The sequence below is a fragment of the Polypterus senegalus genome, chromosome 11 (genome assembly GCF_016835505.1).
Source record: "Polypterus senegalus isolate Bchr_013 chromosome 11, ASM1683550v1, whole genome shotgun sequence".
In the NCBI taxonomy this organism is placed as follows: domain Eukaryota; kingdom Metazoa; phylum Chordata; class Cladistia; order Polypteriformes; family Polypteridae; genus Polypterus; species Polypterus senegalus.
This window is the reverse complement of record NC_053164.1, coordinates 48,927,970-49,000,058: the sequence shown is the minus strand read 5'-3', so window position 1 is coordinate 49,000,058 and position 72,089 is coordinate 48,927,970. Positions and strand designations below refer to the sequence as shown.

The 72,089-nt window shown below is 37.5% G+C and overlaps 2 protein-coding genes across 2 annotated transcripts in view; both read right to left on the bottom strand.

Moving 5' to 3' along the window:
- Window positions 1-13,626: 13,626 nt before the first annotated feature.
- Window positions 13,627-48,352, bottom strand: chmp7 (charged multivesicular body protein 7). The gene is made up of 11 exons (XM_039768568.1): window positions 47,710-48,352; window positions 41,016-41,292; window positions 33,506-33,677; window positions 31,373-31,558; window positions 29,330-29,463; window positions 29,152-29,200; window positions 26,074-26,193; window positions 22,654-22,752; window positions 22,390-22,450; window positions 14,518-14,748; window positions 13,627-13,926 (listed from the first exon to the last, which is right to left on the bottom strand). The coding sequence occupies exons 1-10, from the start codon at window positions 47,798-47,800 to the stop codon at window positions 14,519-14,521; spliced, it is 1,419 nt and encodes a 472-aa protein (XP_039624502.1). The 5' UTR covers window positions 47,801-48,352; the 3' UTR covers window positions 13,627-13,926; window position 14,518.
- A 20,997-nt stretch (window positions 48,353-69,349) lies between these two features.
- lgi3 (leucine-rich repeat LGI family, member 3) overlaps window positions 69,350-72,089 on the bottom strand; it is a 26,184-nt gene continuing 23,444 nt past the window's right edge. The window contains exons 8-9 of the mRNA XM_039768567.1: window positions 70,640-70,730; window positions 69,350-70,362 (exon numbers count right to left, since the gene is read on the bottom strand). Coding sequence (XP_039624501.1) covers window positions 69,636-70,362; window positions 70,640-70,730 — 818 coding nt within the window. The 3' untranslated portion in view covers window positions 69,350-69,635. The remainder of the gene's footprint in view (window positions 70,363-70,639; window positions 70,731-72,089) is intronic.

Genomic DNA, 72,089 nt, shown 5'->3' with positions numbered 1-72,089 from the left:
TAGGAAACTAAGCAGTTGTCAGTAATAATATTTTGTTCTACGTATAATATATTTTGCACTATAATTATATTTTGCACTATAATTAATATAATTATTAAGTTGAAGATTATATGTGGATTTGTAAATCCATTCCCGGAACAAACCCCTTCCTTTGCTCACCAATTTCCGAGCATGATATGTATTCTGTTCACTAAGAGTTAGTGTAAATGAAAGGTGCTTGTGTCTGACAAGGTGAGGGAAGCAAGACCCAGAGAGTCCCCCCCAAGTCCCACAGCAAATCTCAACAACTCATTTGTGTGCTTTCTGCATATTTTTATGTGTCATCTAAAGTGGCCTTCTATGCTAGGGTTAATTTAAGCACAGTGAATGCAAACTGTTTTGGAAAAATGTAGTCCAAACTCTTGATAGGATATCCCAGTCTACAAATGTACAGGGAGGCAGTAAAGAAAGCTTTGGAAACCTCAAACATAACAACTATTAAGAGGAAGAGAATGTCAGACCCTTTCTGGTGGGTAGGACAAGAGAATACATTCTTTCTCTGTGTCTGGACTGACAGGAAGTGCTGATGGGACAAACTTGTACACTCACAGGAGCAAGGAGTCATAACTGAAGAGGTTTCAGGGTTGAACACTGGAGCAGGACATTCAGTCACACAAGTTTACTAATCCTATTTGCCTAATTTTTCCAAGATAACATCAAATCATAGTTTGAAGGCCCCTAATGTACCATTCCGCCATGCTCATAGGTAACTTATTCCAAGTGTCTAGGATTCTCTTTGTGAAGGAACAGTTACTAACATTTGTGTGAAATTTGCCATTTACAAATTTACATTTGATCCAGTGTACTTCAATCATGTAACTGCTTCAAATAAAAAAGCATTTTGTCATAACTCTAAGTCCTGGGTTCAGCCAAGTCACTCTTTCTCTAGTGCCGTAATGTTTTTTTTTTCTTTTTGTAGTATGTAGACCAGAACAGACAGCAGAAGTCCTCTGACTTGTACTCCACACATCACACTAGTAATCTAACATCCTATTAGATCAAGGGTGTCCAACTCCACTCTTGTTGGGCCACAATGGCAGCAGGTTTTCATTCTAACCCTTTTCCTAATCAGTGACAAGTTTTCACTACTAATTAACTCCATTTCTCTTCATTTTGATAGCCTTGTTTTTAAGGATTCGGACCTTTGAATTTATTTTGTTTCTTCATTAAATGGCTTCCAAACAGAAATGAGATGTTAAATGAGCCAACAGATAACCAGCTAAATAGAAACGTCAAACTCCAGCCAATTTCACTCCAACCAGTTTCTTAATGAGAAGCCAGTTCTTGCTATTAATTAAAGCCCGTTATTGAATATCATGACTTGTTGCTGCTCTTATTTTGCCACAGCAGATGGTTGATTTTCTGTTTATTCTAAGACCACCATCAAAATGCTTTGGTGACCTGAGCAGACCAACATGACTGAGACCTTCACTTTTCATTATTTTCGGATTAGCTGGTCAAGTGGCAGCTTGTTTTGTGTCTCATTATTGTTTGGCTGCTCATTAAGGAAAAAGAAACAACTAAGGGGCCTGAGTCATGTCAATTAAAACTAAGGAAAAACAAGTTAATCAGCAGCAAAAATGGCTCACTTATTAAGAAGACAGTTTGGATGAAATCCTGCAGCCACTGGACATCCCTGTATTAGATGCTTCTGTCCACATGTAGATAGTGGTGGTGATGAGGCCACTGCAATTCCTGGGTACATCTCATATGGGGAACTTTCAAACCTCCTATTGTACATTGAGATTTACTATTTTTATTTACATCCATTATCCAACCCACTATATCCTAACTGCTGGAGCCAAGCCCAGGAAGAACATGCAAACTCCATACAGGGAGGACCCGGGAAGCGAACCCTGGTCTCCTAATTGTGAGGCAGCAGCACTACCACTGTGTCACTGTGCTGCCCTATTTGTTTACATTAAGTCTCATTTGCCCCAAACTAACCCACGTCTGTCTGCATTCTGTCTAGCTCCTCTGTTATAACTAGACTGACTGTACATTACTCACCACTCCACCCAGTGGAGGATCATCTGCAAACTTCTACAAAGTATTTCTGTCATTCCTTTGTAATACATAAGACCTCCCTTTATGTTTATAAACAGTTTTTATATACTTTGTCATCCTTGGTTTTCATTTTGGTTTCACATTTGGCTCGAGTGAACCCCCTGTTTTCTGCACTAACTGACTGGTTTCATGTAGTACCTCATGTATTGTTCACATGACATAAGAAGTGGCATAGCCTGCAGTGCCCCTGAGCAGTTTGACCACAACTCGACTAGGATAATTGATCCGTTTGGAACAACTTGTGGAAACAGAGCTAAAAGCCAACATGCACATTTCAATAGGCATTTCCTTATGTACACTTTTTCCAATGTGGCTGTTGGCTTTGCCTTCATCTACTGAGTTAGCAGTACTTGTTAGCATCACTTAATACAAGAAAAACAAATTGCTGAAGTCAACGTTTGGATTCATTGAGGAAAATTGACTTAACTGATCCACTGAAAAGAACACACTCATTTATTCCATTATTTTCAGGAGTGTCAAAGTGCATTCCTCTCCATTCATCTTGTGGACCCTGCAAGGTCATTTCAGCCTAGCATCTTGGAGTCACAGTTACAACTTTTCTGTGCATTTGAACACAGGCCATTACAGCCACAGCCCTAAAATGCATGAATGGATGATATCAAGAAGCCATCATGTTACCGACAGTTGACCAGTGTGGAGGGCTGAAGGTGGCTACAGTCTGCACAGCTCAATAATGGCTGCCGTCAGAGTTCTTTAATCTGTGTACTGTGTAAGGCTACCATGCGAGATAGTCAAATCCGTCATATCTTTACAAAAAAAAAAACAATTTCCTGACTAGTTGGCACCGGCGCTAGTAGCCCATATCAGTTTGGCATAATGAAGCTGACTTGAGTATATTAAATTTACAACTGGCTTTTTTGGATGTCACAGTAAGTCAGCTGTATAAAAAGATGCCAGACAGAAATGTTCAGTGTGTGTATTTTAGCTTCCTTTTTATTAGATCAGATATGTGTGCGTGTTTCTAGGGAAAATCAAAATGCTGGATTGATTTGCCGGCAGTTATTATTTAAATTATGGATGAGCAGCATGCTTTGTGTATTGCAGACAAGAGGCCTGCTTTAGGTACAGCAGGATGACTTTAAATTAAGTTGCTGATCAGTTCGAGGTATTATGTAAAATTGGTGAATTTTGTACTTTATGACTTAGTTTGTGTGTGAAGAAGGCCCATTTGTCTTAGACTTTCAGACTTTTTTTTTTTACAAGGTGTGAGTTTCATTTTGCTATCATTGGTAGCTAAATAAAAGATACGTGACAGGGGGTGGCTGATTCACTTGACTGGAAAGTCCTTAACAATTTATTTTTAAGAATTATTTACAATTACAGTACAGTGCTATAAGAAAGTATTGGCCTTTTCCATACTTTTCACAGAGAATTTGATCTAAACCTTTTTGTTGAATGAAGTTGTAAACAGAGGAGAGGAGAAAGAAAGTTTAGTGAGCAAGGAAAGTAACTATGTACAGTTGTGCTTGAAAGTTTGTGAACCCTTTAGAATTTTCTATATTTCTGCATAAATATGACCTAAAACATCATCAGATTTTCACTCAAGTCCTAAAGGTAGATAAAGAGAAACCAGTTAAACAAATGAGACAAAAATATTATACTTGGTCATTTAATAATTAAGGAAAATGATCGAATATTACATATTTGTGAGTGGCAAAGTATGTGAACCTCTAGGATTAGCAGTTAGTTTGAAGGTGAAATTCGAGTCAGGTGTTTTCAATCAATGGGATGACAATCAGGTGTGATTATTTAATGAACAAGGATCTATCAAAGTCTGCTCTTCACAACACGTTTGTGGAAGTGTATCATGGCACGAACAAAGGAGATTTCTGAGGACCTCAGAAAAAGAGTTGTTGATGCTCATCAGGCTGGAAAAAGTTACAAAACCATCTCTAAAGAGTTTGGACTCCACCAATCCACAGTCAGACAGATTGTTTACAAATGGAGGAAATTCAAGACCATTGTTACCCTCCCCAGGAGTGGTCAACCAACAAAGATCACTCCAAGAGCAAGGCGTGTAATAGTCAGCGAGGTCACAAAGGACCCCAGGGTAACTTCTAAGCAACTGAAGGCCTCTCTCACATTGGCTAATGTTCATGTTCATGAGTCCACCATCAGGAGAACACTGAACAACAATGGTGTGCATGGCAGGGTTACAAGGAGAAAGCCACTGCTCTCCAAAAAAAACATTGCTGCTCGTCTGCAGTTTGCTAAAGATCAAGTGGACAAACCAGAAGGCTATTGGAAGAATGTTTTGTGGACGGATGAGACCAAAATAGAATTGTTTGGTTTAAATGAAAAGCGTTATGTCTGGAGAAAGGAAAACACTGCATTCCAGCATAAGAACCTTATCCCATCAGTGAAACATGGTGGTGGTAGTATCATGGTTTGGGCCTTTTGCTGCATCTGGGCCAGGATAGCTTGCCTTCATTGATGGAACAATGAATTCTGAATTATATCCGAGGATTCTAAAGGAAAATGTCAGGACATCTGTCCATGAACTGAATCTCAAGAGAAGGTGGGTCATGCAGCAAGACAACGACCCTAAGCACACAAGTTGTTCTACCAAAGAATGGTTAAAGTAGAATAAAGTTAATGTTTTGGAATGGCCAAGTCAGTCCTGACCTTGACGCTGTTCTGTACGGAGGAATGAGCTAAAATTCCTCCAATCCAGTGTGCAGGAATGATCAAAAGTTACCGGAAGCGTTTAGTTGCAGTTATTTCTGCAAAGGGGGTCTCACCAGATACTGAAAGCAAAGGTTCACATACTTTTGCCACTCACAACTATGTCATATTCGATCATTTTCCTCAAAAAATAAATGACCAAGTAAATTATTTTTGTCTCATTTGCTTAACTGGTTTCTCTTTATCTGCTTTTAGGATATGAGTGAAAATCTGATGATGTTTTAGGTCATATTTATGCAGAAATATAGAAAATTCTAACGGGTTCACAGACTTTCAAGCACAACTGTAATTATCATGTGTGAGTAAATATTTGCTGAGTAATTAACTCGAAAATTGTTTAACCTAAATAAATGAGTTTGTAACTGAAATAATAAAATGGCAAAAACTGATATAGGACATCAGTCCATGTCCATATGTACTGTATGACTTTTACTATGAGAGTGAAGATGTCTAGCCAGTCAGATTCCAGGGGTACATCATGCCACACTGAAAATCTCCAGAAAAAAACAGTTGTTGACGTCTGTCAGTCTGGAAAGGTTACAGCACTACCAGTAAGACTGATGCGTGTACACAGTGTCCAAATGAAGAAAGCTTGAAACAGCAGTCAGTCTTCCCAGCGGAGACATCTTGCCAAAATGTGAAATTACAGTGAAACCTGCAACATCATCTAGGGATCTGTGAGCTTCTGTTCCCTTGGCTAATGTCAATGTTCATGTTCATGTTCATGGCTCCAACATCATAAGTTGTGCTTACATAATCTTGCAGAAGAACTTCTGTTATATTACTATTCTGGTATCAGTCTTTTATATTCTGTTTATAGTATATCTACTGTTTTGTCTCATAGTATTGCTTAAGATGAAATGATTCAGCTGCTTGAACTTATTTTTATAATTCTTACTTTGTTTTCCCAGAGTAAGGTGGCCTTACTTCCCAGGTCATCTTGTAAGCCTATGATACTGCATCATATGTAATGGTGATTTTCAAGTACAAACAGTATTCTGGTCTTTTATACTGCCTGGCATTCTTATGGTACCTCTATAATCATGCAGGATGTGGTAAGTGAATGGCTACTATTTTTTATATACAGTGTATTTATTATCTGGATTCAACTCCAACGGAGTAATTGTTTTTGATGCTATTTTACAGATGTGTTCTCACAGATGTTGCAAGGCTTCATGAAGTTGCAGCAGTTTGCAGCATGTGTGAAAGTACATAGCAAGTGCTGTAAATCCCCCCATATTCATTAAAATGGCACAGCATCTGTACTGCCATAACTTCCTATATGCAAAGTTTTGGCATGACACACTAATCTGCACATAGGGTGCCAGTGCCTGTGGCTATAAAACACTAATCACAGAGCTATACTTTTGAAGTTTATATTGTTTTGAATAAACACTTTGTCTTTCATTTCATGTAGCAGCGTGAACTGCTGTTGCCTCTACTAGCAGCACTTCTCTTTCAGGAATATAAATCCTCTCTGTGGAAACCTCATTCGTACATTTTTCAGATTCCAGTTTTATTAAAGAAAATTATGAAAGATTCTGCACAGATTAGGAAATGAAGGAAACATTTTTTCTTTTTTTTATGTTGGTAATACATGGTTTACAGCAAAATTTTGCTCCTGCCAGTTCCCTGGGTTGAAATGTGCTATTGGGAACGGGGCATTATGGAATGTCCTTTTGCTGCCTTACATGCAGATCAATGAATAAATAAAGCAATTGACGAGTTGACTGGAGCCACTGAACAGTTACACCTTACCTTTCACAGTGACTTGCAGCATTTTAAACCAAACATCTATTATGTGCAATTTAAACTGTCAGTTTTGCTTACATCATCATCACCTTATTTATCATCTGACACAAAAATTTACCGTGACTTATAAATCTCAAGCAAATATTTGTTACTTTCCATATTCCTGCCCCAAGGACTACTTAATTTTCTATTTACATAACAAACAGATCTTCCTTTCATTTCTCTCCCGTAGTCCCACGTTTTGCTCTGCACTCCTCAGGTATCTCCTCAAGGATGAATGACCATTTTCCTCATGCTTATCCTACCACAGAGTTTCTTGTCAAAATTTCTCTGACAGTGTCACCCTGTCACCTTCACAATCTTGTGAAATGACTCTGGAAAACGTCTTTAACTCCGAACACTTTACTGCCTCAGTTTGATTATTTCTTCCCTTCGTGCCTCTTGAACTTCTTACTCTGACATTTATTTTCTCAAAGCTTGGACTACAACAATTTCCTGCGGACAGATTTACCTGCATCTGCTGTCAGATTTTAAATTTTCTAGAGTCACCATCCCTCACAGATATCTTGAAGTGTACACAACACATATTGTCTCTTGTCTAGAGGGCTCTTCGATACCTTTTCCTTCCTTGAGTGTCTGAGATGAACCAGATGTCTCCAGCTGTAGTCACCAACTTATTTGTTGCATACTGGTATCCATAAGTAGTAGCTGCAGAACATCCTGGTATGGCACCCGCTTAATTAACTGATATCACTACAGAGGGTGTGATGTCAAGTCAGAATATCACTGGCAATAGACTCTGTTAAGTTCAGGTCATATATTACACATGCTGATTTAGAATGATTAACTGTATTATTAAAGACCTCCGCCACCTGATAAAGTTGCTTTTCTCTCTTCTCACTTCTAGACTCATGTGTTACTCAATTGTCACTCATATTGACGATAGCTGGAATGTACCCATGCATGTTCTTAAATCTATCGCCTGCTGTATTTAATGTGTGCTGTTGTATTTATTATCATCTGTTGTTTGTATTCTAGTGCTGTCGCTAGTCTGTGGGACATGTGCAGGTAAGAGAATTCCTTGTACTACGTTCAGAACTCCAGCTAGAACTTGAACCTGACATCTTTGATGCATCCAGGATACTGTAGCTCATCTATTCCATTGCTAAACTTTGCTCCATCAATTCTCATTGCTGATGGGGTCCTACTCCTTGCTGCAATGAGTTACTTCATTTTTTGTATGTTCCTTCGTGTGCTCTCCATTTTCATTCAGCATGCCTACCTAATGTGCCAGCTATCGTCAAATACGTTTGATAATTTATTCTCCTTTCTTCTTCCCATGCTATGGACTAATGCGCTCTGACCTCAGAATTGTTTGCTGATTTCTAGTAGCCACTGAGAACACATCTCTTTTCAGGATAGCTTGGGACCTCTTAGATATTTTACGACATATAGTAGCTCTGCTTAGGATTTCTAGCAGAATTTTGTGAGCCTCCTTTCCATTTCCTGGGTTAGTGAGTGCTTCTAACTCGCTAACATTACATGAACAAACGCTACAATTGAAAATCTCTGAAGAGTTGTCTGATGTGACTTGGCCTTCAAAGTGTCCTTCTTTGTGCCCAATGGTGCTGGGATAGGCTCAGGCCCTAAAACTCAGGATTACAATGGGCTGGTTCAGAAAATGCAACAACACATTTATTTCTATAGCATATTTTCATACAAATAATGTAGCTCTAAAAGTGCTTTATATGATAAAGAAAGAGAAAAAAGACAAAGTAAGAATTAAAATCAGAGAACACTAATTAACATAGAATAAAAGTAAGGTCCGATGGCCATTGAGGACAGAAAAACAAAAACTCCGGAAGGCTGGAGAAAAAATAAAATCTGCAGTGGTTCCAGGCATTCTACCTAACATGAATGATCAGCCCTCATGGTATTCGGGGTTCTCATGGAAGGACTTGATGATGGTCACGTGGACTTCTGGCCTTTCATCCATTAATTTAGGGATATCACGGTGCTTTGATTAGGTGGTGGTGGCACAGGTCACCACCACAGAAAACCGGAAAAACAGAAGAGAGAGTAGGGGTTAGTATGGATTTTGGAGCCACTATGAATGGTAATGATAATTAATTGTATATACAGAGCATCAGGATTAAATTAAAATGAAGTTATGAGAAAGCCATGCTAAAGTAATGTGTTTTTAGCAGTTTTTTAAAGTGCTCCACCATATCAGCCTGGCATAACAGCAGAAGGCCACCTCACCACTTCTTTTAAGTTTAGCTCTTGGAATTCTAAGCAGACACTCATTTGAAGATCTAAGGTTACAATTTGGAATATAAGGTGTTAGACACTACGATATATAAGATGCTGCGAGATTATTTAAGACTTTGTAAACCATAAGCAGTATTTTAAAGTCAATTCTGAAAGACACAGGTGACCAGTGTAGTGACATCAAAACTGGAGAGATGTGCTCGGATTTTCTTTTCCTAGTTAGGATTCCAGCAGCTGCATTCTGCACTAGTAGTCTTTTTTGGGTAGTCCTGAGAGGAGTGCGTTACAGTAATCTAGTCAACTGAAAACAAATGCGTGAACTAATTTCTCAGCATCTTTCAATGATATACTGTAAGAGGTCTAACTTTTGCTATATTTCTTAAGTGAAAAAATGCTGCCCTAGTGATCTGATTAATATGCGATATAAAATTCAGGTCACAGTCACCCCTAAATTATTTACCTCCGTCTTGACTTTTAATCCTAATGCATCAAGTTTATTTCTAATAACCTCATTATATCCATTATTGCCAATCACTAAAATTTCGTTTTTTTCTTTATTTAGCTTGAGAAAATTTCTACTCATCCACTCAGAAACACAAGTAAGACATTGTGTTAGTGAAACAAAAGCGTCGGAGTCGTCAGGTGCTATTGATAAATACAGCTGTGTGTCATCAGCATTGCTGTGGTTGCTCACGTTATGCCCTGAGATAATCTGACCTAACGGAAGCATGTAGATCGAAAACAGCAGCGGACCCAGGATAGAGCCTTGTGGAACACCATATAGAATATAATGTGTCTTTGAAGTATAATTACAACTAACAAAGAATTTTCTACCTGCCAGGTAGGACTCAAACCAATTTAAGACACTGCCAGAGAGGCCCACCCATTGACTAAGGCGATTTCTAAGAATATTGTGATCAAAGGTATCAAATGTGGCACTCAGATCTAACAGAATGAGAACAGATAAATGGCCTCTGTCTGCAATTACCCACAAGTCATTTACTACTTTAACGAGTGCAGTTTCTATACTGTGATTTGTTCTAAAACCCGACTGAAATTTATCAAGAATAGAATGTTTATTGAGGTGGTCATTTAGATGCATAATGACTGCCTTCTCTAGAATTTTACTTAAGAAAGGCAGGTTAGAAATGGGTCTAAAATTTTCAAAAGCAACAGAGTCAAGATTATTTTTCTTGAGTAGGGGTTTAACTATAGCAGTCTTGAGACGGTCTGGGAAGACCCCCGTATCTAATGACGAGTTTACTATGTCAAGTATACTTTCAATTAGCACGCCCGATACTTCTTTGAAAAAACTTTTTGGTACTGGGTTAAGGACGCAGGTGGAGGGTCTCAGTTGAGAAATTATTTTATATAAATCAGGTAAATCTATCCTGGTGATTTTAATTTGTTTATAACAGAGTACTGTGGCTTAAGTGGATGCGCAGTTTTGGGGAGATATACTATATTATTTCTATCATCATTAATTTTTTGATTGAAAAATACAGCAATAGCCTAACGGGTTTCACTGGAATTATTTTGGAGGCATTCCTTTGAGTTACCTGGGTTTAGCAGCCGATCAATTGTAGAGAATAAGACTCTGGGATTACTAGCATTGTTATTTATATTCTTAGACAAATAGTAGCGCCTCTCAAGACGGACCCTGTTATTGTATTCTGTTAGTTTAACCTTTTAAAATGCATGAACGAAAGCTCAACAGAAGACTAAAGATGGCTAATAAAGGGACTTGTCATGCTATGGTGTGACAGTGCTGGTATAGGTTACTTTGTAGGAGTTTAAAACTAATCTAGTTGTTGGTGAAGTTGAGTAAACATTTGCTTACCTTGTTCATCCTCCTGCAAATGTGAGTTTTCTTGGCGTATCTGACCTACCTGTCCCCCCACTCCACTTTAAACACCAAAACTTCTTTTCTTGTCCCCTTCTAAAATGGGGTAACTTTTATTCACCTCCAAAATAAAAGGTAATCATCTTTAGTTTTGAAGTTCTTTTAAATTGACAAAATAGCTGGCTTAACATTAATGGAATTTTTGTAAAGCTGAAAATGAAAGGAATAAAATTCCATTGATGTAGTTGAGTTAGTTGTATACAACTTGAAATGCAATTGCATTGCAAAGCAAGAAAAACTTGACAAAGCGATGAAAGCAAACTGTGTTTCGCTTATTTTGCACAATGTTTTTTCAAGTTCTAATAGCTTGAGAACAAATACCAAATGCAGGTCTTTGTCAGTTCTGAAATAGTTTGATGTTCGTGCAAAGCACTGGATTTAATATACTTTAATTGTACTCTTGATATATGTGTTTTATTTTGAATTGTCTGTTGTTGTGTCGAAACCACACAAAAAATCTTCTGGCATGACCAACACTTGAAAACAATCAACAGAGGCCATCCTTTGTCTGTCAAGTGAAGTCAGTTAAAGAAATTAAATTAAAGGAAGTCTAAAAAGGCAAAAGGCATCAAAACATACGAGTCTGAATATTAAAAACTGGTTCTGAATTCAATTCTCCCCTTTTTATTCATCGCCAGCTGAAAACAAAGAAAACAACTGATAACTGGGTTGCAAATCCTTTTATTTTTACATGTTGAGAATTGTCTGTTTTTAAGTTTAAAAAAAAAAACTATTCATTAGACACATTATACAATAACAGTAATATGCAAAATCCCAATGTATGAAATGGGCTGTAAATTCCATGCTTCAAAATCATTAAAAACTCACTCCAAATGCTCTTTCACTCATCCCAACAAAAAGTCTCTTAGAGGAGGTGAAGACCTAATTTAAAATGACAGTCTTTTTTTCCAAGAAGCTGAGAAGAAGGGGCTGGAGGGGGGAAAAGTCAGCTGGAGCCTAAAAATAAATCCCTCCCGAGAAGGTGGACTGGGTCTTTGCTTCACTCTTTTAAAAGGCAGTCGCTCTGCATTTTGAACAGCAAAACAAATCTACTGACTCTTTCATCACCACAGAGTCTGGGCGGTCACATGAAATTCCCTGTCAAAGAAAAGGTGGACTTTTAATGAAAATGTTGGTTATACAGATCCTCTGATATCCCAGCTGACTTTAAGTGAAGGTATTTGTAAGAAAAGAAAAGGAAAATCTTACTTGGACTGGTTTGCTTCAGGTTCTGGCCACCCCTTCAGATTCTTTTTCCCAGCCACCAGTGCCTGGCAGTTTATGTCTAAATGAACATTTTTAGAATGCGAGAGGGGAAAAACCAGCAGGAGGATCACAGATTAAGAGAAAGAATCAGAGGTTTGTTCTTTTAGTTAACTCACTTGCTAAAATTCACAACAGTTATTTGCTTCCTTTAGTCTTAAACAGCCTAATTTCTCCATTTTAACTGCTTCTTGTTTCCTTAAACAGCTGTCAAATTAAAAAAAGGAGCAGGCAGCTCGCCATCTAATCTGGTCTTGAATGCCTAGGTGAGTTCCTCATGAATGATCTGGTTTAAAGTATTTGGACAAAAAGGGAAGAGAAAAGAGTGAAAGCCTAAGAATTATTAAACTGCTCCTGGCCACAAATCATTTGGATAATATCTCAGCAGAAAAACCTACAAAACAAAATTGCCTTACATGGGAGATAGAAGACAATAAGAAGCCATAAAATGAGATAACAAAGAGATGTTATCAGCAACAATCAATTTCTAATTAAGCAGCTGGGCTGGAACAGAAACCTGCAGCCACTGCGACCATCCAGGACTGGACTTGGCCTGGCCGAGTATAAGTGAGTGTGGATATGTCCAGCAGCCCTGCCTTCTGTCAACTATTGGCCGAATATGCTTGAATGCCTTCCCTTTGACTATGTAGTTGCAAATTGCAGGTTCAGAAAATACACTGAGAGATGAAGCTTCTTCTCTCCATAACTTTTTACATTTTTGTTTGTACCTTAACTTCCACAAAGGCTTTAAAGGAAGTCTGCTGTGAAAATTAATTTACTGTTCTTGAATTGACAGGTAACGTACAAGTAAGGTTCCAAGATTTCAATATTTCATGGAAGATGAATTCTTATCTCTAAAAGTAACACAGCGTGTCAGAAATTGCAGGACTGTTTGTTGAAGAGATACAAAGCCAAGGCCACATTAATCTCCTGCCATTTAACTACTTAAGTAAAATATGGCACCCACAGGGTGCAATAGCAGGCTCTTTAACATAATATCCCTCCAAGAATCCAACAAACAACAACAAACTACTATGCAAAACAGAGTTGTTAGTCTGAGGCATTTGCCAAAATCCTGTTGAGCTAATACAAAACAAATTAGAAAATGTAAATATATAGCAAAACAATACAACTCTTAAAAGTCATTTTAGCTATATTTGTTGCCTCATAAAGAGAAAAAAGTTTTGCACACTTACTAACCAATGATGAGACTTCATCGAGATGCACTTCTCAGTGGACCTACCACTGTTGTAATTCCACCTTAAAAGATCAACTAAATGGAGATGAACTTCAACCATGTAAATTTTCGAGGAAATGCTTAAGAAATTGAAACAATAAATAACACTAATAAAACTAAACATAGCAGACTCAGCCTTCCTGATACTGGAGCACCTGATGATCCAACCTGCCATGATGCAAGTGACAGGCTATAAAAAGATGATTTCCAGAATTTAAAGAGGTCAAAGCTAACTTCGCAGCAGTGGTGCCCAAGTACAAGAACTGAGCTGTTTAATGGCGTTCAGGGGCAACTGGGTGACATCCTTTACCAGTTAGGCAATAGGTTCAAAGAGAAATGATTTTAATGATTTTTACAAGTTTTTTAATTAAAAAGAAAACAGGGGAACTTTTAAATCATAATATTATTATATTTAATACAAGTAAGGGCTTAACAGCAATGGTGTATTACATAATTTAAAAAAGTAAAGGCCACTTTAACAGTTACAGAAAAATTATTGTTCTTGTACAAGAGTTTTTTTTATAAAAGGGCAAAAGCACAATGACTTTACAAATTTTTATTGTAAGATGAAAGGAATCATAGTAACAATACTTAGATTTCCCAGGGCAGTATTCTTCATCCTTATCAGCAGCCAAACAAGGTGAACTGCTGCTTTTCACTGATAAGATGTCAGATGTCAGTCTAACACCTAGTGAAGGAGAAAAGTAACATCGGTTTTACTCTTATTTGAAGAGAGGGAAATCAGTAGCTGAGAATAATTTACTGAGGGCACAAGAATAGTTTTAAAAATAAAACTGAATGTTTTTGATTGTATTGTTAAGACACACATTAATGAGAGACTGTGATCAGTCTATTAAAAATGTTTATTTAACATTGATGTTAAGCTTTTGGAAGGAAGTGATTTGAGGAAAATGTGTATACGTATAAATATACATTTTAATATTAATAATATTTGACAAGTCTTTATCTGATGCAGTGTGTACATAAATGTGAGCTATTGTCATCAGTGCTAGAATGTGCACGTGCAAGTGGCGTAGATAACAAAATCCCATCATTGCAAATAATGGAACACTGCACCTCAAGATGAGTTTAATTGAGCTGATTTAAGGATTTTTAGCTGTTTGATCCCAAAATGCAGCGTGCTTCTGTTAAAAAAAATCTGATCTTTACAGATTTTGAAATTAGAAAAATCCTTAGCTTCACAGATAAGGAGAACATGGCAACGTTTTGTGTGACAGAGAATTAAATAACAGGAAATGGAAGTGACAGACACACTTGCCTTACTCCAGTAAAGTCAGTCTGTTAAGCTCCTGTTCCAGCTCTTCTTCAGTGATTCCTAGGTCTGTGTTGGGCACAGCAGGAAGTGAGGCCACCAAGCCCTCCTCTGACTGTACTCTGGCCGGGTTTGAAAACACAGGTTTATCTGGCACATCAGGTAAAGCAGAAGGCCCATCAGGGGTGGAGTCTTGCATCAATGTGGCCAGTTCTGCCTCCAGATCCAAGTCATCACCTGTGGAAATGGATGGATCAGAGATTTAGAGAAACCATAGTCATTAACAGGGAAGAAATTCGCTTCTTAAAATTATAGTATCAATGACTACATGACAGCATACTCAATATACAATTATGGGCTATTTGATCATTTTTGTATTGTACTGATGCATTAGAACCAATGCATTTTTTATTTATTAAAATTAGTCTTGTCGTTAACTTCCATTATGACTGCCTCAGCAGCCAGTGTTTTGGAGTATCTTAGATGTGTACTGGGTAAAAACTAATTTATGCCTATGCACAATGAGCATCTTAAAAAAGGAAGTCATAAAGCCTATGATTATGTAATTATGTTGTTAGACTTAAGTGCAGCATTTAACACCATTGACCATTCTATTTTACTGCACAGGCTAGAAAACGATGCTGGGCTTACAGGCCCCATGCTCGCTTAGTTTAGTTCTTATTTATCAAATCGATTCCAGTATATACAGAAATGTGCAGACAGTACTCCATCATTATATACAGAAGTTCAATATGGTGTCCCGCAGGGCTCAGTACTGGGACCTTTACTGTTTTCACTTTACATGCTTCCACTGGGATCTCTCATTAGGAAACATAATGTTAATTTTCACTCGTATGCAGAGGACACCCAGTTATACCTTTCATTTAAATCAAATGAAGTTTCTTCGATGTTGTCTTTAATTAGTTGTGTTAGTGAATTAAAGGAGTGGATGAATGAGAACTACTTGTCTTTAAATACAGATAAAACAGAGATGTTAATTGTTGGAGGAAATGACGCTGATCACAGCAATATTTTGTCATCATTTAACTCAGTTGGAATCCCCATTAATTTTACTGAATCAGCCCGCAATCTAGGAGTTATCTTTGATTCTAGCATGTCATTTAAAGCACATATTACAAAGTTGTCCAAAACATGTTTCTTCCATCTTAAAAATGTTAGGAAATTAAGGCGCTTTCTAAATAAACAGGATTCTGAGAAATTAATTCATGCATTTATCTCTAGTAGGATTGACTACTGCAATGCGGTGTTCACTGGCTGTTCAAACTGTTCTTTATACAGCCTCCAGTTAATCCAAAATGCGGCTGCAAGAATTATTACAAGAACAAGAAAATATGAACACATAACTCCAGTTCTTAAATCCTTACACCAGCTCCCGGTTAAGTTTAGGGCAGATTTCAAAATCCTCGTTTTAACATATAAAGCATTAAATGGCCGAGGTCCGGCTTACTTGTCTGAACTTATTATGACCTGAGCACACATTAAGATCTCAAGATGCCGGTCTGCTTATGATTCCAAGAATTAATAAAATACCAGTGGGAGGTCGAGCTTTTAGTTACAGAGCCCCTAAACTGTGGAATGGTCTTCCTGCTTCTATAAGAGATGCCCCTTCGGTCTCAGCCTTTAAATCTCGGCTGAAGACTCACTACTTCAGTTTAGCATATCCTGACTAGAGCTGCTGATTAACTGTACATACTGCATCTCTGTTGTTAGTCATTAGCACTAAAACATAAGTAACATGATTGTTATAATTTGTTACTAACCCTCATCTATTCTGTTTCTGTACTCAAATGTGGCAATTGGTGCCACGCCCCACCTGCCAAGTTGTTTGCCTGCCTGTGGCAAAGTCATCCCTAATGGAGGATCACAGGAATCATGGGAAAAAGGGGTCCTTTCATCAGATTGGCTGGCCGAGCAACATTTCAGCCGTGGAATGGCTGATGGATGAGGTCTCCAGGACTCTAAAAATATCCAAATCTTATTATGTGATATCATCTACTGTTAAATTCTGCTCTGTACTTCTAAAATTTTTATTATTATGCTGTATTAAGGATTTGTTCTGTTCTGTGTATTGTATTGTATTGACCCCCTTCTTTTGACACCCACTGCACGCCCAACCTACCTGGAAAGGGGTCTCTCTTTGAACTGTCTTTCCCAAGGTTGCTTCCATTTTCCCCTACAAGTTTTTTTTGGGAGTTTTTCCTTGTCTTCTCAGACAGTCAAGGCTGGGGGGCTGTCAAGAGGCAGGGGCTTTTAAAACCCATTGCGGCACTTCCTGTGTGATTTTGGGCTATACAAAAATAAACTGTATTGTATTGTATTGTATTGTATGAATCTATCTATCTATCTAAAAACAATGTAGAACATGTGCCATTCTTTTCCACTAAAGGAATCTGTAAAAAGGTTAAGGGGTGCAGACCAAGATAAAATATTGAAAATAAACACTGGATAGCATATAAACAAAATGAACAAGCCACTGGATAATGTACATGAGCCTGACCTGTTGAAGAAGAACTGCAACACGAGATGGATATTGGTCAGTTTATAAAGTGAAACATGTAGTGAAAATTAATTTTACATTATAAAACTGCTTGTTCCAGAACTAAGGTATTATAGTAGCAGCCTCCTATGATGATTAAAATAAATATATTTAATGTTGTGTGTGCGTTTTACTGATATAATAAAAAAAATATATATAATGATATTCATTTACATATAGTGTGTTACAGGTAAAAAAAATTCCTTAATGGCACATAAGTTTGTTGTCTCTGCTGCAGATAAATTATTGTTCAGTTTTCAATTAAATTCTGCAATGAAGCTTTTACTTTTCATTTATTTTAGCAGAAATCAAAGATGCAGGTAGATATGATCAGCATATGAAAATATATTGAATAATACCATAACAGCTAAGAGGAAAGAGCTTAGTCGTGGCTAGTGAGCACAAGAAGTAAATCTGCTTTACAGTGTCAAGAAGAATAAACAATTAAGTGGCTAAAAAATTGTAAAAAAAAGTATGAAAGTATGAAAGTACAGGAAGCTCAGAGTAACACCTACACTTACAGTACAAGAAATTGTTTTAAGCAGATTATGAAACAATCGATTACGAGAAAAGAAAACCAATACTTACTACTTAAAAAGGAATATCACAGAACCAGCAATTGTCTACTCAGGCACTGCTGCGAGTGGCAGCTTTTCCAGCAGCTCCGTGTACGACTTTATTTGTCTGCTCTTTTCTCTATTTTACTGATCACTCTTTTCACTTTCTTTTATGTGGAATCGTTCCCTGGACACTTTTTACTACTTTTTTACTACTTGGACATTTTTACACACCGAGACTTGTCTATTCAAGTAGTCAACTTCAAGCGCTGAGAACAAATGCCCGCGCCGGTGTGGTTCCCTATTTACCTGATGAGGTAAGAAGGCGGTATCGTGGCAGCAGAACTGGAGCTAAGGTAAAAGCGAAGCAGCTTGCAAGAAAGTGGCGTTATAAGCCTTTGGTGCCTTCTGTGATCCTGGGAAATGTGAACTCACTACCAAAAGATCGACAAACTGGCCACGCTGGTGAAAAATGTCAGGACCTACAGAGAATGCAGTTTGTTGTGATGTGAATTTCCCTTTGGGATTAATAAAGTATCTCTCTATCTATCTATTGTCTGTCACTGGGCACAGTCAACTATATGGGCCAATTTTATTTACCTGAAATACACATCATTTGGCATGTAGGGTGCCATTTCAAACAAAGCAGAAGCAACTACAGTATTGAGTTTAGTTTTTGCTTAAAGGTTTTGGCAAATGTTTTTATATGTTACATTTACAAGTGTTGCATGATTTCCTGAATAAACCGAACTGTTATACCAAGGATGACTAAATATAACAAAACAACAAAAAGAAAAAACAAAACAACAACATGGATTTTAAAAATAATGGAGGACTGTAATATATTGTCTAGTGACAACTAATGCACTTCTGTACTTTTCACATTTTTTCCCTCAGGAAACTGCAGTTGATTTTTATGCCTACTATGGAGACAGACATGTATCGTACGCTGAGTAACTGTTTCTGGTTGCTGTTTGCGCTATTTGTGGGATTAGAATAAAATAAAATCCAGTTCCACATGCTGCCAGTGAAGTTTTCTGTTACATTCCACTTTGCCAGTCACTAAACCAGAGGCAAAGTGAAGAGTGTGGTCATGCTCACCATTCACAAACCATGCTGAGCTCCACAATTGTACAGATAAGTAGTTGTAACTCACAAAATACAAATGAGTAACCAGGAAGTGTGCATAAATTCAGCTTCCAGAGACATTTACACTTAACCTTTAAACAAATAAGGTATCTGTGTGAGCATTTCTGACTAAAGATTTCAATTAATGTATTCAATGATTTCAGAACATTTCCTGGCAAGCAGTGCTGAAGTATTGAAAGACACTGATATTTAAATACTGATTACATTGAAACATGCCAACTAGAAGAGCATAGTTAAAACAAACTAAAAAAAATATATAAATATTTCACAAGAATTATTCCTAAATAATGGAGCAGAAAGATTACCTCTTGAAACAATATTACATTTAAGGTATCCCACCCAAAAATGGAATTTTTATTTTTACTAACTCCATGTACTGATGCTCAAGAAAAACTCACATAAATCGATGGTTCAAATTATATACTTATATGATCACAACCAGCAAAAGTCCTGTATTTTTTGCTAAAAATATTATTTAAAAAAAAAAAAAAAAAAAATTCCTGGAAAATCATAGTAGTACACGTTAAGGCATTCACACAGGTTCAAGCTTACGAATTGCAGACCTGCCTCTCCCACTCATTAAGTGGTCGAGTGCAGTCCAGTAATGGCATGTTCATTGGCTAAAGTTAAGCTCCACTGAATATAAATATTGCAAAGTACACAAGAGGCACGTGCAACCTAAGACTAAAAGATAAAGAAAAGCGAGTGAAAACATCAGGAAGAAAACGCGCTTTCAACTTGTGCATATCTGAAATGCTTCTGCAGGCAGAAGGTCACTTCACCTGTGCAGTTTCATAGACCGTCACTAAATAATCCCAAAGTACTCCGGTTGTGGCTCAACAGTATGAATATAAATGTAATGACAGCAGGTGGATCTTCAATTTAAATACTTGTTTGTATTTCAGAACATTCCATTTTTGTTCACAAGAGGGTTTTCCTGAACTGGTTTATTTAATAATATTTTAGCAAAAAAATCAATGTGTATGGGACATTAGAACATACAGTGGGATGCAAAAGTTTGGGCAACCTTGTTAATAGTCATTATTTTCCTGTATAAATCGTTGGTTGTTACGATAAAAAATGTCAGTTCAATATATCATATAGGAGACACACACAGTGATATTTGAGAAGTGAAATGAAGTTTATTGGATTTACAGAAAGTGTGCAATAATTGTTCAAACAAAATCAGGCAGGTGCATAAATTTGGGCACCGTTGTCATTTTATTGATTCCAAAACTTTTAGAACTAATTATTGGAACTCAAATTGGCTTGGTAAGCTCAGTGACCCCTGACCTACATACACAGGTGAATCCTATAATGAGAAAGAGTATTTAAGGGGGTCAATTGTAAGTTTCCCTCCTCCTTTAATTTTCTCTGAAGAGTAGCAACATGGGGGTCACAAAACAACTCTCAAATGACCTGAAGACAAAGATTGTTCACCATCATGGTTTAGGGGAAGGATACAGAAAGCTGTCCCAGAGATTTAAGCTGTCTGTTTCTACAGTTAGGAACATATTGAGGAAATGGAAGACCACAGGCTCAGTTCAAGTTAAGGCTCGAAGTGGCAGACCAAGAAAGATTTCGGATAGACAGAAGCGACGAATGGTGAGAACAGTCAGAGTCAACCCACAGACCAGCACCAAAGACCTACAACATCATCTTGCAGCAGATGGAGTCACTGTGCATCGTTCAACCATTCGGCGCACTTTACACAAGGAGATGCTGTATGCGAGAGTGATGCAGAGGAAGCCTTTTCTCCGCCCACAGCACAAACAGAGCCACTTGAGGTATGCTCAAGCACATTTGGACAAGCCAGCTTCATTTTGGAATAAGGTGCTGTGGACTGATGAAACTAAAATTGAGTTATTTGGGCATAACAAGGGGCATTATGCATGGAGGAAAAAGAACACAGCATTTCAAGAAAAACACCTGCTACCTACAGTAAAATATGGTGGTGGTTCCATCATGCTGTGGGGCTGTGTGGCCAGTGCAGGGACTGGGAATCTTGTCAAAGTTGAGGGATGCATGGATTCCACTCAGTATCAGCAGATTCTGGAGACCAATGTCCAGGAATCAGTGACAAAGCTGAAGCTGTACCGGGGCTGGATCTTTCAACAAGACAACGACCGAAACACTGCTCAAAATCCACTAAGGCATTCATGCAGAGGAACAAGTACAACGTTCTGGAATGGCCATCTCAGTCCCCAGACCTGAATATAATTGAAAATCTGTGGTGTGAGTTAAAGAGAGCTGTCCATGCTCGGAAGCCATCAAACCTGAATGAACTAGAGATGTTTTGTAAAGAGGAATGGTCCAAAATACCTTCAACCACAATCCAGACTCTCATTGGAACCTACAGGAAGCGTTTAGAGGCTGTAATTTCTGCAAAAGGCGGATCTACTAAATATTGATTTCATTTCTTTTTTGTGGTGCCCAAATTTATGCACCTGCCTGATTTTGTTTGAACAATTATTGCACACTTTCTGTAAATCCAATAAACTTCATTTCACTTCTCAACTATCACTGTGTGTGTCTCCTACATGATATATTTAACTGACATTTTTTATCGTAACAACCAACGATTTATTTATACAGGAAAATAATGACTATTAACAAGGTTTCCCAAACTTTTGCATCCCACTGTATACCAAGATGACTTGACATGTGGAGTATGCAACACGAGTAACAGTTTTTTTCCATCAATCTTTTTGGTTACCAGACACCATTAATATCAGAAACTTCAATATCTCTGTTTTACAAAAAAATAAACATAAAAAAACATGAATACATAAAATTTTACTTGCCCATCACTACAATCTACATGAAATAACATATAAAAAAATATCACTTTGGGTGGAGTATTCCTTTCAGTTATAAATGAAACAAGGAATGTACATTCCTGATATTTGCTTTCCTCTGGAAAAAAAAAATTAACGTTGGCCGTTTTTTTTATCATTATTATTTTAAGACATAATAGCAAAGAACAATGTGTTTGCCAGTTGTCAAATGAGGTTACATTTATTCATGAACTACATTAGGTATGGTGCGAACAAGGTGAAAGTTATTTGCGATATTCTTCAACCTGAAAATCATAATTACACTCACATAAATAATACAGAATAAAGGAACTGCCAGTGAAACGTAGACAAATCAATGTGTTGCTGAATAGGCAAATGAATCACTACTGAAAGTCCCCCAAATACCAGTCTATCTATTCTCAAAAGTTAAAAAAAAAAAAAAACAACTAAAAGATCAGAATCAACACAAGTATTGTAAGTTACACTTGGCTGAAGGTGTCATGAGGCCATCCTTCCATGCTTTTTTTATGTTTTTCTTTCTTTATCTTGTAAAGCACTTTGAGCTACATCATTTGTATGAAAACGTGCTATGTAAGTATATATGTTGTTGTTGGTGATGAAGAAATAAATAAAACATATAAATACATATACAGATTTTTACTTCATTAGTTTAAAAAAAAAACAAAAAGCAACTTGCTTGCTAATGGGTGCAAAGTCTACCATTAAAATTTTGTAAAAACCCTATATAATATAAAACCCCTGCTAATATAAAATTTAAAAATTCTTCAAAATGATGAACAAATTAAGCAAGACATACCTGAAGAATCAAGGCCGAATCCTGAAAGAGTCTGATTCACCTCATCTTGCATCTCGGAAAGCTTTGATAAAAATCAAATAAATAACATATTTAATATTCTGATTTATTAATAGAAGTTTATCTGAAATGACAGCTACTTTTATCTCAGATAAAACAGCAAGTTAGATGCAAAGGCTTTTAGAACCAAAAAAAGCAAATCTGCAAAGTTAGTAATATAAAAAATTAATAAAGAAGTAAAAAAAATAAAATAAAATGTCCACTTACCTCCTGGATCTGATCAACAAGATTTTCTGCCTTTTCCACCGTAACATCTTTCAGTGATTGTTTCAGGGTGGCAACACCAGTCTGATAGGCCTGAATTACCTAAAAATAGAAATCCTAAAATTTAAATACCATATAAAAAGAGTATAAGTCGAGGGTTGAAACCCAAAAAATCGATCATAAAATCAGACCCCGACTTGTACGGCCATTCAAAAATACAAAACTTCCTCCAATCTTGCACCAGTTTCTCAGACACATCGGATTTTGTTTGCCACTTCAACGACTTTTAATTTAAAACCAGCTTCATATTTTCTTCTGATCGAATGCTCCATCATAGATAAGGGATGTATGAGGGTGTGAGATACAAAAAACACGCAACAGTGCAAATGTCGCTTTGGAATAGTTTGGGTATTACTGTGTGGTCATGTAAGCACAACACATAAAAAAGCCAGTGTGCTCCGTGGTTACTCTCTCAGATGGCCGTTAGCATAGCATAATATCTTGGACCAATAGTGTGATTTTTCCACAATCTACTTATACGACTGGCATTATAAAATACCAAAAATTATACAGTAAAATCAAGCTCTGACTTATATGCGGGAGAACTTAAACGCGAGTATATATGGTATGTACACATAAAATCTATACAGCACTGGAAATGACAAGACTTCATGTCTCAGCGAATTAACCAAATAATAATACTGGTGCCAGTGGCTTGGATTCACTGCAGACGTATTGGCTCAGCCCAAAGTCATCCCATAATTGACTCTTTATTTTATTCACAATTTAAATTTGATGCAGCTTTAGGTATTAATAGGTTCAGCTAAACTGAACAAAATGCTTTTTGCAAGTGCACATATTGGCTGATGTTTAAGATGAAGAAACTAATTCTAATGCAAGACATTCTACTCAAATATGCAATCAAAATTTAGTAGTACACGTGGGAAATACAGGGTGGGCCATTTATATGAATACACCTTAATAAAATGGGAGTGGTTGGTGATATTAACTTCCTGTTTGTGGCACATTAGTTTATGGGAGGGGGGAAACTTTTCAAGATGTGTGGTGACCATGGTGGCCATTTTGAAGTCGGCCATTTTGGATCCAACTTTTGTTTTTTCAATAGGAAGAGGGTCATTTGAAACATCAAACTTATTGGGAATTTCACAAGAAAAACAATGGTGTGCTTGGTTTTAACGTAACTTTATTCTTTCATGAGTTATTTACAAGTTTCTCTTTGGGTACAGCCATTGACATGTCGCAGAGGTTAACACGTGAGGAGCAGATAGAAATTGTGTTGATGTCTGGTGAACGCAGTAACCGGGTCATTGTAGCAGATTTCAATGCAAGACACCCTACGAGACCACCCATCTCCCATGCTACAGTTAGCAAACTGCTTGCTAAGTTTCGTGAAACTGGTTCAGTGTTGGATTTGCCAAAATGTGGACGCATGAAAACTGTCACTAATGAAGAAACATCAGTGGCTGTCCTAGCTTCATTCAGCAAGAGCCCACAGCGTAGCACTCGCCGCATGTCACTGGAGAGTGGCATTAGTCGAACATCCCTTCGGCGGATATTAGCTACTCACAAATGGCACCCTTACAAACTCCAGCTACTGCAGCATCTCAAAATTATTCATTTTTCAGATCAAAGGTCTTCCTGAATAATGTTAAACAACTGCTAGAGTCTGCCATTTTTTATTATTTTTACAGAGAAGAGCAGTGCATCTGAAATTGAAAACTAGGTCTTCAAAATTTTTGAAATATTAACATTTTAATAGGAACATCAAAAAAAAGGATGGAGACTATCCTCCAAATCTCAAGGCTAATACTGACAAACAGGAAACCTTTAGTATATCACTGTTTTCATGTGATGTTTGACCTTTTTGATTTTTAATCTACTGTATTTTGTGTATAGGGAATTTAACTTTTCTTATTCTTTCTTCTAAACAAGTCAAGATGTGTTGTAGAAACTTGTGTAGAGTGATCAGCAATCTTAATCTGCTACAATTTGTACTCACTTGTATGGGTTTTCTGTTGCCACAGGGTTAAGTCACAAAATAACACATTAGGTAATTAACAAGCTAAAAGAACAAAAAACACTTGAAGACAATTCAAACTATACTCACTGGCCACTTTATTACGTACACCTATGCAACTGCTAAACACAAATATCTAATGAACCAATCACATGGCAGCAACTTAATGCATTTAGGCATGCAGACACAGTCAAGACAAGACAACCTGCTGTAGTTCAAACTGAGCATCAGAATGGGGAAGAAAGGCGATTTATGTGACTTTGAACATTGCATGGTTGTTGGTGCCAGATGGGCTAGTCTGAGAATTTCAGAAACTGCTGATCTACTGGGATTTTCATGCACAACCATCTCTAGGGTTTACAGAGAATGGTCTGAAAAGGGAAAATATCCAGTGAGCACCAGGTCTCTGGACAAAAATGCCTTGTTGATGCCAGAGGTCAGAGAATAATTGCCAGACTGGTTCAAGCTGATAGAAAAGCAACAGTAACTCAAATAAAGCACTCATTACAACTGAGATATGAAGAACATCTCTGAACGCACAACACGTTGAACCTTAAAGCAGAAGGGCTAAAGCAGCAGGAGACTAAATTCGATGCCACTCTTGCCAGCTAAGAACGTGTAGTCAAGGCTATAATTCGCACAGGCTCACCAAAACTGGACAACAGAAGATTAGAAAGAAGCTGCCTGGTCTAATGTGTCTTGATTTCTGCTATGTCATTCAGATGGTAGGGTCACAATTTGGCATCAACAACATGAGACCATGGATCCAACCTGCCTTGTATCAACAGTTCAGGCTGCTGGTGGTGGCGTAATGGTGTGAAGGATATTTTCTTGGCACATTTGTACCAATTGAGCATTGTTTAAATGCCGCAGCCTACTGGAGAATTGTTGCTGACCATGCCCATCCCCTTTATGACTGCAGTGTACCCATCCTCTAATGGTTACTTCCTGCAGAGTTGCTCGCCATGTCACAAAACTCAAATCATCTCAAACGGGTTTCTTGAACATGAAATGGAGTTCACTGTACAAAGAAGGCAAAAAAAAAAGGTACTAGCAAGGTGTACCTAATAAAGTGACTGGTGAGTGTATATTGTGCATGTAATATTTAAAACAGAATTTAAAAAAAGGCAATCAATGTAGAAAGAAAAGATTCTTATTCCAAATCAGGAAATTCATTAAGGGAGCTGTGCAAACTGCATAACAGTCTATTCTACAGTAATGTGGCAGCTGATAAATAGAGCAGGCTTTCATTTCAACTTGTTTGAAATTATTTTTGACTTCAGAATCTGGTAATTCAAAGGCTGAGAAAATAGGGTTCAACCACAAAAGCCACCCCAGCTAACCTGCAATTTAATTCTGAGGGCATTTAGGAAGCAAGGACTTACCATTCGGTCTGTGTGTGAATTGGCAATCTTTTCTAAGATACCATGTATTGTGTCCAGCTGTGCATACAGACTGTCAGAACGCTTTTCAGTACGTTTCTTAGCACGCAGGCAGCGCAAGGCCTAGGAAGAAACAAGAAAACAAAACAATACAAGGCAAATGGTCAAACCAAATTGAGGGAAAAACAATACAAATGAAATACTACTCTCAGAAAAGCTAAATATGCTGTACAATTCTAAAATGCACCTCATAAAACTCTTAATCATGCCTGTCTGAACTACTCCATTCATAAGACACAATTCTCACAGTAATGTGGATCAGGCTGTAAAAATACTGAGAAAACGGTAACCATGATCACTGTACCTTGAAATCTAGAATTTTCATCCTTTACAGAGGTTTTTGCTTTTTTTTATTTTGTGTTCCAGTTTATTTGTAACCCTTGTATGTGAGTTTTGATAATGATTAATAGGCTAGAAGCAGTGTATGAAGAGTAAGAAGATTGCTATATAAAATGTAAAATGACAGTTATTATTGTTAAAATGGAAAACCTGGACTTCAATGGACTTCTTTTGATTCATTTTGTCAACTGTGGAATTACTGAATTATTGCTGTAAATTTGTGCAAGCGCTCAGCCTGAAGGGTGCCTTGAAAAAAAATGTATTAAACTGAAATGAAGTATTAAAGGACTACCCCCCAACATATACAGTCACATTTGCACAATACAGGTATACTTACATTTACATACAGTAGAAGCACAATGAACATTTTAAGAGTGACAGAATATTATTATGCCCTACTGGCTTTGTGACATTTGTACATTCATCTTGTCTAAAGTGGATTTCTCCCCCGGCACTCCAAATAATGTACATGCTTTGTTAATTGACAAATTTGACTTAATTACATCACACTGCCCAACACTGCAGTATTAGCTTAAGTTGAACCATAAAAAAAAGTCATGTGGTGCCTAGCTTACTTATTGCAAAACACCCTTCTACTGGAAAATGGTGGAAGCAAACAAACTGAATTATTAGGAACCTGTCATCAGATATTGCAAAAAAAAAAAAAAAAAAAACCAAACATAAAACCTTTTTGATAAAAGTCACTGGTGATTTGCTGCATTAACCCGAGTTACCACTTATGATATTTCATAAGAAGTGTAGCTGTTCATAGTTATACCAGCAGCGCTGAACAAAAGGTAAGAAACAACCCTGGCCACGGTGATAGTTTAGTCTATCATAGGATAAGATACCACCCATAATCACCTGAAAACTCTTTGAAAATACAGCATTACTGAGACAGAGTCAAAGTCATATTCTCCCTGCAGAGGATTGTGGGGTGACAGAGAGAGAGAGAGAGAGAGAGAGACAGGCACCACTGAGTGTATATTTTGAAGATGAGGACTGCCAGGCACATGGGACTGGTGTAATACCCTGAAAATACCTTTCTGAAAGTTTGGTTTTGTTTAAGTTAGTGCGCGCAAGAATTTGCAACTTGTGCCTTTATAACTCTTCCTGTCTCTGATGCTTAATAGAGGTTTGCGCTGCATTATTCTATTTGTATAGTTCCTTATTGTAGTTGTTCAGAGAACATAAAACTTCACAGAGGCAATAATGAAGTGCAGGACTGCATTCAGGATAGCAGATCAATCAGGCAACAGTAATACTAATCATTGCACCATCACATCTCCCAATCAAACACTCAAAACTGATCTAAAATTAAGATGCCCAACTTTTAATAATAAGCAGTCTACATTTTGACTTTCTTCAACTTTGACCATATGTTATAAATGTTTAAATGCTGAATATTAGTCCACAGTTAACTCAGTACCAAAAAAAAAAACAACAACAGATAAACACACACAATGTCACCATATCGGCAGTGGTCAAGTTTGGACTTCACCGCAGCATTTTGGAACTTTGATGGCAGCAGCTCTAATAACTGTATGAGCCACATTTCAATGGCCATCCAGTTAATGGTTTGTCATTGTCATAGCTACAGTATATTAAGAACCCTAATGTGGTGCTACATGGCTAGTTTCCTCTCACTGATTCGGACACCCATCCTTATTCCAAACCTTGAAAGCACATTATTGCAGAAAATTCTACTTATCTTTGTTTACTTTTATTCATAGAGTAGGCTTTTAAAAGAATGGAAAATAAATTTTATATACAGTGTATTTACATATTTGTAGAAGCACATTTTGCATCACATACTTTATAGAAAAACTGGTGTCACTGTACAGTTTAATGTACATCTCTATGTATTACTACACAGCAGAACTATATGTGTAGGTCATGCTAATAACAACAAGCATGGAAATTTTTTTTCAAGCCCAAGTCTACAACATAGGGCAAAAACCATGCAGGTTCACACATAGCAATTAAATCACACAAACCATAAATAGCAACCAAGCTAGAAATTAGTCATAGTTCTATTTTAAAATATTATCCGTAGTAATAAAACTGATGTGAATATCTACATACATCCTCTCACTGCAAATCTGAAGTGGACTACGGGGGTCCTTCTATATGTCCAGACAATAAAGAAATGTGTAGGCAATGCTTATTTTTGTAAAAACAAAAAAGTGATAACAAATAGCAACATTATCCAATTATATTTGCAAAAGATGGCAGTTTTTGAGCAGCAGGAATATGCAACCATATTTGGAAGTTACCAAATGGAGTTTGGTTTGCATGCAAAGTAGTTCACCATCTGGTGGTCATTTGTAAAACTGCATGGAGTATTAAAAAAAATGATGGGGGATATGTGCATACCTGGCTGTTGAATGACTATGGTTTCAAGTGACATTTATATGAGCCTAACACTACATATTAAAATGACAATCAAAGTTAAGAATGACGTGTCAAATGCTAAGCGCAAAACTACTGCAAGAACAATATAAATATAAAATACATTTTCCTTTTCCATTTTATTCTTTTACACCGAACAAAATGTATGATTAAATACATTAGTCAAAGTTTAAATATAATCTGTATGAATGGATTTTGCTCTACATTCCCATTAAATATACAACTATCAGTATCTCATGATTTTACTCAGTATTCCCCTCTCCTACATACCTGTGTTTTCTTGCCCTCATGCAGCAAACCCCTGGCTTCTTCTTTACACCTGTACCAAGAAAACAGCAGCAAGAACAAGTTAAAGACAGGGATTACAAAATACACAACTTGCATGATATTTGCATTAGTCATACTAGAGACATCTTGGGGTGGTTAACAAGCTTTCTTATAATTGTACCTTTCTGCCTCATTGGCCAATGCTTCAATTTTTTCTTCCAAAAGTTTTTCGCTTTTCTGAAGCTGATATATACCAAGATCAACATCGCCTACTGGAGATACACGGCTCTGCCCATGTTGAGTAAACTTTACAATCTGAAGAAAGAATAAATGGGATAAGCTTAATTTCTACTTTACATGTTTTACTTCCCATTTTTTCATGCAGTTGTGGGCATACAGTATGTTGTCAATATGTCCTTCCATATACCTACTATCACTAGAAAACAATTTTGATGAAACCTTTTATACTTGGAGAAAAAGAAAACTGTAGTTTTGCACATGCACGTTTGTTTCATTTTTAAAAACAACTATTTGTTTAGGCTTTTAGAAAATTCACCGGTGTCACATACACCTCAAAATCCTCTACAATGTTTCAGGTGTCACAGACTTACCAAAACTCAAGTAAAGCAATTCTCATCTAACAGACTACCAATGGAACCTTTCTCTGAACTTAAAGGAAATGCTGGGCTCTGTATAATGCCAACTGGCAGCTCATTCAAGCCACCCACAGTTCTGTTTGCAAACTGTCTAGCACATAAGGGTGTCTGTGAGTCATTCAGAAAGCATCACTGTTGGAGAACACTGCATCAAATCTTTGCCTGACACAGTGGAACAGTTATGGTCCATGACATTCATTATTTGTGCTGCTACTTATGCTTACAGAGAAAGGTTAGACATTCATGTATGGGTCTACTGCACTTAATTTGTAAAGGATCACGTTTTGAGTTTCCTTTCAAGAAGCCAAGAGGTTTCTAAATTTTGTAATCAATAGGCCCAGATTATGCAGCAATTTAATTTATCAAGGCCTACTGTGTACCAAAAAGGAAACCATTGATTAATTTTACTTTGTTTATCTTTGCACAATAGCAGCATTAGGCCTTTCAGAAATATTAATAACAATTTGTTTAGATTACAGGAATACAAAAATCACATGGAAAACTTAATTTGTAACATAACACATTCATTTTCTCTATCTACAGTGATTCAGTTGTGTCATCTACAAATTTTACCAACTTCTTTGGTGCAATGTTATCTAAGTCACTGACTTAATTGAAACAGAGCTGTGGCCCAGCACTGATGACCACTGAGTGGTCCAATCTTTCTGAATTGACGCCAATTTTACATCCACCTATTTACCATCAACACCTCCTAAATATTTGCTTTCCTATCCAGTCTTTTACAATTACTTTCATTAGTTAAACTTTTACATATGAAGATAAAATACCTTTAGTTACTAGAATGGGCCTCATCTGTTACATTAACCTGTTACTGTCATTCATTTGTAAGCCAAGCAGTTAATGCTAGCCACTATTTACCAAAATATTACAATGATGCCTTTTCATATGCTTCTGTTTCTTCATATTAAATGTGCCTTGATTGTATGAAGTATCACTCTAAATCTAGCCCATTACCTTTCAAACACCTCTGTCACAAATATAAAACTTATTATGGTATGGACACTGGATCCTAACAAACAGGAAAAACAAAAAATATTTATGTTTCTTTTTTGTAGCAGATAAAAAGACTTCAATTTAAAATATGCAAGCATGGTAAGAAAAATAAATCACATCTTTTGAATTAGAATGTCAAAGAGTGATAACTTTAAACCTCTGCTTACAGTGAAAAAATAATCTCATGACAGAATATTTGGAAGTTATATGGTGAAATTTTTTACACCCTTTAAAACTAAAACAACTACTTGTCAATATAATAAGTAACTACGTTAACACTTCATGATGATGTAGAACAGAGAAAATACCTGGTGCTACCTGATGAAATAAATAAAATAGTAGATAGAAGTTAGACAAATCTATCAATCAGCTCTTAGAAAATGAATACACACATTTACAGGCTACTTAAAAGCAAGTACATCTAAAAGACTATTTTAGCAAAGCTTTTATTTACCAGTGTTTTAAAAAAAAAAAAAAAGCCATCTTCATCTCTGATGTTTCTTTTTACTGAGGTGGTTGGCCTAAAATAGCTTATATTTAACAGAGGACCCCACCTTTTCTCCATCATGTAGTGTCACATTGACTTGCTTTTCTCTCTGCAGTTGCAACAGTGCCAGGCAAAGCGTGTTTTCATCTGGGCAGATGTCAGCAGCAATGGCCCGCAATTCCTGGAAAGGAACCAGTGCCCGCTGTGCGGCTGAAGAGCTGCGGTAAACTTGAAGGAGTTCAGAAGCTTTTTCCTGGCAAGCAACAAACAATTCCACTATATCAATCTGCCTCTTAGCTGTGAAGACACTATGTAGAGATTTCACCTTTCTAGTTACAGTACATCATTATAAACACTCCCTTATTTATTAAAAAAAAATGCATCAATAGCCCACAAAATACTTATAAATAATTTAACCTGAAAAGAGTAATTTACTTTTTCCTACAGATGAAAGAAAATGATGTGAAATTTGGAAAATGGAGTGAGCCTCTTCTTTTAGAAAAGCACAGTATCGTGTCAAAGATTGATCCTGTACATCCTTTAACTACTTAATACATAAAACATAACAGTATTCTTCCCAGGGCATCCAACCACACAATGAAAAAGTTCCACAAACAGTACAATACAGTGGAGCTAAAGGAAATTAGTATTTAGTATTGGAGCAAAAATTGTAAACCTGGGGTTAAGCAGCTGCATTTTTACAGGCATCAGCAAGTGAAGCTTTTCAAAGATAGTACTGTAGATCACTAAATAGCATTGTTCTGACACTTCACATGATTTTGAAGAGGCTTTAAAAACAAATGGATGAATATAAAAATGAATAGATGAATATCTCAGCAATTATATGGTCCTCTTAAAATCAAGATATAACAACTTATCCCATAATACATGCCAAATTTCACCCTGCCTGTAGATGGGTGAAAAACCATATATATGGAGCACAAAGCAAACAGGATAGTTGAAGCTATTTAAGCTAGATTCTAAGAAGAACACAAATACAAAGAACTGCAATTTTTTGTATGATTATTTTGGTCAGTTTTGGTCATGTTTTAGTTGGTGGCCTCCTTGGTTATATTTGTACCCCTTGAAAAAGCTGATTTTTTTTTTTTTTTCAACAATGAAAAATTTTACCATGTGTAACAGAAACATGTAAATACCAAAATGTCAACATGCATACTGAAGGAAAAGAACGAAAGATTTTTTGATACAGACTTAGTACAAGTCCTTCATGTGATATTTTTTAAAACAGACGGCAACACACAGCCCAATGTCGTAATCGGGACAGTAGAAGTTTTTCTTTGTGCACTTTAATTATATTTTTTCTGTTGTTTAAGCATGAGAGAATATTAGTGCCTGATTTGCATGAGCGTCACGCCACTTCTGTTACTGTAGGCTACCACAGCGTAAAGCTTAGCAATTTCCACATTTCACCTGACACAAACTACAGTTGCTGCATTGTGAACAGTGCCTTAGGGGGCTAATGTCTTTTTTATCTTTATGCTTGATCACAATTATTTTGCCTTCTTGCCACGCAGCTACTTGTACACCACTGCAGCTTTGCATGACTGAATTCAACAGGCACAACATGCCAGGTTGGTCGTACAGTGTTGTATGCATTAGTTTCACTATCTGTATCAATGCCTGATGGCCAGTTCAGATTGTCATCACTATCACTTGATTTAACAGAAGGTTTGGATTCGGTTTATTCTAAAACTGGCTTTACAGCTTATCGTTTACAACCCATTGTGTTTTAGTTGAAGGCTCTACCTCAGAGTGGCAAAATGTATAGAAATATTCATTATGTTTTGGAAGACATGAAATTATTTTATCCATTAGATGGAAGTAGAATAAAGAGTTATTCAGGGTTAACACAGTAAAAGCAAATCATTACCGTCACACCAAATCTGACCCGGGATAAACTTAATTGCATAGAATTCCGAGCCAGAAAAATGTTCTGTGTTAATACCAAGGGGGTTAATGTCTATAATGAAGAAGACATTTTCACTGTATGGACAATGAAGAAAACAATTCTGTCAAGTTACTACATTTCAATATGTAGATCATTTGTCCATACAAGTACACAGAATTTAAAACTATACACCGCCATTTCTGCCCTGAACAGTTTATAACATTCACTATTAAAAAGCTACATATACCTCAAAAATAAAACAACATAAAGTTGCCAAAGTTCTATGCATACCTTGACAAGGTCAATCATCACATAAGTCTCCTCCAAGGGCACACGGTTACTCCCCAAGATGGTTGACAATGTCCACTTTAGTGGTTTGACAAGTAGCAAGCCCACACCCCAAGAAATCCATCCTGCATCTACATTTGCTGCAAATTCTGACTCTTTCTGAAGCTTTCCACGTCTGCATTAAATAGGAAACAGCGAATTAGGAACATTCTAGTCCACTGGAGATAATGCCCCAAAGAAGCAAAAAAAGCTTAACATACACATAAGCCTGCAGAAATGGGGACACCAATGCTAATAAATAGTTCTTTAGACATAGGAGAACTACAGAAAAGGTTCATGGAAAAAGTCCAATACAAAAATGAAAAATATCAAGAAAAACAAAGAAATCTGGAAAAGAGTGCCCTGCAATAGGAAATCTGTACACTTGGACATGATTTTAGTGTCTTCACACATCCCCAGGAAGAGAATGTAATGATACTGAAGGATTACACATAGGTGTTAAGATTCTCATTTTGAAATGAACAGTTGCATCAATATATTAATGAATTAAACTTTTCATTCTGATTGCACCCTTGTTGAAGCTTTACTGGCCGGGTTAGGTTTATTACAATAAATTCTTGCTTTCATGCAAATGACAGCTCTTAGTGTGCAGATAGCCCTTCCAATTTATATTAAATCCTCTTGTAAAGTGATTGGTTAATTATTTGTTCCACTATGAGGGTGGACAGTTTGATAAGACACAGCACAACTAGTACAGGTGCCGGTCATAAAATTAGAATATCATAACATAGTTGATTTATTTCAGTAATTCCATTCAAAAAGTGAAACTTGTATATTAGATTCATTCATTATACACAAACTGATGTATTTAAAATGTTTATTTCTTTTAATTTTGATGAAAATAACTGACAACTAATGAAAGACCCAAGTTCAGTATCTCGGAAAATTAGAATATCAATTAAGACCAATGCAAAAAAAGGATTGGCCAAATGAAAGGTATGAACATGAAAAGTATGAGCATGTACAGCACTCAATATTTAGTTGGGGCTCCTTTGGCCTGGATCACTGCAGCAATGCGGCGTGGCATGGAGTCGATCAGTCTGTGGCACTGCTCAGGTGTTATGAGAGCCCATGTTGCTCCAATAGTGGCCTTCAGCTCTTCTGAATTGTTGGGTCTGGCGTATTGCATCTTCCTCTTCACAATATCCCATAGATTTTCTATGGGGTTAATGTCAGGCAAGTTTGCTGGCCAATCAAGAACAGGGATACCATGGTCCTTAAACCAGGTATTGATAGTTTTGGCACTTTGTGCAGGTGCCAGGTCCTTTTGGAAAATGAAATCTGCATCTCCATAAAGTTCGTCAGCAGCAGGAAGCATGAAGTGCTCTAAAACTTCCTGGTAGACAGCTGCATTGACCTTGGACCTCAGAAAACACAATGGACCAACACCAGCAGATGACATGGCACCTCAAACCATCACTGACTGTGGAAACTTTACACTGGACCTCAAGCAACGTGGATTCTGTGCCTCCCCTCTCTTCCTCCAGACTCTGGGACCTTGATTTCCAAAGGAAATGCAGAATTTATTTTCATCAGAGAACATAACTTTGGACCACTCAGCAGCAGTTTTGTCTTTAGCCCAGGCGAGACACTTCTGACGCTGTCTCTTGTTCAAGAGTGGCTTGACACAAGGAATATGACAGCTGAAACCCATGTTTTATATACGTCTGTACGTGGTGGTTCTTGAAGCACTGAGTCCAGCTGCAGTCCACTCCTTGTGAATCTCCCCCACAATTTTGAATGGGTTTTGTTTCACAATCCTCTCCAGGGTGCAGTTATCCCTATTGCTTGTACACTTTTTTCTACCACATCTTGTTCTTCCTTTCGCCTCTCTATTAATGTGCTTGGACACAGAGCTCTGTGAATAGCCAGCCTCTTTAGCAATGACCTTTTGTGTCTTGCCCTCCTTGTGCAAGGTGTCAATGGTCGTCTTTTGGAATAGTCAAGTCAGCAGTCTTCTCTGTGATTGTGTAGCCTACAGAACTAGACTGAGAGACCATTTAAAGGCTTTTGCAGGTGTTTTGAGTAAATTAGCCGATTAGAGTGTGGCACCAGGTGTCTTCAATATTGAACCTTTTCACAATATTCAAATTTTCCGAGATACTGAATTTGGGACTTTCATTAGTTGTCAGTTATAATCATCAAAATTAGAAGAAATAAACATTTGAAATACATCAGTCTGTGTGTAATGAATAAATCTAATATACAAGTTTCACTTTCTGAATGGAATTACTGAAATAAATCAACTTTGTCATGATATTCTAATTTTATGACAGGCACCTGTATAGTTCTTAATGGTCAGTTATGACAATAAAAATACGCAAGGATTTGTACTGTATAAAACTACAAATAAATAAATAAACCACAGAGGAAACTTAAATCCCTTTACTTCTCAACACTTTTCTTTGTTAACGGATTGAAAATACAACTCTTAGGGGGTTGGGAGGGAATAATACATCTACTCCTCAAACAAATGGCAAATGTCAACATCAAAATTCAGCTTGCTTCATAAATATTAGTTGTAACTTATCTTTAGCGTTATGTGGTACTACGGATAATTTCCCACAAAGCACAGTGATTTTCTTTAGTATTCTAATCAACATGGAGCAAAAGCTGTTAGACAGCTTGATGCACAACCCCTGCTGAGGGCTTATTTACATTATACTGTTTTAAAGAAAAATGGACATCAGAAATGCACATGTAAAAATGTCAATTTTACTGCAGAGAAACTGGGGATCTACTCAAAACTCCTCCATCCCTACCTTAATTATGGAAAGCTACTTCATTCCAAAGCGTATTCAGATATATATCAGACATGTATTTGCAAGTGTGGAAAAAAAAAAAAAAACTTCACCAAGAAAAATGGAAAAGAAAAACTCAGCATGGAAAGAAAGCAACAAGAAAGAAAGCAACAACAATCATGAGAGTCTCTGGGGCTGCAGAGGTGCATGCATTACAGGCATGTATAATTTAAGCAAAATATACTTTAAACCCAGTCTTTTTAATCTTCATCACGCATTAAGAAAAAATTAATATAGTGGATTATACAGTAGTTTTTGTTGACATAATGTTAGTTTACTCAGTTATATCATACATGCCAGGTATCTTTAGCAGATAGTATCTTGCAGTGGTCTTCGACTTTAAACAATAAGGGCACTGGAAGAGTTCTTCATTTTGCCTTACTATGTAACCGTGAGTAAGTCTTTTATCTGCTTATACTCTTAAATGTAAAATATTGAGTTGGTTAATAGTTGTAATGTATCATAATCTTCTATGTCACCATAAATAAAAGCATCAGCCAGTTATGTAATTATAAGAAATAATAAGCGGTACTCAAATACATATGCGTTCTGTGGAGGCTGAAAAAGGCATACGTTATTTAAATAACTGAGGTAAATCTAAAACTCACTTTAACATACGAAGCTGTTGCGTACTACATATACTACATATATACATACATATACATATATATACATATACATATATATACATATATAAACATACATATATACATATACATATATACATACATATACATATATACATATATACATATACATATATACATATATAATATACACACACACATACATACATACATACATACATACGCACACATATACATATATATAATTTTACTGTTTTGCTTGCAGTGTATGTGCCAAACATGAAGTGCTTATGACTTGTGCAGAGCTAATAAAATTTAAATAATTCTTTGCATTTATATAGCGCTTTTCTCACTACTCCAAGCGCTCAGCAATTGCAGGTTAAGGGCCTTGCTCAAGGGCCCAAAGAAGCAGCTTTCAAACAAATTTGATACTGGAAAACAAAAACCCTTTAGAAAAAACAGGATTGTGCCTTTATACAAATGATTCATCACTACCACAGAGAGATGCTACTGTATGTGTTGCCTGAGTGATACATGTTTTATTGTAATGCACATTCAAAACCCAGACAGATTTGCTTATCTCAAACACATTACATTCAGTCATCAATCAATTATATGTTTCTTCTATCAGAAATATCAGATTGTGACCAGACCTAAGCATGTAATACTCCGATCTACACCCTGTCAAATAAGCAAACCAGCTGCCATGGTGCAACATGTGAGGTCAAAGGCTTTGCCTCTGGAGCTGACGTCCAAGGTTCAATCCCCGCAAGGGGAAGCAAAAATGCATACACCTGATGAGTCTCAGTAAGGGTGAAAAACATGTTGTGTACTCTTCATATTATTTGGAAGGTACTATGTATCATGTCTATGATCTGCTTCTCATAAGTGAGAGGATGGCTGACAAACCACAAGCATTACCTGGTAGGTGACCACCCAAATATCAGATTTGCTCGGTCTTCATAAGAGAAGATCACAGCAATGACATTTTTTACTAGAGAAATGTAGTCAAGGGGATGTTTATGAGACCAAAATTCTCAGTGTAGCATTATTGAGTTGTATGAAATAAAATATAAGAAATGGGATGTAATAAAGTTTGAGCACCCTTTTAATTGTATTAATTTGCAAACCTGTAGTCATTTTAAGCTGACAGGTTGTAGCACAAAATTGCTTTGATTTGCTCATTAGACCTTAAACTACAAAAAGAGATGCAACCAATCATGAAAAAGGTTTTTAACATAAGTAATTGCTAGTTGTGCTTGTCCTTGGGTTTCTCTTAGAGAGTGGCAACATGGGAACCTTTAAAGAACTCTTTATTAACCTAAAAACCTATGATATTTCATTGTTATGAATTAGAAGAAGGGTACAAGAAATTATCACAAAGGTGTGGACTGTCTGTCTCCACTGTCAGAAATGTAGTTAGGAAATGGAAGGCCACAGGAACAGCCCTTCTGAAGGAAAGATGTGGTAGGCCAAGAAAAATATCTGAAAGGCACAGCTGAAGGCTGGTTAGAATGGTCAGAGACAAACCACAGAACACAGCCAGACAGCTACAAGAACATCTGGCTGCCGATGGTGTCATTGTACATTGTTCCAAAGTCCAGCGTGCTTTGCACCGGGAACAGCTCGGTGGAAGGGTGATGCACAAAAAGTCTTTTCTAGGTACTCCCCACAAGAAGAGTCGCATGAGGCATGCAAAAATGTATCTGGACAATCCAGAAACATTTTGCAAAAAAATACTGTGGACAGATGAGACTAAGGTAGAGTAATTTGGTCACAACTAGAGGTGCTATGGATGGTGAAAAAAAACACAGCATTCCAGGAGAAGAACTTGCTGCCTACTGTAAAATCTGGTGAAGGGCCCATCATGTTATGGGGCTGTGTGGCCAGCACAGGCACTGGAAACCTAGTTAAAGTTGAGGGCTGCATGAATTCTTCCCAGTATCAGCAGATTTTTGACAAGAATGTTCAAGAGTCAGTCACAAAGTTGAAGTTACATTGGGGTTGGATGTTTTGGCACAACAATGATCCAAGGCACCATTCAAAATCTACCAAGGAATTCATGCTGGGGCACAACTACAAATTTCTAGCATGGCCATCTCAGTCCCCAGATTTGAACATCATTGAAAATGTATAGATTGATTTGAAGCAGGCTGTCCACATTTGGAAGCCATCACACCTAACTGAATTAGAGGCATTTTGTATGGAAGAATTGTCCACAATATCACCAGCCAGCATTTAAGGACTTGTCAGTGGCTATAGGAGGCATCTACAGGCTGTTATTTCAGCAAAAGGAGGCTATACTAAATATTGATGGGATTATTCCTTTGGGGTGCCCAAATTTATGCACCTGCCTATTTTTGTTTAAATGCATATTAAATTGGTTCTGTTGGTCCAATAAAAAATATTTCACTACTGAAATGTTGCTGTTTCCATAAGGTATAAAATACGTTAAAATGAACTTGCTGCCTCAAAAGCTTAGCAAGTTGTAAATTGATTCAGTGATTTTTATCACGGGTGCCCAAAGTTTTACACAGCACTATATATATTCATTCATACATACATACATACATACATACATACATACATACATACTGTACAGTATACACACACACACTGCAGTATGTATATTTTATCGCAGTTTGTGGATGATAGATTAGGTGTGTGAGATCTCACTTGACACACTGCAGCACATGATACCTGCTGACAGCAGTGAACAGAAGCTGGCTGGCTGTAAAGGATAACATAAGTGATTAAATAAAACTCAGTTTAGCTTTTGTCCCCAAAATGGAAATATGGTAACCTTATTTATGTTTTTTACTACCCATTTTCTTGCACATCATGCATTTAAAGTAACAATCTCAACAGTTTTCAGCTAATGCAGCTACCAATTAAAGAAGCTTGGTAGAATAAATCACCCTATCTCATTTTTTGTGTCCAGATTTTTTGTTTTTACAAAATCAAAAAGAAAACAATATATATTAAAAAAAAAAAAAAAAAGTCAGCATGAGAAATAAACTCACACAGCACCCCTGACCCAACCCTACTACGTCATCCCAAGCCCCGTACCAAACCAGCAGCTAATAATAACCACACCACTCATTTATATTTTATTAATTTTATAAAAAGACAAAAAAAGCAAACAAAAAATACTTAAATCAAGTGTTAGTCTTAGTGTTTTGTTTTTGTCTTGATATCATCCTCACTAGTAAGTCAAACTGTAGACAAGAGACTTGACATATTACTTCTCCACCGACTGAACATTTTTTATTACAAAGACATCACATCAAACACTGTTCAGAAAATTCTTAAAAAAAAAAAAAAAACAACATTTCAGTCTTTCTGCTGCATTTGGTCATTTACCAAATGAAGGTAGCTACTCTGTCTTCTATGTAAAGAGGAGTCTGACCAACTCTTTATGGATAAAATGTATTAAATAAGAGAAAACCTAAAAATTTTAAGTAATTAGCTGTAACATGGCATCGTAATACTATAAGATTAATTTATTTGTTAAATTATTGGAAAGTTATGTCATCTTAGAAGCAAATTGTATGCTTTGACTGAAAATACTAGTACTGTGAGTAATATTTGAACTTACCTCTTTAAGAATATTACCCAGACTGATCTGCATTTAAAATGATGCCCCCTCCAGCCCACAGAAACTGGGCATTGGATTAAAAGAGTTTGAAAATGTATGTATGCTTAAAGCTGGAGATTTGAAACAGTGAAAGAGGACAGGAAAAAGTTGTGTCTCATATTGTATTTGCATGAGTGACAAAGAAACTGTACTTTTATTGGTTCAAGCCAAAGAGATGAATACCTGCTACCTGAACCATGTGAGGCTCACATGTTTTCACAATTAATCTTTAATACATTTCTTATAAAAATAAACTTCATTTAAAAAATATGTACAAATATATTAAAATGGTATGCAATGATATCCTCAAAGTTTTTATTTATACTACGATATTAATTTTTGGCTATACCACCCACTCCTACTTAAAGGGGCCTAACAAGAACAACAGGAGATAAAATGCATTAAGTGTGTAAGTTGGAAATGCATACCTTATCATGTCCTGCAAAATCGTGCCCAAGCCTAGTGGAGAAGTTCCTTTACGACGGAATATGTCATTGAGCTCTCCAAGTGAGATACTGACAACACTTCGCTGCCGGCAGGTGTTCACAATTAATGGGCACCAGAACTCCATCTTGCCATCCCAGTCCAAGCTGTTGACCTCCCGTGTCTGCTTGAATGCCGAGAAAAGGAATCCCATTCGTTCATCATCCTCCCATTCAGGAGGGAACTCTGTTTTGTCACTCTTTATGGGACTTTTCCCCACTTCTGTCAGAAACATTACAAAAAAAAAAGTTTTGATGATAAAAGTCCAGGAAAGGTTGACAATGACAATATAAAATTATTAAAAAAAAATAAATAATGGAAAATAAAAAAGACAAGTCAATAGATTAGATTAATTGCCATAATGTGAACCACATAGTACTATACAAGAGCATAATATGCTGTAATTATGTTCAATAACACAAAACTTGTAAATGATATTAAAACTTTACATTATATAATAATTTCAATAATGAATTTTACTTTATATGTAAGCATTTAGAAAAAGCATGTTTAGTGTTTTGCTCAGGTTCCCAGAATCAATAATCTGGTGAGACTGCACAGTACAATTCTAATGGTTCCAGACATTCCAACATTTAATAATTAGGCCAGAACTTGCAAAGTGACATAAGGAACATTGGCTCAATATACTAGATCACAGATGTCAAACTCCAGGGGCCTCATGTATAACGCCGTGCGTAGAACTCGCACTATAACATGGCGTAAGCACAAAAGCCGAAATGTGCTAACGCACAGAAAAATCCAGATGCAGGAATCTGTGCGTACTCCAACTTCCACGTTCTTCCGCTACATAAATCCCGATCAGCATGAAAACTAACGCCCGTGCACGCGCTTTATGTAACGCCCCAACTCCTCCCAGAATTACGCCTCTTTGAATATGCAAAATAATATAAATCGCCCTTAAGCGCAGCCTTCTGTAAAAAGACAATGGGAAAAGCACGGGGGAAATATAAGAATTTCAGCGAATACCAAGTGGAGGCAAAGGAAAAATATACTATTTGTTCAAATAAACCGTGGTGTAATCAACAAAATGAAGTTGATCGAGTGACATAGCGTGTTGGAGAAAGTTGAAAGCTCACGTTTACAAAATCACACAGTACCGGAAATAAAAAAGAAGTCACATATTAAAGTCGCCGTGAAAAGCCGAGTTGTAGCCCACTGTCTGAGTGTCATATGAAAGCTTACTAGGGTACAGAGAAAAAAGGCACACAGTGGGGAAAAAGCACGAAATGTCAACTTCAATCTCGACATTTCCACTTTAATCACGTAGTTTATTTTGTCATTAAAGTAGAACATCATAAACTTCATCTTAAAATCGTTTAATTAACCAGTTTCTCAAATCACATCGTAATTAAAGTAGCACATTAAATGCTTTGTTTTGTATTTGATCTTCTATGTGCTCTGTGCATGTGAATCACTACTTGCTTCTTAAACCGGCTCTCTTCCTCCAACTGGACACAGAGTCCATTACATTCGTCATATTACAGCTCTCTGAATAACTAAAATACTGAGTTGTATACGTGATGTCATTTTCATGATGAAAGGAGTTAAAGCACGTTATTAAACATGTGTTTCACTTCGATGAAATAATTTATTGCAGCAGTACTCAGGGGCGGCTCTAAGCTTGTAGTGGCACTGGGCAGAGGAAGAATCGGTGGCTCCTTCGCCCGCCAATGTCATGCACGTCCGTTGCAGACACTGCTTAGCCGCCTCGTGCTCATAACACAAGCATTTAACTTTTGCCGAAATTTGTCGCTGCATTTTTTGCTGTGTTGTTATTTTCTCTTTCTGTTTTATATTCAATATATATTGGCGTAGTTGTCACTGCAGTCAGTGCTTTTCTTTCCCCAAGTAACCGATCGCCATACAATCAGCTCTGTAATAGACGTTAAGCCATCTGTAAGCTTAGCGCCGATTCTTCAAAACGTTTAAAGAACATTGAAATATCTTCGTAATACATGTTTAATTATTCTATCCTTCACAACACTCCCAGTGAAGAATATAGATTATTTAAATGAAGTTAAAGTTTTATCTGTATAATTTAACTAACATATTTTGCTGCATTTCACCTTAAAAATGATATTGTCATCATATGTAAATACACGCTTTATAAAGTGGCTCAGGTTGTGCGATATTATAACTGTAGTGCAAGTTTACAGTGGGGTGATTGTACTTATAAGTACAAACAGTTCTACAAGGAGCACTTAATTGACTGCATTTAAAGTTCTTGGAATTAAACTGTTTCTGAACCACGAGGTCTGTACAGGAAAGGCTTTAAAACGTTTTGTCGTGGCTGAGACAGCATGTCCTTGAAGCTGTATACCGATAATTCTCTTTCCGATCAGCTGCTGCTGTGATTCACACTCAGATACAGTAATATAAATACTCCGAGTGGTGCAGTGAGAGAAATATGGAAAAGATGATCCGCTGTGGCAACTCCTAACGGGAGGAGCTGAAAGAAGAAGAAGAAAAATAAGAAGAAGAGGATGGCGCAGTGAGAGTAACAACGCTAAAGCAGTTATGGTATTTGGAATACTATGGCTATTCCCTGGACCATTATATTGTTACGAGTTAATTACAATCAGATGCATTACACTAATAAAACAATATGCGGTTAGTTTCAGTGTATTTATAAAGCCGCGTCATGAAAATAATGAGTAATCACACAGGAACAGTAGCATTGCTTTGACGCTGGGTGCCGCCAGTCTGCAAAACCGAGCGGAGAACTTGTGTACGACAAGGCATGAGGTACCGTGGAAAAGTGCGTGGCTTTACGCCAAGTGTAGGTTTTACACATCGCGATTTGAACGTGGAAAAGTTCTTACGCAACATTTCTGTGCGTACGCACCATTTATACATGAGGCCCCAGGCCTGGAGGGCCGCAGTGGGTGCAGGTTTTCTTTCTAACCCTTTTCCTAATCAGTGTCCAGTTTTCACTGCTAATTAACTTCTTTTTTCTCTATTTCAATAGCTCTGTTTTTAAGGATTAAGTCTTCTGAATTGATTCGTTTTTTCATTAAATGACAGCCAAACAGAAATGAGACATGAAACAAGCCAACAGATGACAAGCTAAATTGGGGCTTCAAACTCCAACCAGTTCCATAATGAGAAGCTGATTCCTACTGTTAATTAAACCTGTGATTCAATTCCATGCCTTGTTGCTGCTCTCTTTTTACCACAGCACACATTTCCTAAACTGCTGATATTCTGTTTTTTTCTAAGAACTCCTAAAATGTTTTGGTAACCTGAGGAATCAACCTTACCGAGACGTTCATCTTTATTTTCAGATTTTGTTTGAGGAGTACAGGTGAACTGGTCATGCCCTGCTTGTTTTATGTCTCATTACTGTCCGGCTGCTAATTAAGGAAAAAAACAACTAAGGGGCCTGAGTCAAGCTAATTAAAGCTAATGCTAAAGAAGTAAATTAGCATCAGAAACTGGTTACTAATTAAGAAGATGGTTAGAATGAAAACTTGCGGCCCTCCTGGACTGGAGTTTGACACCCCTGTAGATGAAGATAATTTCAATTAATGAAATCTTCTTCAATGTTTAACTTTTCTTTCTAAAATATCATATTTTGATTTTAAGAATTAACATCTAACAAGTGGCTGATTATTATTACTATATACTTGGTAAGTACTTGGTTTAATAACCGTTATAGACAAAAAGACAATCAGCCATTTTATAAACTCTGACCACACTGCTATAAACCAAAAACCTGCTCATTTAGAATGTCTTTAGGGTGATGTTTACTGCAGAAAGGTGTCATATCAAATAAAGTGTATTGTACGCAGTCCATATACATACCACAGCAAACTGAAACAGAATGGTAGATTTGATTTCTCATTGAGTGTTACTTGTCAACACAAAGTGTCACTTCTGAGAGATGTGAGAGAAAGTAATCCGGCAAAACACATAATGCTTTTTGTACTTTTTGCAAGTTACTTTACTGGCTGGTTCACTTTCACGTACATTTTATCAGAAAACAAGAGTGACAAGGCAACTCCTTTATTTACTGTGTCCACTCAGTCCATGTCCTGACCAGATACAAGAATTGATAAAAGGAACTTAAGTATGTGTGTATTTTACTACATTCCTAACAAAATGGATAAACTATAGATCTAAAATATATTAACCAAATGTTACTTCAGGATTATTTATTTATACCAGCCTTCAATGTGTATCTCTATGACTTCCAATCCAGGTTTGTTTTACACTTTTTTGTTCTCCCTTTCCATCAAGGGTTCTCAGGTTCTAGTGATGGGTCGTTCTTGAATGAATCTTTAATGTGACTCAGGAAGAACGAGTCGTCTCGTGGGAGTGATTCGTTCAGTCGCGCATGTGCATTTGCGCAACTTCCTATAGTTTCTGTATTGGAATTATTGATTCACCTGTTTCGAGTCTTCGGGTTTTTCAAGTCGTTCGTTCATCACGTGACAGCCTCATAAGCTTAACCAACTCAGTCTGAGCCGGAAACAGAATTGAATGAAATGACTTGAAAAAAGATTCGTTCATTTTGCTGAACGAGACTCAAAGGTCCGAGTCGGTAAAACTTTCCATCACTATCAGGTTCAGGCCTGGGGTACCACTGTGGCCATGAGTTCTCATTCCAAGCAGTTTAAAAAAAATAAATAAATGGTTCAGTGCTCTTTTTATATAATCTAACTTTTTAATTAATCTTTTTCTTCTCAAATTTTGCATTCAGAAGCATGTTATTTCACATTTACCTGTAAACAAAATTTTGAAATTTGCATTTTTTGCCATATCTTTAAATGTTAATTTACCATATTCTATTTAATTCACCTTTTTCTGTGAAGTTTACTCCCCTAATTGTATCCAAGTACTGATGATCAGTGATGAGCAGTACAGACACATTTGTGTAAATGACACTGAATACCAAAGAGAAACAGTTAACTATGTATAATATTCACTTGTGAGCTAATTAATGAGAAGAGGCTTAATGACCAAAACATAAAACTGGGCAAATCTAAAAGCCAGAAAAAGAACAATAATTAAAACCAAATAAAAAAATACAAGTAAATGCTTGCTAAATTCCTCTAAATATTTAGCAAACCCATTTTAAAATTTCTGGATTGACACAAAAAAGGCAGAAAATTGGAAATAGATCATAAAAGGAGAAATTCAGTTAAAACCAATAAGCAATTGCAGTTAAGGTGAACTAGAGGACCAGTTAAGCCTGAGTCACATTGTGTTTCGTTACATAATCTTAGTGAGTTGGAGACAGTCAGTACTATGATCCCATGAATCCAATTGCCTAATTTGACATACTCAATGATGGACACCATCTAGTCTGCAATGCACTCTGATAAAATCAAAAAGGTTTGATGTTCTCTTTAGTCGAGGTGGCGGACTCTGCGTACATAAGAACTGACAGCCAATGAATGCTCATTCAAAAGTACAATGCATGAAATGTAGCAACGAGTAATAAGGACCACACATGTTTTGAATTCACAAACAAAATAAAAATTTGTCCGTCTGATATCTTGTGTTTTACAAACTAAAAGAATGGAAGGGCTGAAACTGACATTGAATGAACCTCACCTATTAACCCATCATACAGCACTGGCTCTGTCAAGCAGCATGGGCGTTGTGGACCTCACCAAACATAAAAGAAGCTTGCCTGTCTAATGTTTCGTGTTTTATATACCATACTAGAATGGTGGGGTTTGGGGAAGGAGCCAAGATTGCGGCAGAACTCCCTGTACCTGTTAACTCTTGGCAAAGCACTGGCTCCATCATGCAGCACACAATTGGCTGTCAGAAAAGGCATTAAAACATGCAATATGAAATACTGGTTAAACTACTTTATGGGTGCTCACATTAAGGACCACACACACCCACACACCCGGGTAACTTTATACTTAAACTATTTTGATTGCAAAAGTTTTACTGGTCACTTAGGGCAAAAATATCTTTCCTCCGTGGTCACTCTGCTCAATAACAATTAATTCATCTTCATCTCCTCAGATCTACAAACACCTCCATCCAGCCAAAATTATGTCTACTTCTAAAGACTACATTGTATGGGGCAGGTGTTAAACTCTACACAATTTACCTTTTTTTTTTGTTTTCTGTGCACATTGGTCTAGTTTGCATCGGACTTGTACAAAATTGCGATGATGTCAATTGTTTTTGTTCGTATTTGCATATGTGACTGTAACATCTATACAAATTCCTAACAATGTTGCCTGGCAAACAACAGATTGTCTTTCAGTTATTTGTTGTTGTTGCGGCAAAGAAATAACGTAATTTATTTAAGCCATTTATAATTAATATAATCCAAAATCACTTGATGTGAAGATTACAAAAACTAATAGTTATGTATGTAATCCACGGAGAGACACTTTAAAAAGCCTTAAGATAAAAAGATTAAAAAAAAATGAGGAGTTCATACTGTCTTTTCAAATGACAATCCGGGAGCTATGGGGCTTGCCTTTCTTTCGGTTTTCCTTTTGATGTTCATTAACAGTAAGAAAAACATATACAAATAAAAGAAATGTTTTCCGTAAAGATCAATTAATACAAATACCAAACTGGTCATGTTTAATTCAACATTATAATCGGCATGCATTTACAAGTGTCATGCAGCTACTGGATTACCTTTCTTGATCGAAGTGTTCATCGCGGTCTGCCCGGCAGGGCCAAGGCGAGGAGGCGATTGTGCCGGGGGCTTGAACTCTGACCTCTGCATTTTGAAATCCTCCTTGAAAAGAAAGATATGGTCCGGCAGATGAAAGTTGCCTTTTACGTTACAGTAAGACACCGAATGCGAGTTGTCTGTTCCCGAAAGCTATGCATCGTTGACAGGTCTTTTCTTTAAGGCCATTTCTTGTTTACATTCGGGAGACTCGCTTTTCCTTCACCTCACCTCTTGCGACGGGGCTCGGTTTTTGGCTTTTAGTTGTTTACCGAAACTAAACTGTTAAGAGAGCGACTATTTTAGTGAAATAGTAAAAAGATTCGCCGTTTTAATAAAAAAACATACATAAAATAAACTACATTATGTGCACCCGAAAAACAAAACGTGTCAACGTCAGAAGATGTAAAATTGCAGTTCCGCATAAATGGCGGATAAAATAGCCAATGAAACTGGAGATTAAAATGGTAAAACTCCTCCCCTGTGTGACTAAAAAGCGTAAAATTGCAAAGGCAGTAAGTAGACGTGCGTTCTTTACTTAAGACATACGCGCAATTCACCTATCCCAATAAGACCACTGGGTCATTCAACTTATTTTTCAAGAATTAAATAGAAAAAGTAAAGCCCTGCAAGTATGTAAACTAGAAGCGTAAGAAGAACCAATCATCTGCTAGAATGACGGATGATCACGAGCTCTTTGAAATGCCATACGGAAGCGAACAACCAATAGAAAGCTAAAGAGTATTTAGGTCCCGCCCTTTAAAAAAATGTGCTCTGCCACAAATATAAAAACACTGCGCAGCCGTGTGTTATTTTGGTAGGCTGCTATTCAGTTACGAGAGCTTATTTCCAGGATTAAGTGTTCTGAAGGTTATTGATTTTTTTGTATTGTTCACTTAAAATTTTGTTTATTAGAATAGAAATATGAATAGATAATAAAAAAAATGTATAAACGTAACGATACGTCAAAGTATTCTTTATGCTTGTTTTTAATAATTAAGGAAGAGCTCATTTCTTCACGCAGCATTACTGCACGTCCACGCAATAAAAATGATTTTAAGCTTGCTCATACTTTAAATGCCTTACAGATAGTGTTGCCAGATTAGAAAATTAGAAATAAAATTAAAATCTCTCAATATTACAATATATAAATTTATACATGCCCCCTACACATCCAGACCAATATACTGTATTATATAAAAGTAAAGACATGTTAAAAACATAAAGCAAGGATTTTAATGGGTTATGAGGAAAACAAAAGTAAAATCATTTGAAAATTATTTAATACAAGCTAAAAAAAAATCTGTAAAAGTTAAATCATTTGAAAATATTTATTCAATACAGACAATAGAGAAATATTATTATTATTTAATACCAGCAGTTAGAAAAAAAGTGGGCTGTTTGAAGTAGTAACAACTCACTTTGTTGACCCTGTATGTTGCAATGCTGATACAGAACTGCGCAGCAGCACTGCTGGAGAGCAAAACAGTAACAGTGTCGCTGTCCTCAGCCAACCACAGCAACTGAACAAGTTGCAAACAGGCAGCAAACACTAGTTTCCTTATGACATTTGTGTTATTTTCATCAAGAGAATCTGAGAAAAGAAAGTATAATCTATACTAATAAAAGGCAAAGCCCTCACTCACTCACTCACTCATCACTAATTCTCCAACTTCCCGTGTAGGTAGAAGGCTGAAATTTGGCAGGCTCATTCCTTACAACCTTATCTATCTATCTATCTATCTATCTATCTATCTATCTATCTATCTATCTATCTATCTATCTATTCTGCAGCACAGTCACCTGGATTCTTTGGGTGTTATTTGTTGTATTTAGTTTTTGCCTTGCACCCAACTGTGAAAAGATGAGCTTGTGCCTTCCAAACTAATCATATCAGATAATGGATTGCTGGAAAGACAGATTAATATCAATGCTTCATTTATCCATCCATTTTCAAAATCTCACCTTACCCTGAGCAGGGTTGTGAGGAAGCTGGAGCCTATCAGAGCAAGCAATATTGTGAATTAATATTTAAATTATTAATCTGTATATTTACTGATATTGTTTGAATTGTTTATTGCCTGCATGGAGTTTGCATGTTCTCCCCGTGTCTGCATTGGTTTCCTCCAGGTACTCTGATTTCCTCCCACAGTCCAAAAACACGCAGGTTAGGTGGATTGGCAATCCTAAATTGTCCCTAGTGTGTGCTTGGTGTGTATGTGTGTGTGTGCCCTGTGGTGGGCTGGCACCCTGCCCAGGGTTTGTTTCCTGCCTTGTGCCCTGTGTTGCCTGGGATTGGCTCCAGCTGACCTCCATGATCCTGTAATTAGGATATAGCAGGTTGGATAATGGATGGATGGATGTTTATTGCCATTGTAATATTGTTTTACTACGTCTGCTGCACTAAGTTGTTATATAGTGTACTGACATTGTGCTATAGGGTATAATAAACTGAAATGAATTAAACCATAACACATTTTTCATTCACTAGGTGAGCTGCTCATCTACTAAAGGCCTGCTCTGCAATTCAAAATAATGACCTCCTACTTTTTACTGTGGTGCTGTAGTATTAGGTTGTGTGACTCCCTATTAAGCAGAATCCAATGATTTTAGTTCTAGAGTTTCTTCAACTTATTTTCGTATGACTGTTTTGTGGTACTTCATACATTTGCTTATCCCTTTCAATAAAGATGTTGTTGTTACAGCTTTATTTAGCATGAACTCTACCAGGCAGGTGGCAATTTAAAACAATGTTTTTATTGTTTAGAAATGATATTGTGAAGACTGCTTTCTCTATTACACTGTCTTGGTACTTAACTCTTGTCACCTAACTTATCTCCATTATATTTTACTGTAAATCCTGTGCATTACCTTATATACTAGTTAAGTTCATAGCACTCATAAAATGAGCTGATTCTGAAGTCATATACTTCAAAGATATGAGCTAATTGGCTAGAATTACCCCAGGGGTGCATGGACCATTTTCTAAATGCTGTCCCATGTGCTGCGATTTTGCATTTATCAAAGTCACGGATGGGCTTTTAGTTTTGGGATTAACCAATGACTTCCTCGTTAAAGTACGTTCTGAGTAAAATGTTTGACTAAGCTATCTACTTACTTGATTAAAAATGACAAAAACAATTATGCTATGTACTACCTCCTAAGTGGTACAGTAAATTAAATTGTGCAATATTGCAATATTAAAATGAAAAATGCTTCTGTACAAATTAAGCAACTGAATGCAATATGTAGTATATGTCACACTAAACAAATAAAAAGTAGAAAAGGAAATGGAATTGCAAATCAATCATTCACAATGCAATGTATATTTCAGGCTGAAAAATAGTTGAGATGTTATTTTAGAAAAAGTATCTCTTCTTCCAAACTTTATTGTTGTAGAGTGATTACCGTGGCTGAGTGTTGTGAGATCATTGGCCAAGTTGACTTAATTTAAATTAATTATTACACACCTTGAACATCCATTTATAATGGATTTGTTTGTACAGCACATGCTCCTCATGAATTTGTACTCTAAGGCATGATGCTTGACACAATGTGAATAGCACACACCAAGCAGTAGTAAGCCAACATACAGAAAAGATATAATATCTGATACAAAAGTGTCAGACCTATTTACTGATCCAGTTAAAGGATCAGATGATCCTAAAAGGTTCTGTTCTAACAGGTGTGGCCTGCTACTGCTTGCACACAATATATATTCCCAGGCATTTCAATATTATTTTGCTGAAAGGTATTACCAGAAGGTTTTAGGTCAAATGGAAGATGTTCCAATCAATAACCCACAAAAGTGTAGAGAAAAAAAAAGTGAATGCCGAAGCACAATGTTGCTGGTTCAGTTTCCTCAGTGTGTGAAACCTGGCGATGTATCTTCATTGCCTTCCAGAGTACTCTGCAGAAAAGCATCTCTACAATATGATGCTTCCTCCACCAAGCTTCCCAATGGGGGTTGTGTGTTTTCGATAATGTGCAGTTGTGACACCCCGTGTAGTGGGAATTAGAATCACCAGCCTACACTCTAGGTGTCTAGTATGTGGGACCGAGTGTGACCAGGATGATGGTGTAAGACAGGGAGACACGGACACAAAAAGGGTTGGGTTTTTTGAAAAATAAAGTGAGGTTTTATTTACAGGTGCACTTAAAGAAAAATCAGAAATAATGTCCTGCGGAATTTATATATACAGTATTAATACACAGTCCAATACCGCAGAGGACACACAAAAACAGTAATCAAATGGAACCCAGAAATGACTATATACAATATTTACTGTGCTTCCTGAAAGTCCCAAATGAAAAAAGTAAAATGCACACAAACTAGTGAAATCCAAATATATACACAAAAGCCAAATGTGAAGCTGTCTTCCTCCACAGTGATCCAAGTGAGGAAGCTGCTCCTCCAAACAGGATTCAATCAAAAATATTTAAAATACAGGAAAAAAAGTGTATATACAAAAATAAACAGTGCACCACTAACCGCAACCCAATAAATACCTCCACCAAAGTTAATCGAGAGACATTTATATGAAAAAATATTTACAAAAACAAAGCACAAGCCGTAATGGAAGAACGTTGTTCTGCCGGGTACCTTTCTCTAAGACGAACTCGTCAGAAAGAACTCTCTCTAGAGGCCACGATTCCCTTTTGTATTCGGTGCCACTACGCTGACCAATTAAACAGCCGTACGTCATCCCTCCCGACGTGAACGCGTTTGCGAAAAGCGGCGTCTACTATCCTACATAATTACTATAAAAAGTCGAGCAGCCGGCGCGCGCGCGTACAGATGTACCGGCTTTTCAGATGCAGACTGTGCATCTGCTGTGAGTGAATGTAAGCACTTTCCATTCTTTTCCTCCTTCCCCTGAGCTACAGCTCAGACAACTACGAACACGGGATCCCTGTGCTAACCCGGGTTAACTAATATTGAGGCGCTTCGCACTTTCTTTTGCTCATTTTTAGTGTTCATGAGGTCGCGGGAAACGCGTGCAGGAGTGGAGGACCGACAATGACATCCCGGCCGGTAAATGCAAGGCCGTCTCTCCAGTCTACAGACCTACCGCGACACTCCCCAAAAGGCACTAATATGGTCAGTGAAATAGCCTGTCTGCACTATATAAAAGAAAAAAAGGCACGTTTCCTTTCTTTATACCTTTTTATCCCAAACAAATGCCTCTCTCTTAACACTGCAGAGGACATTTAACTAATTTTATTTAATTACTGGTAATGCCAGTAAGGCACATTACCACAGCAGTGTTCAAAAGTGGTACTAAATTTTGGATAAATAAGACCATAGAACCTTCTTCCAGCTGACTTCAGATTCTCCCATGCACCCTTTTGCTGGAAGGTATTACTGGAAAATATTAGGTCAAATGAAAGATGTTTCAATCAATTGCTCCTAAAGGTGTAACAGAAAAAACACTGAACTTTGAAGCACATGATTGCTGGCTCAGTTTATTTACTGTGAGACCATTCTGATGTTACTTAACCATCCTTTCCTTCAATTTTAAAACACAAGTGTAAACAATTACAAGTCTCCTGAGGTACAGAATAAAAATAAGAGTGCGGTGCTGTGTGACAGGCTGGCACCATGCCCAGAGCTAATTCCTGCCTTTTTCCCTAGCATTGCCATTATGAGCTGTGACTCTCATGACCCTAAACTGAAGTAAGCAGGTTCAATAATATAAAGGTCTTCTGAAGGCATGCAACATGTATCATATCCATATTGGCTGAGAATGTTGTCTGCAAATGGCTACCACCTTGAATCACTGAAATAATCTGATTAATTTGTATGCAGTGTCCACCAGGGAGCCCAATCAAGCATTCACTTTTCTTTTAATCTGCTGGTTATTTGTACCTCATGAGCTGGACTTGATTGCACAGAAACATTATACCACTTTAAAGTTTTTGTTGAAATAGGCAGCTGTATTTATTTTCATTTTCTTCCCTTTTTTTCCTAAGCTCGGAGTATACATCTGACTTCTTTACACCTGCACGTTTCTGTCCCCTGATTAGCGTTATTTCTACACTGCTCTGTGGGTGAATGCTTATTAAAGGAACTAGTCTGCTCGTGCAGACCTGGTGAGCAGGTAGAATGTTGCACTGGACCATTTGCCCCCCATTTTCACCGACTTCTTAAGGCAAACAGCAAACAGATAGCCGCCTGTACCAGGTGCACCCACCTGCTGCTGAATGAGCAGAAGAAGTTGCTGGAATGGCATATAATTGCTTGGCAGTTTCTCTCTCTTTCCTTAAAAGGTAGACTGAAAGGTTATTTTTTTGGTACACTGTATTAATCCCTGAGGGAAAATTATCTTTTTGCATGAACTTTGGAGGTCAGAGCATGGGATCAGCCATTAGCTATATAAAGCTGAGAATCTATAAGGACAAAATGGGAGGGACCATCAAGAACAGAGGAGTTGTCAATACACAGAGCCACCAAATTAACAAGATAAGACCAATTTAAAGTCAAAACCAAAAGTCAAAAAATTATTTGTTGTGTGGTGTCACAGCAACCAGAGCTCAAAATGATAAAACTAATTGCATAATTACTGTGAGACACCAAAATGAATACAATTTTTAAAAAATACATAAAATTAAATATTGAGAAGGTTAAAACTTTATGATCTTCAATTAAGTCACGGCACTGGGGGGTTTCAGGGCTCAGAAACAACAGATGTGGTCCCTGCCCTTACTGTCTGTGCATGGTGTGCAGCGTATGTATAAGATGATTCAAGAGACTGTCACAAACTGAATAAATATGTCCTTAGTGTCCTTAACTAAAGCTGCATGGTTTGGGCCAAGTACCCTTTAAACTGTAATTATTAAATGTTCTGATGTCACCTAGGAGCTTGTAAAATAACATCTTGTTTTGGGGCATTTACAGAAAATGACTGTAAAGGATAGTTTTGCCCCCACATGAATAGTCCATGATGGATACCACCTTTACTAGGCAGGCGACTATCACAAACAACATCCTACCTTCCACATACTGTATGTAATCATCAGATGCTTCAGCAATTGCACTGTCACAAAAAATAAAAGTTTCACCTAAAAAGTGTGATCAAACTACAACAAAAATGACATCTTAGTGCAAAACCAGATATTGTTTCAGATTTAGCTACACTTAGGTGGTGGTAAGTGTCAGATAAAGCCCACAGGGTTAGTAAGAAAACACAGCATAGAGTGTCAAATGGCATCTTGTGGCCAATCCAGGTACAATTTAGACAAGTCCTCTACCAGATAAGCAACAGGCCACCAAGGGTTTGGAGTTATATCACACCTACAGTATGCTATGTCTAGTGACATGGAAGAGTGCTGAGGTCACATCTCAAGCAAAACTGTGATTAAATGTTGTCTTGTTAAAAATGTTACCATCAGACCTGCCATGAGTAGTCATGTAATGGGTGACAGAATTCCTCAGGCATATTGTTGTATGGTCCAACTGACTGCTACAGTCAGTCAAGGTGGCTGACATTTATAATCATTTAGAGAAAAGCTCTACTAGTGTGGATCTACAAAGGAAAAATAGGTAAAGGTTATTTACAAATTAAAGAATAGCAGGTTATTTTCTTAATTGTCTTTCATTTTTCTCAGCGTGGAGTTAACCTTTACCTATGTGTTTCATTAAAATGTGCCTTACACCATGTTCTGGAAGCATGTCATTCAAAAATATTGCCTGGTCTGTATCTTCTCCTGTGTCATCTCCCTGAGTGAATCTAGTGGCCAGTTATAATCAGGGAGTAGATAAGCAGCACATATTACTACAGAGGACTTTCAGTGGAGGATGACGAGACATCAATGGCAGTCATTGCTAATGGATTCTATTAAGTATAGTTCCACCTCTTTGAGTTTTTAGCCTGTTTAACTCTGCGATTAAGGACTCCACTCTATCGAATATAGAAAACACAGGTGTAGTTAATGTCATAGCCTGTCCCTTGTCTTTGTTCCTTTGGGGCTCCCACGTCCTTGTTAGCAAACCATCATCTCACTTTGAGCGATATGCTACACGAACCACACAGTTTCAGAAAGACAAACTGTTCCTCTATTCCTCTGTTCAGTTGTTCAATAAAAAGTTGAATGCATTGTTAAGGCCTTCTTGGCACACAGTTTGACAACACCTCTGCCCCAAGGTCACCATGATCCACCTGTCCTTGGCCATCACATTACTTTAGTGAGCGCAGTGCCTGGCTCTCTAGTGAGGCTGTGAAAAGACAACTCATCATTTTTAAACCCATGACTCTGTGTGGAGGGCATGTATTCCTACCCTCCTTAAAATAATCTACATCTCTGAAACTCCATTACAGCCTAAAGATATGACCACTGAACTAATAGCTATCATTGTGCATGTCTTTTGATTGAGAACCTTACTAGAAGTTCAAGATGGAAGAGTCAGCCATATGTTTGTTTGTTGCCAGTTGCAATTTCTGGCCCAATGAGGAAAAGGCTTCAGTAAAAAATAAGAAGTATGACAAATGAGAGACACCATTCAGTCCATTAAGCAATTTTAATTAGTTAATAGCTAATTTGTCCCAGTATCTCATTTTCAGATGCAGTTTAAATGTTGTCAATGTTTCAACATCAGTTCAAGATTTCATTAACTATTTGTGCAAAGCAACACATCCTGTATTCTATCTTGAATGCACTTATACTTTGGAATTTATACTCCTAAAAAGTAAACATTGACATAAGAACAACATGCACTAATAAGAAAAATAAAATTGGGATTAAGCTAAACAAGAAGAATGGCCTGATGTTCTAGAAGAACACTGAGAGAAGGAGCTTTTCATAATTGTGGTCCTGACCATTTCTCCTTCTTAAGAACACTGTTGACATAGCCTCTCAATTCATATTCAAGTCTTTTCTTCAAAAATGTCAGTAGTTTGAGATTTGAAGAGCCCCCCAAAACTACTGTCTACCACATTGTTTGTCAACTTATTCCGTGTTTTACAATATTGGAACAATTTTGACATGTGTAAACCATTCAGCCCAACAAAGCTTGCAATCCTATTCACCTAATTTCTCCAAAATGACATCATGTTGAGTTTTGATGGACATCTTAAGTCCTACTGTCTAGCACACTACTTGATATCTTATTCCACTTATCTATGTTCTATGTGTAAAGAAAAACTTTGTAATATTTGAGTGAAATCCACCTTTGACCAGTTGTCATCAGTGTCTCTGTGTTCTTGTTAAAGAATTCACTGCCGCGATCTATGGTTCTTTGTCTTCTAGTTTTTTTTACAAAGATGCATTAGAGTGCATCTCCAAAGATTATCAAACTGAAGTGTGGGTTCACTGAATAGGGCTGGAAATGTAGAAAGCTTTAATTTCAGAGGAGATAGAGCGGCCTAAAACCTAGTGGTGGTGCTGATAGCCACACTTCTTTTGACAATGAAATACTCTCTGACCTTCATGAGCTCTCTCTTATTCTAGGGTTGTTCTCAGATGACTGTTGATATAGCACTGGTTGACACAAGGAAGATATCGAAACACTGGAAAGAGGGAATGGTTTGTCAGCTGTGAGAACAGAGGCCGCAGTCTCAAGGTGAAGAAGACAATCCTGTGGGAACAGAGGCCACAGTCTCAAGGTAAAGCAGTTTAGGAACCCTCAAATCTCAACTCAGTGTTATTTTGGAGAATCTACAGTAGGTGAATAGGACAGGCAGGCCTGATGTGCAAAATGGTTTATTATTAAATCTGTTGTAATCACATAAATAAAGAAAGGCAAAGAAAAAGAACAATAGTTAAGGAGTGTACACAACATTTTGAAATGTGGGAAGATTGGGATTCAGCTAAACAAGCAGCATTGTGGATTTAGAAATGAAAAGTTATGAATAAAACATAGAGAATATGGGTAATAGGGAAAAGTAACATTGCCAAATTGGCCTATGTGTGTGTGTGTGTGTGTGTGTGTTCACCCTGCAATGGACTGGTGCCCCTTCCTGCCCTGTGCCCAGTGCTTGACTGTAAAGGCTCCAGCTACCCTGCACCCCTGCCCTGGATAAGCAAGTTAGGGAGATGGGTGGTTGACAATAAGGAAGAAATGACCATAACAAACCATCTTTTTACTACAAATCACTGAGATGAAGCTCCACAGAGACACGTATACAGTTATAAACCTGCTTAATCCAACATGGGGTCACAGGGTGCCAGAATATATCCCGGCAGAAATGGATGCAAGGCAGGAGAAAACCCTAGATGGGGAACAAAGCCAAAATGGTGGAGAAGGAAGGAAAACTGGAGCACTTATATAGGCTTGGGAACAATGTTCAAGCTGTACACCAACAACAAGCAGGCACGGAATTTGAATGCTGAGTTCATGAGGCAGCAGAACTAGCACACCCAACCTCAATTACAACTATACAACTGAATTCTGACTACTGACCTCCATGAACAAGGTGAGGGTAGTTATTTACCAGGACAGTTGAGCCATACGGAGCATTTGTCAGTAGACTGATAACCTCCTAATTTGTTTCATTGCCTTGTTCCCAGCACGTAGAGATCAAGCTTCAACATCAAAACTGGGAAAGAGGTGTCAATCTTTCTTAAGATATTATTTATAATTAGGCTATAATTCAATAGAGTCTTCTGATCAATGAGTTATTTTTATTATATGCAATGCTTTTCGTAGTCAGTGCTATCACACAGTAGTTAAAAAGCAATGAAAACTATGTCAGAAGAAATAATTGAAACAAGCAAATATCAATGGAATAAAGTGCACCAAAAAATGATTTAATAATCTAAGACAAGACATCCACAGAATAGCATTACCATAAATGTTATTAATGCAAGAACGACCACCTGCATGGCTCTGAAATTAAAGCCACAAGCCACCAACATTATGGATGTCCAATATCTTGTAGTGGAAGAAATTACTTACAATATTCCAAACTGCCACCAAGGGGAGCTGTTAGGCCATTTATCTTTTGTCAGTAAATTGCTGCTCTGTCAACTGAGGGAAAGAAAGCTGTGAAGTGGTCTAAAACCACATATGGTGCTGGTGAACATGGAGACGTTTCTCCAATCAGTGCATGACACAAGTTCTAAAAACCCAAGAGAAAAGAAATAAAGAAGTCAGCATCTGGTAGCCACAGATTTCTAATAGTGTTAAATCAGGGGTCCTCAATTATGGTCTCAGAGGGCATCAGTGGCTACAGGTTTTCATTTCAGTCAGATTCCTAATTAGAACTCAATCTTTGCTGATAATAAAACTTGGTATTCACAATATGCTTTGTTAGCACTTTCATTCATCAAAGACAAATTTTAGTTACATTGTAGATCAGAGGTCCTCAATTACAGTCCTGGAGGTTCGCAGCAGCTCCAGGTCTTCACTTCATCCAATTTCTTAATTAGAACACATTTATTTACTACTAAAGAAATACTTTTTTGGGCCTAATTTTAGTTACATTGCCTGTTACAATTCAGAACCCTTAATTGCCTATTTTAGTTTTTAGCAACTGAGTTTAAGTTTGAATTCTTGCCCATTTTCTTAACCATCCATCCATCCATTATCCAACCCACTATATCCGAACCATAGGGTCATGGGGGTCTGCTGGAGCCAATCCCAGCCAACACAGGGCGCAAGGCAGGAAACAAACCCCGGGCAGGGTGCCAGCCCACCGCAGGGCGCACACACACACACACACACACACACACACCAAGCACACACTAGGAACAATTTAGGATTGCCAATCCACCTAACCTACATATTTTTGAACCCCATGCAGACATGGGGAGAACATGCAAACTCCACGCAGGCAATAAACAATTCAAACAATATCAGTAAATATACAGATTAATAATTTAAATATTAATTCACAATATTGCTTGCTCTGATAGGCTCCAGCTTCCTCACAACCCTGCTCAGGGTAAGGTGAGATTTTGAAAATGGATGGATAAATGAAGCATTGATATTAATCTGTCTTTCCAGCAATCCATTATCTGATATGCTTAGTTTAGAAGGCACAAGCTCATCTTTTCACAGTTGGGTGCAAGGCAAAAACTAAATACAACAAATAACATCCAAAGAATACAGGTGAATGTGCTGCAGAATAGATAGATAGATAGATAGATAGATAGATAGATAGATAGATAGATAGATAGATAGATAGATAGATAGATAGATAGATAGATAGATAGATAGATAGATAGATAGATAGATAGATAGATAGATAGATAGATTGTCCCCTGTCCAGTACTGACCTTCCAGGGACAGTACCCGGAGGAGACACGGGGAGAACATGCAAACTCCACACAGGGAGGACCCGGGAAGCAAACCCGGGTCTCCTAACTGCGAGGCAGCAGCACCACTGTGCTGCCCAATTTTCTTAACCAGGCTTTAGTTAATAATGAAATACAGATAACCAATAAACCAGCAGCTGCCCAGGTAACATGCTTTCTTTTAAACCTATGTACGTATATGCACCATGAAGTGCTAAAAAAATGTTAAGAAATAAATAAGAAGGAAATTGGAAGGAGCACTAAATTTAAACCTATTCTGGTCCACAAACCACATGGATAATGTTCTCAGTGAAGGAAATTCTACAGTGCAATTAAAATTTCTCTTGGATGAATGAAAGCACTAACAAGGCAAATAATGAAATACCAAGTTTCATTATCAACAAGGACTGTCTACTCATTAGGAAAGTGGTTGGAAGGAATACCTTCAGCCACTGTGGCCCTCCAAGACTATGATTGAGGACCCCTGATCTAAATGAACCTTACCACTATTGATGGACTTCACTATCCTACTCACTGGTGTTTTTTATCTTTCAAAGAAACTCACTCTCTGGTTTTTAAACCAATGTGCTTCCTTTGATACCAAAAATTCAGATTCTAGCCCTCCTTCTATTTATGGCATGTTTTTGATCATCCGCCTATTTTGGTAACTTGCTTCCTCCAGTTTAGTGGATGCTGATAGGTGGGGATGTTTGTATTCACTCGGTCTCTTCCAATGCTTTCTTAAATTGACTGTCCAAATGTCTCAACTTTTTGCACTCTTATCCTGTAGTTTGCAGCCTCTTGTAAAGTTATTTGCTTTTTATTATAAGGCATTATGTCAAATATCAAGCATAAAGACTGACTGCACACCAGATAATAACTCCTGGTTGGGGGATGAAGTGGTGGAAACAAGTTGGCTCTGTAATGTTCATCTCTGACTTTCCCTACCAGGCACCACAGAAAAGTCTGCATCTTCTAAAGAATTTTTCATTTTCTTTCAGCAATCATTTGCATCTGTAATTTTCGTCTCAGTTGTCTCTAGTTACAGACAATAGAGCTAATTTGGGATTCACCACACGTTTACACTACAATTTTTGTTTTCTTACTTCACCATGTAATTTTGGATTTCTGTGACATTTAAACAATTGATGTGAATCTTGAAAGAATGTCCCCTAAATTGAACTGTTGTCTTACCGTAAAATGTGTGTAATCAAAGAAGAACCACATTTTTTTTTTTAGCTTTTCAGTTGAAATGTTTTTTGCTGTTCTGTAAGCCACTATGACAATGGAAGTCCACATCCCTTGTTAACCAAAATCTCCATGTGATTCTATCAAAGCACAGCAAATTAGTGTAGGTTAATAAAATTATTCATCTATTCATTCATTTTCATCCTAATCCAATTCAGAGCCTCCCAGCAGCACAAGGTGCAAGGCAGGAACCACCTCTGGGAAGGATAGCAGCCATCATAGGACACACTCACTCACAGTTTAGGAGTACCTGAAGGCAGACATAGGGGAGAGAAAGTAAATGTCACAACAAATGCTGGGATTTGAACCCAGGCTCTTGGAGTGCTAAAGCAGAAGTGCTAGCCATCTGTCACACTAGTAAAATAATAATATGCTTGGAGAATGCTTAAAGAAAGATGAGGAGAAAGAATTGATTTGTTGTGGACATGGGTTAAAACAGTAAGTATGTCACTATTTTCCTGTCCACCCATACACTTCAGCCAGCTGCCTGAGAAGAAGAATGTACCAAGAATGTTCATTTCACTTTTGCAGTAGGAGCAGTAGTAGTGTTACGTGTGCAGAGTGAAATTTGTCTCCGCATGTCCAATCAATATGAAACACGTCACCAGTCTCCAGTGCCACGATAACACAAATCAATTAAAACACACAAACTCCCTCCAGCTAATCTTAGAGGATAGCCACAAATACTGAGATGCTTCATGTAAAGGTTTGGAAATGGCTAACTCAAGATACTTTAACAGACAGAAAATCATTGGTTTGAATCAACAAGGCTACATTCAGTGAAACAATAGCGCACCAGACCAGATTTTCAGGATGTGCTGTTCAAGCTGTCATATTGAAATTCGAAGAACCTGGGCATGTTAAGGCCCTGTCACACTACACTACTACTTTTGTAGTCACCACATTCCTTTACATAATCGTAGAGGGTGGGAGGCAATTGCAGCGTGGTTCCATCATCACCAGATGTTTAGTCTGTGTTCTGCTCAAGCAAAATGATTTTATTTCAGGAGCAGAAGAAGAAATGAGAATAAAATGGATCAAAACCAAAAAGAGAAGCTGATATTTCACCAAACCAGAAACTTGAGAAAAGAGCCAGAATAATAAACTGCAAAGAAAGTCAGAAAACCGAGAATGCAGAGAAATGCATGCTACGTCTTTTAGTTTTATCCAAAGCTTAGACACAGGAATTGAACATAAATGGCCCTTTTGAAGGACTGCGCTAACGATGTCACACAAGCACATTGCTGGATACTTTTGAGAGGTTGCTGATGGGGAGAAATAACATCTTGACCCAGGTTCAACTTACATAAAAAGTTTCTGCAGACTTCAACAATGTATAAGAAAATGATTTAAACAAAGATATTTTCAGAGCACCCTAATACAAGCAGGTTATTCTTGTATTACTGATCAGGTTATGCTGGCAATCCTTTGTTAGACATGAGCTTTAAAGTGTACGAAAGTACAAAAGCATATCAAGCATGTAGCTGAAGAAGCATGAAAACATGTTACTCTAACATAATTAAGTCCATATTATTATTATTAAGTTGCATAGAAAGATACCAGATATTTCATCCCAAGTCAATAGCGACCTTGAGACTGGTGTGGCAGACACAGATGGTTTCAATACCACACACGGTTTATTAAACATTTCACTAATACAATGTCCAACAGCACACAACCCAGTGCCCCAGCACCAATCACCCTTTGTCCAGGCCTCTCACAATGCCTCTCTTCGTGATTGCTTCCACTCCTCTCCTACAGGCTTCCTCCTCTTCCACTCGACTCCAGCTATCGAATGGAGGGAGGCGGCCCCTTTTATTCTCACCCGGACGTGCTCCAGGTGTCCCTGGTATTCCTTCCCCCAGCACTTCTGGGTTTGGCGGAAGTGCTGACCTCCAGGGCTTCTCAGGCATCCGGGCGCCCCTTGGCGGTGACCATGGGCCCCTATAGGGTTGAGCTTCCATGCTCTGTTCCCATGGTCCCCATATAAACCAGGGTGGCTACCGTCTCACAGTCCGGAGAAGGCGTAGCCCCTCTTCCGGTCCTTCCAGGTGTCCCAGCTGGGTACTGCCCCCAGCCGCTCGCCACACTGGATATTAGAATTAACTCATCCTGTTTAGAGCAGACAGTCAAAAGACAATATAACTGAAAAGCTTAATAGACAAAAAATTGTTTTCTGATACATTGTTTCAGTAATGGCAGATGTGAAAGTCAGAAAATGGCACCACAATAAGATGCTAAAGAACTAAAACTTAGTCAGGAACCAAGATAAGATTAAATAAATGCCTTAATCAAATTCCTCAACTACATATACCCCAGAATAGCCACCAAGAATTCCAAAAAACTACTGAGGAAAGTGTAAAAAAATAAAGTAAAGAACAATAGTCTAACATACGTAGCAACTCAGTCCAACCAGTCTTCACCTTGACCCAACAAAATGAAACAGGTTGGATTAAGGGATAAGTTTGCTATTATTCAAGTCAATCTTATTTCTTCACAACCATGGGATATGCGCAGTTTGCCACGTGAAAGTTAGGTGTTTTCTCTAAATGTAATTTTTTTTGCCCTAATCAGCGCTTTACAACATTGGCTAATGGAGTTTCACCAGAAAACCAAAGCTTAAAAACGTAACAAATGCGTCCAAGTCAGTTGTTTAATATTGATATGTGTCTTGTGATTACATACACTTTGTAAAATAATTTAAATGTCATTTTTGAATTAAAAACACCTATTTTATGAGATTCATCTATTTTAAAAGAAGACCAGCTGTGCATGCCATCTCAGCATCTGTCTTTTCCTGCAATAATCTTCAAACCGCCCAGTATGTGATTCTGTTTTGAAAGACCAAATCACAGCAGACTTTTCATCCCATATGGCTAGTGCTGTTTTGATTTACTTCCGTATCTTTGTGAGAACTCACACAAGTGAATAGGAAACATATTGTTATCACAAGAAAAATAGCACTTGGAATATGTGATAAAATGATTAATTCCAGATCCTTTTTGGTGTCACAGAAATGTGTTGATGTTTTCTTACATTGAAACTTTTGCTGCTTCATCAGTTAGTTTTTAAGCTTTTATTTTCCAGTTGGGCCCTATTAGCATCCATTGTAAAACACCAGTGCTGGCCAGATATTTATAAACAAAAGCTTAACTTTAGAACACAATTTTTCATGGCAAATGCATATTTACCTTATTTGTGAAGAAATATCTTTGATTTGAAAAATACCACACTTACTCCTTAACAGGTCTGACTTTGTCTTAAGTCGTAGGGGTTGGCTTGTGTATGTGAGAGTTGAGAACCAGTGACAATACATATATCATGCCTACAAGACCTAAGGAACGCAACTGGTTTGGACCTGACAAACACAAGAGAATCTCCTCTGTCTGATGTCAAATGTTTTATGTACCATGACAGAATGGAGAAAAAGACAAAAAGGAGGAAAGATGAGCTTGCTATACCAGTAAATCCTTCACTCTGGTTCAGTCAGGCAGCACTTTATTGGATGTCAGACAAAGGGATGAGCTTGTGATGATTTGGAAATGTGCTGTTGTACTGGAAAGTCATTATGCAGTCAGCTGATGTAAGATAAACTGCAATTGCTAGTCATGTAATCTGACATACTCTGGTAAGGAGATCAGCAAGTCGACAAGTTTCACATCCATTCCGACTAGAATTTGTGTAATGTGACATCAACTTTAAAGAGTCAGTCCAAAGAGCTGCCATCAGATGAACAGGATGTGGCACAGTGCTGCCTCAAAGCCCTACCAGTCTTAGCTTGAAAATTTCTGTAAAGAAAAGTTTTAAAGTAAGGGAGACAGAAGTTTCAAGGTAAGGTTGTTATACTCTCTAATTACGGTGCTGATGAGTGGCAACATTTTAGCACATGGAATTAAGAATTTCACTGGACTCTGTACATGTGCCAGTATTAACCCTATGAACCTGCTACCAGTTTGGTTACATTCTTGCCATGTTCAAGTGCATTTTCTGAAAAGTACTCCCTTTTGTTCTCACATTCCTAAGATGTGCATGTTACCGTCACAGTTCACTCCACCTCCTCATGATGTTTAGTCTACTGGGCTACAAGGAACCCTAAATGCCCACAGAATGACTGTGTATTTTCTTAGGAAAGATAAACAACCAGGATGTTTTTAAGCAGCTAAACGAAGAAAGGCTGTCAGTTTTTATCCAGCTGCAGCCAAAGAAGTGAATTGACGGGTGCCTAATTTGCTTACAATTGAATTGAACACATAGAGAAAAAGATTTGGAAGAGATTCTCCCATTAAAAGAAAGACTTTGAGCTACTCTACAAGAGCCTTAAAAAATCCAAAAAAGCCTTATAGCCTATAATACTTTTTGGGACTAAATAACCAGTTTCTTTCACATTTTAAATGTTATGGCATAATTTTTCTTCCCAGTGGTTGGAGTAGCTACATTAGATTAATTGGAAGCTGTACTGGCCATGTAATATTATCAGAAGCACTAGAAAATTTTTAACGATCATTATTATCACATGCACAGAGTACAGTCAAGTTCTTACTAGCATGTGCTAGTTAACATGGAGCACGCTGCCACTATCTGTCACTATGATTGGATTAGATTAGATTAGATAAACTTTATTAATCCCAAGGGGAAATTCACATGCATACAGCAGCAGAAACATAAAAACAAGGATACAGACTCACAGGACAAATAATACAGCCATAAACTTGTGGCTAAAAGTGCTCCAAGAGAACATCTCCTGTAGGGGATGAAGGGGATTTTTCATGATGGCATCCAATTTTGCCACCATCCACTTTTCTACAACAGCTTCCAGTGTGTCCTGGTTACATCCTGTGATGGTGCAGGCTTTCCTGATAAACTTATTCAGGCATTGTGTTTCTTTTGAGCTTAAGTTGCTTCCCCAGGAGACCACAGCATAGAACAGCACACTGGACTGATAGAACATTTCCAGCAACTTGCTCCACATATCAAAAGACTTGAGTCTCCTAAGCAAGTGCATTCTGCTCTGGCCCTCTTTCTCCAGAGACACTGTGTTATCAGACCAATCAAGTTTGTTTATTATTATGTTTATTTATTTCTTATTTATTATTATGGAGTATAATAGCCTTATACTTAGTCCTAAGGCCATATCACAATACATGACTTTCCCACTGATTATCAGTCGCAAACTTCACTTATATAATCTTGGCAAATTGAATAGTGTGACATACCCAGTGATTCACTCCAACTTGTCTGCGACTTGACCCAACCAGCTCAAACACATTTGATTTTGTCGTAAATTGAACTCAGTGCATGCAAGATGTAAGAAACTATGAAAACTAGCCAACCCGCGGCGTACCATTCGCTGCATAATCAGGCCAGATTTTTAATGATTTTTAAGCACAGGGAGAAAATTAACATTTGAAAAATCGGTAATGTAATAAATCAGCAAGAAAAGCAACATTGTAACAATGCACGGAATGAACCAACACACAATCGTCCGTGACTGAAAACTGGGGGACCGCCATTGCTCCCTGCCTGCTCATGTGCCCACCTCCAACTCGTCACTTGAGTCGTTGTCGTCTTTGCACAGTCCACATGCACCTGTGCCTCACTTAGACTTTTCATTGCTCTGTGCGGTTTTGGCTGCTTTTCTATATATAATCCACCAAGACACCCGACCACGGTAGTAGCGCGAATTGCTGTATGTAGCGTGTAAAACAGTTTGCTATGGTGCACACGATCGTGCGTCATAACCGAAAACTCGGTTTTTTATAGACTGTTTACTTCATTGTGTTTTAACGTCAGTTGTGAAAGATTGTTTTAAGGATCCCATGGGATACCCCTCGCAAACCGTTTTACACGCTGCATATGGCGATTCACCTCCACAAAAAACATGCCTCTATGAACAGTCAATGTGGCTCGGAGGTGCATGTGGCCTCTACAACAGACGAATATAAATGACGCCGTTTTTTCTGTGTTGTCGCGTCCGAGTTGGTGGGCGTGGCTCTGCGAGTTGTCGTCGTATCCAATGGTCTTGGAGTTGGTGGCCGTGGCTCCTTCCTGTGTGCACCATAGGTGTCTTACTTGTCGGCAGCTTAGTGAATCCACGCCCCTTCCAGCATGCTTTCCATGGGTGTCTTGCCGTGGCGAATTATATATATAGATATTGGGGGATTATCAACTTTATAACACTGTTGCATCTTGGTCTCTTAGGCTCACTTTTTCACTTTGTTCCCATGTGAATGTATTTGTGACCCTTCACCAAGGGTCCCTGTTTTGATTAATCAAGTATGATTGTTGGAGCAACAACTGCAACCCACCACAAACCCAGTACTCAGTACCATTATAAACAACAGCAACTCTCAACCCACCAGCAGTGGCTCATGACCCAAAAGTGCGTAATGACCCAGTGGTTGAGAAACACACTGATTTAAAGGATGCTGCTGGTCTGAACTTATCCTTAAAAGAGAAATATAAGATTGCTATATAACAAAGGCACTCTACACTAACTTTTGTCTACCTGCCTTAAAGTATGCCAGCAATTCTGTTGAATGCAGCCTCTGAATATATCCAAACATTAGAATTTAGATTATCACAATTTAAGTTTTAAGAACATGTGCTTGTCCAAGATTTCCATGTTAACAGCTATATGATAAAGATGCTCTTGTATATTCATATCCAAAAATGGATTTTGATAGCACAATCGTGATTACAGTGCAGAATTAACTCTTGCATATATATGCTCCTTAGACATCTTTGTTAAATACATTTCTTACATACTTGCAGGACTCTGGATAGCCTTTGCATACTAGCATCAAAAGTGAACCGGGGATCAAGCAAAAGAATTTGGGATCATTGTTTTTTTTCTGTAATAAAGTACAACACATATGATGCAGCTTCAAGGAATGTGGAACCTGGGTGTTTTGGACCTTACAAAAAGAAGACAGTCTGACTGATGTCTATTAGTAAATGAGTTAACATTTGTTTGATGTACTGTGGCAGAATGAAACATAGAATTAAAAAGGCCTGAGATTGAGGCTGAACCTACCATACCTTTAAATTCTTAGCACGAGCACCGTTATTGGCTGTCAGAAAAAGGGTTGAATTTATGGTACTTTGAAAGTATGCAGCTGTGCTGGAAAGTCATCACGCAGTCAGGTAATTTGATATCCTCAGCAGTTTCTAGTCCTATAAGTTGAAATACTCAGATGAAGAGATCAGTAACTGTACTTGTCAACTTTCACCTGCTCTCCAACTAGAAATCATGTAATGTGACATCAGCTTTGCCTGGAAAATCTCAGATCGTATTTATTGCTAACAAACAAACAGAATAAGTAAATTCATGGTATATCTATTAGGGTGTATAATTATGTGAAATTTATACTTGCAAGTCCACACATGATGCAACATGCTGCCACTTACTAGTGCCATAATAAACAAGAATAAAATGCAAAACTTTGTTTTAAAATTAATAGAAAAACAGTGAAGTGTTTTTAACTATCAAACACATTCTATAAAATAGTGGATCATATTTAGGGTGTGTGCACGTGAGGGGTCATTTTGCTATGGTCTGACCTTCCATCGAATTTAGTTCCTATCTACTGCTCAGTACTGCTGGGAAAGACTGTGGCTTCCTGTAACCCTGTAATGGAATAATAAAGTATGGAAAATAGTTAGATACCTGAAAATCGTGCTCCAATGAACAATAATGACACCTACATTTTATTCCATGTATATGTCTCTTTACACAAGTTAAGATGGAAGATTGAAATGACTTTGAACATGTATTTTAAAGATGCAGGGGTTTTATTTATAGTGTCATTATAGGTATACAAGGTCATTACTGTCACATGTGAAGAGTGCAGTGAAATTCTTACTTGCGTGAGCTAATCAACGTACAAGGACAACTGAATTCCATTGTTGTAGGGTTAATGTATTACTTCAGCATCCTGCTAAACAATAGTGATAAACCAGACTGAAATCTTCTTTGCCAATGATGAAGAATCTGTTGGGAGTTGAATCCTGTACTGTTCTATGATACATACTAGTAGAACTAGTTTTGGAGTTTTGCATCACTACAAAGAACCAGTCTTCTGCAATATTCCAAAGCAAGAAAACAATTAAGAAATTTTGAAATATGAGTTAACACTCTCTTTAATTTTTTGCTATACAATGTGACTCTTGCATTTTTTCCAATACCTTTTTCTTCTATGTCACGCCACTGGATCGCTTTTTGGATCATTTCATTGCAGAGCGTTGCCTTATTAATGGATGCACTGATGGGACTATTATAATGATGAAAACTGCACATTATATAAATAAAATATGTGTATGGGTATATATAAAAAGCACACAATTGTTTTGATTTTTTTTAGTGTTAATGTTACACCTTCAATGATACCTGCAAATACCTCTGTTCTTCTTATGCACTGAGGTCCACCATCAAGTGCTGGAATGCCAGCGTGTTTCCCTTGAAGCTGGAGACTAAAAGAATATCTTTGTTATCGATAGACACAAGACTAAAAGCCCTCGGAGCTCGGATGTTAAGCTCCTGGAAAGGCTGAAATTTCTGAGTGAGGGCATCCCACAGGTAAACCCTGGAAAAAGAGAAGTCGCTTCCAAGAACCAAGTACTGCCTTGGACCAATTGCAAATGGGAATGCCACCATGGATCCCCGTGATGGCAGAGTTTGGATCTCAATAAAGCGCTGGCCCTCCCAGCGAAGAATCTTAGAATCCCCAATAAATCGAGTCAGACACAGATACAGGTCCTTTCTCACCTTGAAATGTTTCACCATCTGAACATCCATAGTACTGGCAATCTCGGACTGGAAGGTGAACTGCTTTTGGCTGCGGTTCCACTGATACACCACCGGGGCCTGGGAACTGCTGGATAGGATAAGTCGAGGCTTACCGTCAACTTCTAAAAATTCAATGTGGGTGTCACGGTGCCACGGGTGAAGGGTCTGATGGGAGTAGAATCCATTGCTGTTCCAGCGGTACATACTGGTTGAGCCAGCTTTGGAACTGTCTGCCATTACAAAATACCAGTCACCATCAATGCGGAAAGCCTCCACTGCATTCGGCTTGCGAATTCGGGTGGTGTCAATATCCTGGATTTTTATGAACTTGCCTGTGTCTCCATCCCACCTGAAAGAGTTGTCAGTCATAAACAGCAGCACCACCATTACCTCCTCAGATAATTTCTGCAGCTAATGTGTTGATGTTTCCTTTTAACCTTTGACCTCTATGGAAGGAACTTTTGGAAAGTTTACTATTTGATAAAACTATTGTCTATTAGTAAATGAGCTAACATGCACAGAAACATTTAACAGTGGAATTTGGAAAACTTGTGATGGAGATGAGGATATTGATAATGAGAAGGGAACTGATGACCAACAGGTTGATGACACGTATTTACACTCACTTGTAGATATGAGAGCCGCTGAAGAGCTGGGCGACCACCATGTACATTGAGCTGTCAATCACAATAGGTTTGCAGTAGACTGCGGATTGTGCTGGAAACACACAAGTAGGTAGAAGGGACTCATCAACCATTTTTCATCATTGTATTAGCTGTAAAATGTCATGTAAAAACTGTGTCCATAGTCACAGAATCAATAAAATTCTCCAACCATTCTCAATACATTTGACTAGCAGAGGTGAAATGAAGTGATACGACTGGTAATGTAGTGAATTAAAGCGAATGTAGGTGAACTAGAGGTCAAATTATTGATAAATTGATTGATGCTGTGTGCTTCAAATTGTAAGTTGCTGTCTTGAAAAAGATATGTTTATGATATTATGACATCTCTTTCAGTAATATCATTTTTGTTTTAAATACTATTTTTATCAGTTGTTGCAACAACATTTTTTTTTTCTTTTTTTTTTTTTTTGGTCATTACCATTTGGTTAGAGAGGTTTCTCTGTGGTAACCATGTAATTTATAGTCGCTATGCCCTCCTTTACTGGTTACACAACACAAAGGTTGCATGGCACTATGTGTGTCCACCTACTGTATAAAAGATGGTGGCACAGATTGTATGACTCCCGAGGTTTTGAATTCATGAATAAAAACTCTCAAGACAAATCTTTATTCTACTGCAGTTAGGGAAAAGTTATATTACTAATGGTTAGGATTTTTGATTTTAGACTTACGAGTAATCCTTCCCCTTTCTGCTCTGACTCTTGCTACAAATCTCTGACAATTTTTGTGTGATTCTTTTCATTTAATTTTCAATATGCTGGTCTTTATTGTCAGCTAAGGTTTTTGCCCTGGCTTAAGTTTATTGTATGTTTTTCTCATTATTTAAGTTTTCTGTTTTGTAAAATAATGTTTTTCTTAAGTTCTATAATTTATATCCATTGTATCTCTATGTGTAATACTGCTTTCTCTTATGTCTCTTGTATTTTGTGGGCAGTACTCATAGAGGTGGGGCCACCCTGATATCATCACTCCTGAGTCCACCCTCTGGCTATGTAAGTCGGAGCTCAGGAGTGGTGCATTCACGACTTCTGGAGTTATTGTAAGCACTGTGTTTTCCTCGATTTAAATTATTGACTTTCAATCTTTTCTAATCTGGTCTTGAGAGTTCTGCTTATGCACATTGTTTTTGGGACATGGTTGACTAGAATTTCCTCTTAGGCAACTTCTATTCCTCTTTTTGAAAATTTCTGTGATTTCTTCTTTTCAAAATAAATATTTTTTTTATTTCTAAAGATTACTTAGTGGATTGGTCTTTTCAAGCCAAAGTTTTTTCATGGTTTCCTTTCTCTTGAGAGGCATTTTGAAATTGCAGGATATAATTGCAGTTTTTTATGCTTATGTAGGCTGAAGCAGGCCATTCATTTTAGGCTAATGTTATTTGGGGTGTGGC

Coding starts and splice junctions, on each gene's coding strand:
- chmp7 (XM_039768568.1), bottom strand. CDS start 47,800: ATGCAGAGGTCAGAGTTCAAGCCCCCGGCACAATCGCCTCCTCGCCTT. Junction 31,559..33,505: donor TGATGATTGACCTTGTCAAG/GTATGCATAGAA, acceptor GTTGCTTGCCAG/GAAAAAGCTTCTGAACTCCT. Junction 29,201..29,329: donor TTGGCCAATGAGGCAGAAAG/GTACAATTATAA, acceptor TTCTTGGTACAG/GTGTAAAGAAGAAGCCAGGG.